Source organism: Magnolia sinica, chromosome 6, assembly GCF_029962835.1.
Source record: "Magnolia sinica isolate HGM2019 chromosome 6, MsV1, whole genome shotgun sequence".
Classification (NCBI taxonomy): domain Eukaryota; kingdom Viridiplantae; phylum Streptophyta; class Magnoliopsida; order Magnoliales; family Magnoliaceae; genus Magnolia; species Magnolia sinica.
Window position 1 is genome coordinate 43,922,081 of NC_080578.1, and position 72,089 is coordinate 43,994,169.

Below are 72,089 nucleotides of genomic sequence, written 5' to 3' on the forward strand. Positions count from 1 at the left end.
ATACCTCTTTTTATTCTTATATAAAGGGGTGTATGCGGGATTGAGGTGTATTCCAGGGTATTCTAAGGTTTCCTAAAGGTTTTCTAGGAGGGCTTAGGGCTATCAAAGGTGAGAGAGAGAGAGAAAGAGAGAGAGAGAGGAAGCTTGTGGAAGGGATATTCTGCTCGTAGAGGTGATCTACTTCGCAATCCACATCTCAACGCTTTTACGTCCTCGTGATCGATGAGATCTCTCTGTTTTTCTTTTGTTCTCTTATTGTTTATCCACTCCTGCGTGAGTAAAGAAGGTGTGATCCAAGCGGTGTGTGCTTACAATAGGTTGTAACGTTCTGCTTTATAGTGTATTGTTGATCTAGACAAGGTCCCGTGGTTTTTACCTCTTTGAGGGTTTTTCACATAAAATTCCCCGGTGTCATGTGGTTTATGCTTTGATTTATTTCATTGCTTTATTATCCCATAATTCTGGTTTGTTTTGGGAGGCTAGATCCTAAGGTTTTGTACAAGGCTCCCAATAACAACATTGTCTATTCATGTTAAACAAGCAAGCATGCAGCGTTAGACGGTGATGTGGAGATGTGGACCTAAATCCTATTATCTTAATCGAAAATGACTCCTGCTAGCCACACACGCATCTTTATATGCAAAATATGTGCTAACTCAACACATGATGGTGTTGGGGATCTACGGAATCAAACCTCAAATTTGGATCTCACACGATTAAATAAATATAAACAAGCAATCACAAAGTACACACAATTTTATGTGAAAAAAATCTTTGCAGCAAAAAAAAAATCACAATACAAATTACAAAGAATCACTATAAAAGCAAGAGTACAATCACAATACAAATGACAAAGAATCACTATAAAAGCAAAAGTGGGAGAAATCGAATCATTTATAATAATCCAAAAATCCTCTTTCACATTCCCAAGCCCTCAAAACATTTTAGTCTTATTTAAAATAGCCTAGGAAACCCTTAGAATTACCCTAATCCTGCAAGTACACCCATATATAGTGTCACACCCGGAATAGGAAACAATTCCTGCAGTTCGTTCAGCCATCGAAGGCACTTCAATGGGATCGAAGCCACTTTCGATAATATTGATTTGGATAAGAAGTAGTCCAACTAGCAAAGGGAATAAATCAAGATTTTTTTGATGAGATTGAGTGGGTTATCGATGGGATCAATAGCTATTTAATATGATTGAGTGGTCTGTCGATGCCGTCAACAGGCCTAGTTACAGATAAATTTAAGACATTTTATAACAATCTCCACCATGTCTTCAATTATCATGAACCATAACTCCAAGCTCCATATTTAATTCGATCCATCATAGGTTCACCATTGTTATTACTTCTCGTGCACACTCCGTCTTTATCAACCTTTCGCCGAACCTAGAGAAATCGAACAAAATTAGAACTTCTTTGTGGGAATTACCTTAGTTAGCATATTCACAAATTCACGCTCATGTGGATCTTCTCTAAAGTGATGTTGCCTTCCTCAAGCACCTGTCGGATAAAATGATGATAAACATCAATATGTTTAGTTCTAGAATGACAAACTGAATTCTTCGTCATATTGATCGCGCTTTTGTTATCATAATTAACTGGCATAGCCTCATGCTGAAGCCCAAGTTCGTTCATCATTCCACATAACCAAACATCTTCCTTGAATGCCTCCATTACTGCCATATACTCAACTTCTGTTGTGAAGAAAGCAACTATTGATTGAATCTTTGATATCTAACTAATCACTCTACCCGTTAATACAAATGAGTAATCATAAGTCAACCTTTTATTGTCCATATTTCCTGCATAATCCGAATCAACATAGCTAATAAAATTTTCCTCTAATTTCTAAAATGTGAAGACGTAATTCGTTATACCTCGTAGATAAAGAAATAGTTATTTCACTGCCTCCTAGTGTTACTTGTCGGGGTTTGACATGTATCTACTCATAATACTGACTGCATATGAATTATCTAGTCTTGTAGAGACCATGGCATACATCAAACTGTCAACTTCTCTTAAATAGGGAACACGAGAGATAACATGCTTTTCTTTATCTATAATGGAAAAGGTTCTATGCGATCGAGCTCATGGGAACTTCCCATGAGGTCGAGCTATGTGAGCCCCACTGTGATGCGTGTCAACCATCTACCCCATCAGTCAGATGCACCATTCCATGTCGGGCCTGGGGCTTAAAAATCAAGTCAATCCATGACTTGTATGGGCCACACCACATACAAAAGTTAAGAGGGGTTACCCTCCATTAAAACATTCATAATCATTTGCTGGGCCCGCCAAGATGTGGTTCACAAATCCAAACCATCCATTATGTGTGTCCCACTTGGATGAGGGGTCAGACAAAGTTTTAGATGCATCCAAATTTCAGGTGGGCCCCCACCAAGTGCTTTTATATGTTTTAGGCATGTCTTCACATGCTTTTAGATGGTATGGTCCACTTGAGCTCTGTATACAGCTGTTTTTTGGGATATCCCATAATTTAAAGGGGACCCATCAAATGCACAGTGTTGATGGTCGAAACACATCATGGTGGGGCCCACGCAGCTCAACCTCATGGGAAGTTCCCATGAGCTCGACCGTATAGAACCTTTGCCCACACACACACACACATATATACCTTGGGCAAGTAATGACAGAGTAATTGCTTTTTACTTAAAATAAATAAAAAATAAATAAATCACCATTTGTTCTTGGTATGGGATTATACTCCTACGGTGCATGTTTCAATCATCCAAGCCGTTCATATGATGACCATAGTTGTTGTGAAACACCCAAAAATTCTTCTAGGTTGGAATATTTCAACTACTGATCAATGAACTATTTTTCCTTTTAAATATGGACCGTCTCCTCAACCATCTTTTTTGTAAGTCATTAATGGAAAAGTTAGGATCTTCTAATCTTAAAAATTTTTTAGGAAGCCCTCTTCAGCGGTATATCTCACCAAAATGGTAACGACCTTGGAATTTTTGTGCTTATCTTTCCTTAAGTAGTTGTTTTGGGGTAATTAGTGCTTTACTCGATTGCTTGTGAAATTCGCATCAATCACTTTAAATTGTATCTGCATGGCTCTAAACGTGCAGATTAGTGAGCGCTACGTTACTCTGAAATCTGGGATCCATCGCTAAATCCAGTTGTTCTGGGGATTTTTTGGAAGATCTGGATCGGACCTAGACCGCGCGTCAAAAGTCCGATGGCGATGATCTTAGGCTGTTGCGGTCACTGAGTTGGGCTTGGTCTTCACCTCAAAAATCAAGTCGATCTGATGTTCTGGGTCGATTTGGTTGAGTTCGGAGTGAAGAGTGTGAGAACGGTTGGAATTTAATAAGCTTTTTATGAAATCTGAGTCGTGTCGCTTGCGCGACGATTTTAAGCTATCTGACCGTTGGATTCTGACCCAATTTCACCCTCTGATCAGGATAGTTGGCCCAGGCATATCCTAGTGCTTGTGGACCTGATCGAGATTCCGTGACCGTTGAATTGAGTGTGGTCCGCCACGGCTGATTTGAAGAGCCGGTCGGTATGAAAACTCAGCCTGACCTAGATCCATGGTCAGTGAGCTTAAGTCCGACCTTTCGTGGTTATAGGCCCACCAGAAGTGCTTCATTGGATCGAGAAAGGCGTACTTTGGTTATAACCTAAGTATACCTTGACCCTGGGGTTATTTCCATCATTTTAAGGTCTATATATAGTCCTTAAACCCTAGCTCTCATTTCCATACGAATTTCTCTAACCCTACCTTGGAAAGAGAGTGGAAAAGAGAGAGGAAGTGAGAGAGATTAGTTGGTGAATCACCTTGATTCTTCCTTGTTCTTCTTCACCTTTGAACCTTCACTTTGAATCGTTCCTTTGGCGATTCTGAGTTCCTTTGGGGTAAGTTAAACTAACCCTAATCTGTGTTAGAGCTTAGATTAGACTTGGTGTTGTTGTATCTCATTTCTATCCTTATTTTAGGGTATTCTTGCGCCGTTGACGAAGACAACTCGTCTAAATCAGTTCGGCGGTTCTTTCTTTGCTTAAGGTGCGGACTTTAAGTGTATAGGTTATGGTTTTCAAGACTTTCAATCCCAGTTAGTGATTTATTCTTGTTATGGATGAGATTTCACATGCCAAATGTTGTGTTTACATCGCTTTCCTGTTATGCATATGCTATATTGAGATTTGTGTATTCTAAGTGTATTTATAAAGTACCGTATACGTATAAAATACGCACTTGTGTTTGCCATGATTATTTGTCATGTATGTATGCTAGATGCATGTATGACAGCTCCTTGATAAAAGGAATTGTCTAAGTGCATGTTTTTCAACATGCGTCATGTATGTTGTTCCATGTATGCTAAGTGTTTGTAGAAATGCATGAATGATCTAAGTGTAACTGATTACACTAAATGTGGGCGTTGAGAAGTGATTCTCAATACTCCTATGGATGCGCATGATTTCTTTCTGCAGTTGCATTCCAAGTTATTCCAATTCAAGCATCTCCTATGCTTACATTTATGTTAAGTTGATATTCTTCAGATGTGTATGCACCATGATTTGAGTGGTTGTTCCATTACTGTTTTACATTCCATATGAATACCTGTAGTAGTGTAATGTGTTTGGGACTATGCCTTAGTCCAGGAAATCGGTAATTGACCCTATGAATCGTGGTTGAGATTGCTTTCGCCACGTAGGACGTATTAGACGAACCCGAGTCGTATTAGAGTTGTCGGCAGTGGTTCGACCACGCGGAGTGTTTGCGCACTCCATGTCGTTCAACTCAACGTGCGCTCGTGCTAGTCGAGTTCGTCAACTAACCCGATTGTCCGATGTATGTTAACCATCTATGGACGCTACTGCTTGAATCTAGGATACCGAACTTACCAGTGAAATCCTAATAACCATGGTACCTGATCCGCTAAGACTCATGAGCCGGACATGGTGGTATGGGACACCGTGGTCGAGCTGTCGGCCTACGCTGGGGTGACGAGCCTCCCCGTAGTGACCAGTGAGCAACTTAACTCGTGAGCCGATTATGGTGGTATGGGACACTATATTCGTGCTGTCGGCCTACATTGATTAGTGACGAGCCCTTTGTAGTGACCTCGAGCATACCTGGATACCGCAAGGAGGTGACGAGCCGATCTGTGGTAGTAAGGGCATGAAAGGCGTGCATTGATTGGTGACGAGCCCTTTGCTACGACCTCAACTATATGATCGTATGAGATGTCTAGGATTGACGACCCTAGTATGGATCACTGTTTGGATGGTGATATGAGGAAGGTATCTTAGCTTCCCAATCCTGCTATATGAATTGGACTAATAACAACTTGGTAATCATATCCATGCACCGCATTTGCATGTGCTTTGTAGATGTGGCGCACTTTGAGGCGATGTCATGCGTAACGTAAGATGAAGACGCTGAGGGTGTACGCGTGAGGGTACGCATCATATTGCATTCATACCTGCATTAACAAGAGTACTTAGGATTTATTTCCTTGTCCTGCTTTATCATTACTGTTTGATTGAGCGATAACATGTTAACCGATTGCCTTATTGTTCCACCGAGTTGATCACTCACTCCCACGTTTATGGGGCGGTGTTGCACACCCACCAGACTGTCTTAGGCCCCGATGTTGCAGATGTGGATGTGACGTCTGAGGCAGAGCGGAGCTGGATGACGACGAGGCTGCCTTCTCCTATATGCTCTGACGGGTTCTAGCGAGCCTCGGTCTGTTGCGCGGGATCTATGGGATTACTATTTTGGGAACTGAAATGATGTAACTTGTACTTATAATTTTGATAAATAACACTTTTACACGATCTGGTTGTATATGTAATTCAGGGACTTACACTTGTACACATATTTTACTATAAGTCTTCCGCTTGCTTTATTCACTTATCCCTGAATCATATCTGCGTTTTGGCTTAATCTATCCCATGTTTATGTGCTAATACAGTCAACATACATCATTCATTAATTATGTTGCATAAGTGATGTTTTGGAACTCGGGAGCTGAGTTATGCTCGACCCCCGAATTTTAGGGCGTTACAAAAATGAATGGTATGGATCAGAAAAATCACAAACCTGCATATGTGAAAGGGTGTTGGTTGATGATGGGCATGACTATTGCTGATAGATGTCTTAAATCTGTAATTCAACAGTCTGTCAATGACATGATCGATGTCATCGAGCAGGCTTCAATGTCGTTGAATTCGGCTCGATGCCATCGAAGGTTGTTCGATGCCATCGAAGTAAGTTTGATGTCATCAAAGGTTCTTTGATGACATCGGTACAATTCGAATTTTCATGTTTGGTCGTTAGATCATTTTAGTGTTATTCTAATGACATCGAAGGTTTAGTTCGATGACATTGAAATCTCATCAAAGGTGTCATCAAGCGTATCCCAGAGTAACGCATATTTGCGAATTTGCGGGATTTGTAACCAAATTCGATTGAGATTCTTCTAAATGTTATATATTTGGATGTAATTGAGATTGGGAGGTATCTAAGACTTTCTAATTTGTTCATAGGGTTTTAAGAGCTTGTAAGGGAGATTCGAGGCTTGTTCGAATCGTGTAATATCTTTTCTCTTGTAATTTTCTACTTTCAGAGTGCTTACTTGCCACGCCCCAAACTTAGAAATCGGGCTCACAAAATTTTCGATCGTCGAATCCGGCACCGACAGCCTCTGTAGTACCCCATTCTCGGCTCCCGGCATCTATACACCAGGTTCCGATCCTGGGATCCTACAAAGAGGATTTCAGACATGATTCTTTTGATTCAGTATAAGCATAAACATAAGCATAACCCACGAACAATAACCACAAGAACACCATCACAAAATCCACTATGATCAAAAACTTTGAGTACGATGCGTAAAAAAAGAGAAATATAAGATGATGATAATAATAGGAACTCCAAAAGCTCGACTGCATGCTCCAACTCTGATAAGGCTACGGCTGCGTCCTGGCATCACCTGCACGCATCAATCATGCATAAGCTTATAGAAAGCTTAGATGGTGGTGTAACTATGTGCATAATATAAGCATGCTCAGAATGCAAGGTCAGAGAAATACGGAATCATGGTGATAAGTACATGAATGCAATCAGCCGTACCAAGGCTATGCAGTGCAAGATATGAATGCTATCGGCCATAACACGGCCATGCGATGCGAGATGTAACTCAAGCATGCCAATCCTCATCATAAATCAGTACAGTTCTCATTCTGGATCATCATCGGGGTTTAGTGCACTCCAAATGGCATTGCCGCTCTCCTAGTCGCATAGTCCAAGTGAGCGTAAGAAACCTCACTATCCGCCTGGCCAATAGTATGCCAATACCTATCCGACACATCAATAGCGGACCCATTCACGAGCTGGTCAAACTTAGCCCAGTATTACCCCCTACTCTCGGGCGAGTAAGGCTACACCCATTTTCAACCGACCACGACACAGTAGGAGACGCGGCCTCCTGGTATTCGACCCTCATGCGCTCATATATCCACTCAGTCTCGACGTTGGAGTCATCCTCTGGTACCATCGGGTTTAGAGATTTTCACCCAGGGACATCTATGGCGCCCCGATGCTTAGTAACAATATTTCTAGTATCCAATCCAGCCACCCATGATATGTCTGTGGAGGCTATAGCTGTGATGTCGCTAGGGCATACAATAATCACAATCACACAAATGGAAGTGCATGAATCATACTATCAGACATACAATAATTCTACGCGTACCGAGTGCTCATGTGGGGCAACTCTGCTTATCAGGGAGCCCATAAACAATCTGCCTGGAGGCATATGCTATAATCAGTCACTCCTCACATCAGGCATACATATGATGCGTATGATCATGAATCATGGATCCATACTAAACATGTTATTTGGTGATGGGCTCTGCTCAAAATAAAAATGGGCCTAGATGGCCTACGCACTACAGGTATGGCCCTATCAATGGGCCCTAGGGAGAGTGACAATACAGACATTTAACCAACATCATCCTTACAATGTGGACATTAAACCATCATTGCTCCCAAGGCATAGCCTGCTATAAAGGTTAACCCATAAACCACGAGGAATCACACTACAATGGGCCTTATGTACATCCTATTAGGCCTCAACCCATGGGCCTCTAATACGTCAAATGGGCCCCATACCATGGGTCTCATATATATCAAAGTGGGCCTCAACAACAGGCCACAAATATATCATGATGGGCTGATCACATGAGCCTTATATAAATCTATATCAAAGGATCAACTGGACCACACTCCAAATATCAGTGGTGACCATGATTTCCACCATGAAAATTCTTAAGGCCCACCATAACATTTATGTTCTATCCAATCTAGTCGTGAGGTTACACAGACTTGGATTAAGAGGAAAACAAATTCCCTAATGATCCAAACTCTCATGACAACAAGGAGTTTCAATGGCAGAAGCTCAATTCCCACTGCCTTTTGCTAGGTGGTCCACTTGATCCTAGATCCGTCGCAGTCTTTAGCTCATGCCATAAAATGAACTTTCAAAATGGTTGGACAGCTTGGATGCAACACATGCATCATGGTAGGGCCCATAAAGGCCCACCATCATATATATGTGTATATATATATAATATAATATATATATATACATATATATATATGCATGCACACACACGAGGTGAATCCCCCACACGTGGGGTGGGTCCCATATAGATGGACGGCATGGATGAAACATATACCTCATGGTGGGTCCCCCTGCCGTCCAGTAGCCACCTAAAATGGCTAGACGACATAGATAGAACACATACGTCTAGTTGGGCTCCACTGTCCACGGCAGTGGATAGTATGAATAAAACACGTACATCACTATGGGCTCCACATGGGGCCCACTATAATGTTTATAAGCCATCCAATCCGTTCATAAGGTCACGCAGACCTGGATGAAGAGTAAAAATAAATTTCATATTGATTCAAAACCTCTGCTGACCCAAAAGGGTTCCAATGGCAGACGTTAAATCTCCACTTTTTCCTGTGATGTGGGTCACCTGAGCTTCAGATCGGCCTGATCTTTGGAGGTATCATAGCCCTAAGGGGCCCCATCAAAATGTACGGTGTGGATGTGTGGTACACATCATGGTGGGGCCCACGGCTGGGACCCAATGGTCCCTGCTGTCCGTCCACCCAAATGCCGCAGGCGCTGCTGCACGTCTCTGGTGTGTCAGCTGCAGCAGCGCTGCCTTGTTGTTTTTTTTTAAATATAAAATTCCACAGTTTTTCCCATGTGGGACCTGCATCAGATGAATCCACTCCAGCCATTGGATTCTACGATTCAAGACCAACCAAATGAGTCCAATATGCGGCCTTTTTTTGGCGAGTAAAAAGATTCAGGTGGTTTTCAATGGTAAACACCACTATTTCCTATGGTATGGCCAGCCAAAAAATGGGATCAGCTTCATTTTTTGGCTCAACGCCTAAAATGAGCTGGAGAATGGAATGGACGGCGTGGATCAGCCCCATACACAAGGTGGAGCCTACAAGGGTAGCCTATCCCAAAAGCAATTTTTTTTTGTTAGCTTTGTTAGTACACACCCATGTCAGTACACGCAGTCCATGTTAGCCACCCCTACCTCACGTCCAGCGTCCAGAGACGCTGGACGGCTTAAATAATCACAGCATCATGGTGGGTCCCACATGTACGTGGCCCACCTGTTTGGCTCACCTGACATCCGTGTTTTTCCTTCCATCCAGGTTCGAACAGCAAGGTGGGCTCCACCAGTGGGTTGTAGTGTGGCCCACTAAATGGACAGTATGGATACAATATACATATCATCAGGTGGGCCATCAACAATGAAAGATTGAGAGAGAAATAGAGAGATAGAGAGATAGAGAGAGATCGGTGGAGTGGAGGGATCCTGCCACTATGGGCCCCTCTTGGATACAACACATACATCAAATGGGTCCCACAACAAGTGGGTCCTTAATGGAAATTAATGGTGGATCACCCACCTCTAGGCGTTCTCCTTGCCCCCCTAGCTTCCTTAACTCCTTGCCTTCAAGTTTGATGGTGGAGATGATGAATGAACAGTTGAGATGTGAGATGAGAGGGTAGGGAAAGTGGGCCACACTTAGCATTTAGGAGAGAGTTTGGGGAGGCTTAGACGTGTAGATTTTCTTGTTGCTTGAGAGAGAGTTTTAAAGAAATGAGAGAAATGGAGAATTAATGGATGAAAGGGATGGATGGGGTGGTGGGTGTAAGGATAAGTGATGGGGAAGTAAGATCGTATTTGAAATTTTGTAAAAAGAGGTATGGTGAGGGGAGAGAGAATATTGACTTAAGGGAAAAGGAGGGATGGGTTGATGTACTTGAGGTAAGGTTGTACTTCACATTGATTGATTGATGGGACTGACGAAGAGATTCCCTCAAAATTCGCAACGCACGACGTTTCTTCGGAACGAACGCTGGCCCACATCTCCTGACTTGGGCATCGGTTCGGTGTGCGAGTCGCGATGTTGGAACCGCGGTGACGGCGCGGTCGCTATGATACAAGTTTCGGATCGAGCTGACGTCAGTGTGCAGGACCCGGCTTAGGATCGCGCGTAAATATCGGATACAGGTCGAGGGTTGCCGAAATTGGACCAGGACGACCGCAGAAGCATATGGAATGGTACGGACTAGGATAAGGGTCTTACATTACTATCACTTTGTACCGTGTTTTTTCCTGTAAGGGTTTTTTCACATTAAATCCATTGTGTTTCCATTTTACTTTCTTGGTGTGATTGGATTACTTCACTTGATTCATCTCTATGTGCTTCCGCAGTCCCCCAACAAGTAGTATCAGAGCTAACATTGAGGCGTGGGCTTGAATCTTAAAGTGAGTGACAATGACTGTCAATCCTAAGTTCAATGTTGAGAAATACTCCAGAAAAAATAATTTTAAATTATGAAAGGTCGAGATGATTGGCCTATGGTTTAACAATGATTGGATGAAGTCCATGAAAAGTGACCTAAATCTATGGATGATGATTAATGGAAGAAATTAGATAAGAAAGCAAAATCCTCAATCCAATTGTGTTTAACGGATGAGGTTCTCTATAATGTCATGAGGGAGAAAACCATAGTGAATTTGTGGGTGAAGTTAGAAGACATCTATGTGAAGAAGTCTCTTAAAAATTGCCTACACTTGAAGCTATAATTATTCAACTTTAAGATGACTAAGGGAGATGTAAGACCCGTATCCTAGTCCGTACCATTCCGTAAGCTACCTCGATCTTCCTAGTCGAATCCTGGCAACCCTCGACCTGTATTCAATATTTGCACATGATCCTAAGCCAAGTCCTGCATACTGAAGTCGGCTCGACCTAAATCTTGTACCCTAGCGACCGCGCCGTCGCCGCGATTCAAACGTAGCGACTCGTGCACCGAACCGATACCCGAGCCAGGAGATGTGGGCCCGCGTTCATTCTTAAGAAACGCTGCGCGTTGCAAATTTTGAGGGAATCTCTACAACATGTCCCATCAATCAATCAATCAATTAAGTTAAGTACACACCATACCTCAAGTACAACAACACATCCCTCCTTTTTCCACAAGTCAACTCTCTCTCTCCCCTACCCATCCCTCTTTTACAAAAATTCAAACACACCCATACCTCTCCATCCCCTTTCCTTACAACACCCATCTCTTATCAATCTATCACCTCTCCCTCTCTCATTTCTCAAACTCATTTTCCAAGCCACAAAAATTCCAAACGTCCAACCCTTCCAAGAGCAAGCCAAGTGTGACCCACTTCTCTACCACCCAATCTCTCATCCCCACCATCAAAACTCCATCATCCACCATCAAAAGTTAAGCGTAGGAGCTAAGGAGGCTAAGGGAGCAAGAAGGAGGCCAATAGGTGGGTGATCTACTGTTGATTTCAATTTTTGGGCCACTTATTGTGGGACCCACAATGATGTATGCAATGTAACGAGGGGCTCACAGTGGCGGGGTCCCTCTATCTCTCTCTCTCCCTCTCTTTTTCATTCATTTTGTGTACGATGATGTGATTGTGTGGCCTACTCGGATGGACCCCACCTTGATGTATGTCTTATCTAAACCATCTAAGCCATGTGGGCCCTACCTTAATAGAGATGGGAAAAACACAAATATCAAATTGATCTAGGTGGGCCACGTCCACGTGGGACCCACCTTGAATGTGTGTTGTATTCAAACCATCCAGCATTCAGGGACGCTGGACATGGCCACACGCTATGAAGCATAACAGACAGTGGGTGTATTAACAAAAAAAATATTTGGTTTAAAGTTTTTAGGTGGGCCACTCATCCAGGCCCCACCTTGATGTATGTATTTAATCCAAGCCGTTCATCCCATTCCCTAAAGCATTATAGGCGTTAGGCCTAAAAATGAAGCCAATCCGACTATCTGGCGGGCCATAGCATAGAAAATAGTATTTTTATCGTCAAAATCTACCCTAATGTTTTTGTACCCAAACTATGTCGAATATTGGGCTTGATGGGTCTGTCTTGGCCATAAAAACCAATGGTTGAGTCGGATTCCCCTAATGCAGGCCCCACCTAGGAAATACGTTGGAGAAAAATAAAATAAAATAAGCAGCAACGCCTGCTTCTGCTGACTGTCAGAGGACGTGCAGCGCAGGACACTATTGCGCTTGGCGTGAAGAGGCAAGGACCGTTGGGTCCCAGCCGTGGGCCCCCCCATGATGTGTGCTGCACATCAACACCATGCATTTGATGGGTCACCTTTACATATGGGGTGCCTCTAAATATCAGCCGTGTACACAACTCAGATGGCCCACATCACAAGAAACAGTGAGGATGGAACGTCTGCCATTGAAATCCTTTTTGGATTCTAGAAGCTTTGGATCACTTTGAAATTTGTCTTTCCTCTTCATCCAGGTCTGTGTGACCTTCTCAATAGATTGGGTGGAAAATAAACATTATGGTGGGCCCCACGTGGGATGTATTGACGTTGTGAGTGGGACAGCTGGTGTACTTCACTCCAGCTACCTAGTTGTTGTAGTGGCATCACCAAGTTCCGTGGGACCCACCTGCTTCATCCACTCCATCTATGGGACCCACCATGATGCATGTGTTGCATCCAAAACGTCCAACCATTTTGAAAGCTCATTTTAAGGCTTGAGATAAAAAAAAATAAGACAGATCTAGTATCACATGGACCACACTATAGAAACAGTGGGATTGAACATCTACCATTAAAACCCTTGGATTCCAGAAGTTTTGGTCTAATAGGGGATTTGTTTTTCCTCTTAATTCAGGTCTGTGTGACCTTATGATCGGATTGGATGGATCATAAATGTTATGGTGGGCCTTGAGAATTTTAATTGTGGAAATCATTATCACCACTTATATTTGGGTATGGCCCATTTGATATACATGGGGCCCATTGGTGTAGCCCATTTGATGTACATATGGCCCATGTGATGTGGCCCGCTTGCCATATGAGGGCCCATTGTGATGTATTCAAGGCCCATGGGTTATGGCCCATTGCAATGTACATAAGGCCCATTGGTGCGGCTCATTGATGCGGCCCACTTGATGAATATAAGGCCCATGTGATGCAGCCCATTTAATGTATTTAAGGCCCAATGGAATGTATTTAAGTCCATTGTAATGTGTGATTTCACCGTGGTGTATATAATGATGTTTATAACGGGTCGTGCCCTGGGAGTAATGATGGTTTGACGTCCACATTGTGAGGATAATGTTGGTTAAATGTCTGCATTATGACTCTCCCTAGGGCTCATTGATAGGCCTATACTTGTAATGTGTAGGCCGTCTAGGCCCATCTTCGTTATGAATAAATTCCATCGCCATATAACATGTTTAGTATAATTCCATGATTCATGCTTATATGCATCATATGTATGCTTGATATGAGGAGTGACTGATCATAGCATATGCCTTCGGGCAAATTGTTTATGGGCTCCCTGATAGGTGGAGTTGCCCTACATGAGCGCGCAGTATGCACAGGATTTGCTGCATGACTGGCAGTGTGATTCATGCGCTTTGCATTTGTATGACATAATTACTACATGCCCTAGCGACATCGGGGTTGTGGCCTCCACAGGCACATCGTGGATGGCAGGATCAAACACCGAAAATACTGTTTCTAGTATCAGGGCGCCAGAGATGTCTCTGGGTAAAAATCCTTACACCCGATGGTACCAGAGGATGACTCCAACGTCAAGACCGAGTGGATACATGAGTGCACGAGGGCCATATACTAGTAGGTCACATCTCTCACTGTGTCGTGGTCAGTTGGAAAGGGGTGTGACCTTACCCACCTGAATGAGGGAGGAATTTCTAGGTTGAGTTTGACCAGCTTGATGAATGGGTCCGCTATCGACGATCCAGGCCCGATATTGGCAGGCGAATAATGAGGTCTTTTCCACTCTCCCAGTTGTGCGTTCGGATAGGGGCGACGAGCTAACGTAGAGTGTAGTAGACCTCGGTGATTATCCAGAATGAGAACCGTACTGATATTTAATGAGCTGTATGAGGATTGGCATGCTTGAGTTGCATCTCGCATCGCATGGTCTTAATATGGCCGATAGCATTCATATCTTGCACCGCATGGTCTTGGTACGACTGATTGCATTCATGTACCCATCAACATGATTCCGCATTACTCTGGCATTGCATTCTAAGCATGTTCATATTACGTACACACTTACACTACCCTCTAAGCTTTCTATAAGCTTATGCATGATTGATGCGTGCAGGTGACACTAGGACTCAGCCATAGCCTCACCGTAGTTGGAGTATGCAGTCGAGCTTATGGAGTTTCTGTTATTTTCATTATCTTGTATTTCCCTTTCATACGCATTGAACTCAAAGTTTTTTATCATAGTGGATTTTGTGATGGTGTTCTTGTGGTTATTGTTCGTGGGTTATGCTTATGGTTATGCTCATTACGAATCAAATCATGTTTGAAATCCTCCTTGTAGGATCCCAGGATCGGAACCTAGTGTATGGATGCTGGGAGTCGAGAATGGGGTACTATAGAGGCTGTCAGTGCCGGATTCGGTAATAAGGAATTTTGTGAGCCCAGTTTCCAAATTTGGGGCGTGACAGAGGAGATGTTGATGCCCACATTAGCAATTTTAACAAGATAATTTGTGAATTGCTGCATGTGGAGGTAGTGGTCGATGATGAAGATCAGATGTGTATCTTATTGAATTCACTCTCAGCTTCATATGAGTCTTGTAAAGACACTTTATGCACCGGTAACACAACCTTTAGTGTTGATACCGTTATCTCAGCCCTTCAGGGAAATGTTATGAGAAAGAAAAACAGTAGCATGGGGGCTTTTACTGATGCACCATTTACGAGGGGTCAAAGATCAAGATTCAAATCCAAGGGCAAGGGCAAGGGAAATTTAAAGTGCTGGAATTGTGGGATGTCAGGACACATGAAGAAGGATTGCACAAATCTTAAAGCGAAGAAAGAGAACACATAGGCTTCTTCCAAGGAGGCCAACACTGCCACGTCTGATGAAGAAAAAAATCGGAAGTGATGTGTTGTAAGTGTCTATGATTGGACACTTATGCGATGATCGTAGAGATAAGTGGATTCTAGACACAAGGGCTTCATATCACATGACTTCTCATAGTTATGAGAGCATAGAGGCACAGTAATCTTTACAGGTACATCGGGAGCACTTCAACAGGTGGAGCTATAGTGGATTCCACGTCTGCACGTATGTAGTATGCATATTCGGGCCACATGAGCGAGTGGAGCCTGAAGTTACTTTCTGATCAATGTTTAATTGTAGTTTTAAAAGAATTGATTTTAATATATGTAAGCGTTGTATATATGGCAAACATTTAAGATTATCTTTTAAGTTTGGTAAACATTTATGTAAAGGGGTTGTTGCCCATAGTTTCTGTTGGAGGGTCGTCATGTTTCGTCACATTCATTGACGACTACTCTTGAAAAGTTTGAGTTTATTTCATGAAACATGAATCTGAAGTTTTCACCAATTTCAAATAATGGAAGGATGTGGTAGAAAAACAAACAAGGTGGAAGGTGAAAGTTTTAAGGACTGATAACGGTGGTGAATTTACCTCCACTAAATTTAATCAATTTTGTAAGGATGAAGGGATTATTAGGCACAACACAGTACATCACACACCCGAGAAAAAAGGTGTGGCTGAGCAGATGAATCAGACTCTCTTTGAGAGGGCCCGATGCATGATTAGTAATGCTAGATTAGGCAAGGACCTATAGACTGAGGCCGTTAACATAGCTTATTATTTGGTGAATTGGTCCCCTTCTACTATGATTGATTGCAAGATTCCAGAAGAAATATGGAGTGGTCATGAGGTTAACTACTCATATTTGTGGATATTTACTTGTGAAGCTTACTCTCATGTACCGTCAATTGAGAGAGATAAGCTAGACTAAATAACCAAAAAGTACATCTTTGTTAGCTATAGTGTTGGTGTGAAAGGTTAAAGATTATATAACAAGGTCATACGAAAAATCATCACTAGCCATGACGTTAAATTCAATGAAGGCTCCCTATTCGGCAAGAATGACCAAGAGGAGCAAAAGGAACCAAAAAGGTTAGTTATAGACATTCAGGTTGACACAAGTGATACTCAGGCTAAAACAGATGCATAGATAGAGGTACAAGAAGAGGTGGAGTAGCCACCTATGAGAAGGAATCTACCGTGAGATCGCAGGTTATCGGCAAGATACATGAACAACTCTAACATCACATATACCCTCATTACAAATAAGGGAGATCCGTCTACTCTTCAGGAGGCTTGTGTTGAGCCTGATGCAGAAAAGTGGAAGGGGACAATGGACAATGAGATAGACTCCTGGCACAAGAACAAGACATGGAAGATAGTGGAGCTTCTAGTGAACCGAAATGCAAACAGATGCAAGTGGATCTTCGAGAAAAAACATGATAGATGCAAAGAATGGTTGGTAGTGAAGGATTACGCTCATGGAGAAGGAATCAACTTTACAGAGATATTCAAACTGGTTGTAAAGCAAGAAATTGAGGAAAGCTTGAAATGTCACCAATAAGCTCATTATAACAAATGTTAGAATAAATAGTGGTGGTATAGGAAAATATTAAACAACCCTGATCTCCCTTTCGATGGAGAGTATCTTACCCCTATCATCCTAATCCACCACCATTCCCTACTTCAAGGCAAGCGTTGGCAACGATAATAAAAAATCATCGGGCTATGGATAAATGATCCATCACATACGTTGTTCGTTCTAACTTAGGTAGAAATTACTTACCTATATATAATTATCCTAAATTATCTTGATTTTCATGTTAAATGACTATTCCTTTTTCCTTATAGTTACTCAAGAGTTAACGACCACCAAAAAATAGATCATTATGGCATAACCACTACAATAGCGCCCAGCAATGACCAACATTCCCGAGATTACTAAAGTTCAGACCATTGATTTTGAGAACACGGTCATCGATGTAGCCATCCCATCTCATAGTCCTCCTGAAGTTACAACTCTCCCCTCCGACATCGAATACATGATCATCATAACTTCGAGTCCTCCTATTGCGGTCAATTAGGGAGAAGATGAAGCACCATTCCTTCATCGTTTGGCTGAGAAACCATCCTCTCAACCAATAGTTCCTTCACCTGACTAACAAGTTCCTCTAGTAGTCGAAGAGTCTTCAGTTCGTGAAGGAACTGCTATCGCGACCAAGGAAGCTATAACAGGCGAAGTCACAGAACCTAACTCTCATATGTCACATGTTCCAATACCAGTAGTGATGGATGATGCTTCGATTCTTGCTGCTTCTAATGAACATGACCCTCCATACGAAGATATCATTTCCTCGTTTGAGAAGGCTCTTTCTAAAGATGTTGGTTGAGTCACCTTCTCTTTTGAGCAACCTACAGAATCTCAAGGTAGAACTTCAAATCCTCCTGTAAATGGGATTATCTAGATCCTTAAATGCTAAAATGGTCGATAAACTCAAATGGTTGGTCGAGTCGTATCGTGTCTGTTCTTAGTCAGATCCCAACCTAGTATTTACAGTACCAAGTCTTTAAGAGTTTTTGGAATTTATCAAGGCATACCACCATGTTTGTGCCATTATTGACCGGATCGAGGCAGAACCGAAATGGCATTTGCAAAAGATATCGCTAAGGACCTTGTTACCGAGACCGCTGAATTGAGGGCTTCTGAGGTCGAGCTCAAGTATATGGAGGTTAGAATTACAGCTCTGGAGGTAAAGCTTTTGACTCTAAAGAGGGACTTTACAGAGAAACACGCCAGGCATATACGTTAAAAGGAGATGGTCAAATGATTGGCAACATCTATTAAGACCTAAACAACTACATCGATGGTCAAACAGGAGGCTACTTTGCAGGCAGCGAAAAACCAATTAAAGACAATAATCGAGTCAGTGCGGCACTTTTCATCTTTCGAGTTGTAACTTGTATAGATTTATTAATACAATCGGCCATCGAGCCTATTCTGTTCTTTCTATGCCTCATCTTGTTTTTTGCTTTTTTGCATTTGTAACTGATTACTGACTTGGCCCTCAAAACTCAATACATCATGGGGCATACTCCAGATTTGAATCCTTAATTAGGACATGTTCCTAGGTGCTCGAAACATGTAGCGATTCCTTTGCATAATCGCTTTGGATAGTGGGTGATAAAAATCACCTATTCAAACTTAATTAAACCTCATTTGAATTCAAACTAAACTCATCTTTTTTACCCATGTGTTGCTCCCATGGCTTACAACCCTTCTTTCATTATTGGTGTTGAGAGTTATCTAAAAGAGATTTTTAAGTGGGGTTTAACACAGTTTTCTCAATCCTCAGTACACTTTAATGCAAATTAGTTTATCAAAGAGGCTTTGATAGCAGCTAAATCAGAGGCTGCACTCGGGGAACTACTCTAAAAACTGAAGCATCTGTATACTATGGGATGTCGTTACCTCGAGCTTACCTTTGACACTGAAGTGGTCTCTGGATACCTTCAATAACAAGCATCAGCCAAGGAAGACTCTGCAAAAATGAGTAAGACTCATGAATTGGCTTGGTACGATCAATTACGTTGCGTTGAATTGCACCATGATATGTACTTTGTAAGCTTATCATACTTGATTAATGGAAGAACTCAAGGAATGATATCGACCCTTCTTAGTAAAAAGACGTGATCATCCCAAAAGGTCTCTCATTTCTATACAGACAGAATGTTATCTACCAGATGTGGTCAAAAATAAGCCTCAACGTGAAGAGGGCAGCCCACTCCCCAAGTATAGGGTTGTGATGTAGTAATAAACTCAGTGAGACCAAGGTCGAATCCCAAGGGATTGAAACTTGTACATAATCTGAAACTATAGAAATAGAAGTAGACTAAGATGAAATCTAAATCGAATAAATTTGAGGGAATAATCGGGAAATATTAATCTAAAACTTAAAGAATTCAGAGGTAGGAAACTAGGGTGTCAAGGATCCACTTGTAGCAATTGAGAAGTTACCTTGTATTAATTCAGGGACATAACTGGAATTAGAGTCCTATCTTATCCAGTTAGTAAGAAGAGATTTGTCAGATCTCTAAACTTCTCATGGATCTAATCATCAACAGATAAGATTGGTAAAGATTTGGAAGTGATTCCGTCACCTAACCATGCCCAGGAAACTATGGCAAACAACAACAATTTACCAATCTCACAGCCAATCATGAGAGAATTGTGAAAGTTAGGAAGGGTTCCATCACCCAACCATGCCCAGGAGACAATAGTGAACAACAGGGCCTCCTAAGTTTAAAATCTTATAATGAAAAGAACATACTCAAAGCTATTGCAGATCTACTATAATTTGAGTTACAATAAACCATTAAAAACTAAAAGTATTCCTTAATAATCAAACTAGAATCCATAAGGTTCTACAAGACATGAATCAAAACAAAGCAACCATCTTAATCATGCTACAAGCTTCACCTCTTAGCCCTAGCTAAGAGGTTTAGCTAACCATGAATCTGATTAACTAATTCTCAAAAGAAAAGAAAATAAACAAAAATAGGAAAGAAAAACTCTTCTTCACGTGTGCACAGCCTCCACGGCTGCTCGTCCAAAGATTAGATGGTCTTCACGTTCTCTCTCTCCCCATGTATAAGAAGCAAAGTCGGTGGAGAAGTCCATGCGTAGCTGTTACGCACGGCGTAAGAATGTCTCCTTCTTTATGTGAGAATTCGGCCATGAAAATCTCTCGATTGGCAACCCTTCTATGAGATCTGATCCGTTCAATCAGCTCGGCGTTGGTCAGTTGTACCTTAGGAGGATTTTTAATTGTCCAGATAAAAGGACCGATCATCTTCCATGATCACCGAACAAATGCAATGTCCGTGCATGCGTAACTGGACTTACGCTGGTTTTTGGTGGGACCCATTATTGATGCCATCGGAGAAATCCACTCCGTCCATGGTATCCTCCTCGAAATACCGGATGGAATAGTGTACTCCTAGACGTTCCATGTTGCGGCCCACGAAACTTGTAAAGCCACCATCCTTCTTTCATTTAGATGATCGAAAATTTATCTCCATGGTTCCTCGAAATTCTCCACCTAGGCCAGGGTGAGAGCGTCCTTGGGCTTTTACTGGACAATCCCGATCTGACCGAGGATGCATGATGGTGGCCCACAACATTCCTCCGCAAGCTCTGTTGCGAAACAGAGACCGCTACTGTGATGATCGATGGGCCACAGGACGACGTTACATGGAAAATCCATGTCGTCCATTGGATTCACGATGAAAGATCATCTGGAAATGACGAGATTGGATTGATTTCGGTGTGGCCCACAAGATCTTCTATTCTACCATCAATCAACCGTTTGAACGGTTGAATTCTGATAGTCCGGTTCCTTCGAGGGATGGATCCATAAGAGAATTCACCTATCCCAATAACAAAGAAACCCGATTCGAATGATCCTGTATTAAGAGGTAAATTGGCTAAAGGGATGGGGCATAATTATTACGGAGAACCCGCGTGGCCCAATGATCTTTTTAGGCTTTGGTAAGAGGGCCTGTGAGATTCCAATAGACGGTCCAGATCATCCATTTGGATGATGGGTGGGGTCCACTAGAGAAACCCAATCAGACGGGGACCATCCTTGACATGTATTTGAAATTTTTTAAAGAAGCATCGGTCAGCGCATGCGGACTGATTTCTCGATTTTTGGTGCTCTTCCAGTGTGCACACACACCATGTAAAGTGGGTCCCATCTTGATGTATATGAAGAATCCGCTCCATCCATTCCTTTCCTCATCCCATTTGACGCGTTGAGACTAAGATTGAAGCAGATCCAGATATTAGGTGGGCCCCACGTAAGGATTTAAGGGGTGGATCTGTCCGTTGGGCCTTTTTCACAGCGATCCAATGGCTCAAATTTGACGTGTACAGTTAATTTATGGTCCTCAGGCCATATATGAAGTTTTGAGCCGAACGGATAGTTGGAACCCTGTGATCTTGCATTCTGGACCAATTTCGGAGAACTTAAGCTTCAGTTTCTCGATTTTCTCGTATCTCTGGCACGTAAATTCGTTGATCTTGGTCCCCTGGGGTTCATCCCTTGCTTTGGTGTCATCAAAGCATTAAATCTATACTTTTAGCATCCTATTTCAATCCAAGCTCATAAATACACCCTACATCACAAACACCATTAAATTGGGCCGTTAAACAGTACCAATCCAAGCAATAACTGTAAGACCTGTATCCTATCTCGTACCATTCCATAGGCCTTCGCAGACATCCCGGTCGAATTCTGGTGACCTGCGATCTTTTATCAGTAGTTGTGCGCGAAGTTGGATCCTATTGATTTGAGTCGAATGGGTCCGAGACTTGTATCCTTGCTACCGCACCGTCACCATGGTTCCGACGTCACGTCTCACATGTCAAAACGATAGCCGGGTTAGGATTTGTGGGCCCACGTTCAGTTCGAGGAAAACGTCGTGCCTTGCAAATCCCAAGAGAATGTCCTATCAATCACATCAAATGTCACATCAATCCATTAATCAAAGTAAAGTACAAGCAACTCATACCCTACCCTTACCTCTTTCTTACACAAGTACCCTAAAGTCAACAAGCACCTTACCTCTCATGTCACTCCACCATCCCTCTCTCCCATCACTTCTCTCCCATCACCTCTCTCTCTCTCTCTCATTCTCTCTCTCGTTCTCCAAGTAAGAAACTATCTAAGCAAGAGAGCCTCCCATGGAGAGAAGCTAGTGTGGCCCACTTCCTACCACCCAATCCCACCTTCCATAATCAATCTCAACCATTAAATCATGTCCCATTGGAGCCAAGATGAGGAGGAGCCCAAGAAGAAGCAAGAATGGTGGGTGATTTGTAGGTTAGAGTGTATTTTTTTTCTATTTTCTATTTGAGGGCCCGAATGAGGTGGGACCCATCTTGATGTATGTGATTGTAAGCTAGAGGGGCCCATAGTGGCAGGGTCCCTCTTATTTCCATCCGATCTCTCTCTTTATCTATTTTTTTATGGCCCACCAGGATGGATGTAGCTGTTGGGCCACATGTATGTGGACCCCAACCTGATGGACGTATGGAATCCACCGTCCAGTAGTAGATCGTCCAGCAACTGAGGCTGCTGGACTGCGTGATTACAAAACATAAATATCAGCTTGACTTAGTGAGTGGGCCACGTGTACGTGGACCCACCTGATGTGTGTGTGAAATACACACAATCCAAATTGATCCCACGTAGGTGTGATCCCCACCTGATGCGGGCCCCTTGTAATGCATATCATCAGTCCAGACCATCTGTTGGACGGACGTCCAACTATCTGGACGCTACCTCCTTTTATATGATTTCTATTATTTTAATATATATATATATATGTATGTGGTGGGTCCCATGTGGGACCCACGTTGATTTAATATATATATATATATTATATGTGGTGGGCCCCTTGTGGGACCCACATTGATTTAATAAATATTATTATATATGTGGTGGGACCCACGTTGATGTAATTGCATCTGCACCATCCCTCTGGACAGTGCTTGTGAACCCACCTTGATGTATTATTTTATATCCCCAACTGTCCATCTATTGGGCCCACCCCACACGTGTGACACGTATGGGTGGGACCCACCTTGGTGTAAGTGTCTTAAATCCACACTGTCTATTTGTTTGGCAGTAGCTACAGGTCCGATCATGCGGTGCTATGACGATCCAGACCGTCCATCTACTGGGCGAGCAGTCCGGGGCTGCTGTATTGGCGCCAGTCTTGTGGGTATTATTCACACCGTACATTTGCATGGTCCCACATGATGCGTGTGCTCTATTCGCACCGTCCATATATGTGCACCTCACCCTAGTGTATGTAAATCATCCAAACTGTCCATTCATTTGATTAGCTCGTCCTAGGGCTTGGGAAGAAAAATAAAAACAGATCTAGTTATCAAGTGGCACACTGCTAAAAACGGTGGAGATTAAGTGTTTACCATTGAAACCCTTTTTTTCTAGGGTCACAGAAGTTTTGGACCAATACGATATTGTTTTTTTTTTTGTTGATTCAGGTCCTTGTGACCTTATGAACAGACTGGAAGGAAATTACACTCTATGATGGCCCTATGAAGTTTTGTACAGTGGAAATCACTGTCTCCACTGCAATTTGTGATGTGATCCAACTGAACTTTCAATCACTATCACCACTATTATTTGTGGTATGGTCTAAGTGATCTTTCGATATGATTCATAAGGCTCTAGAATGATCTCTAAAATAAGATGAACAGTGTAGATGGTGCAGCCCAAGTAGTGCGGCCCACTTGTTGTATTTGAGAGGCCCAATGTGATGTATTCGGGGCCCATGGGTTGAGGCCCATTAAGATGTGTTTGGGGCCCATGGGTTGAGGCCCATTGTGATGTATTTGAGGCCCATGAGTTAAGGTCCATTGTGATGTATTTGGAGCACATGGGTAGAGGCCCATTGTAATATATTTGAGACCCATGGGATGTGGCCCTTTGTGATGTATATTAAGCACGTGTTAGAGGCCCATTGTGATGTATATGTGGCCCATATGATGCGGCCCACCTGATGTATGAGAGGCCCATGGATGTGACTCATCGTGATGTGTATTAGGCCCTTGTGTGAGGCCATGAGCCCACTATATGTTTGGCCTTATGTGGGCCACCCCTTGGGGGCAATGTTGGTTGAATGTCCACATTGATGGGCAGTGATAGTTAAATGTCCACATTGTGACCTTTCCTTAGGCCTGGATAGGCCCATTCTCATCATTTTCTAGAGGGTTAATTCAAATGCTTAAGCCCCATTGATATTGCTTGATCCATCATCGGTCGTCCATCTATGGACCCTTCCTTATGTCGAGGTCGATTACCGATTCCGATTGTCGAGGCCAAGTCCGATTGTCGAGGCCGATACCGATTGTCGAGGTTGACTGTCAAGGCCGATTCTGATTGTCGAGGCCAAGTCCGATTGTCGAGGCTGATTCCAATTGTTGAGGCTGATTGTCAAGGCTAATTCTGATTGTCGAGGCTGAGTCCGATCGACGAGGCCGATTCCATATGTCGAGGTCGATTCCGATTGTCGAGGCTGAGTCCGATCGACAAGGCCAATTACCGAGGTTGAGTCCGATTATCAAGGCTGATTCCGATTATCAAAGTCGATTCCGATTATCAATTCTGATTCTGATTGTTGATTTCAATCGTCGATTCCGATTGTCGAGGCCAAGTCCGATTTCAATTGTCGAGGCCGATTCCAATTGTCGAGGCTGAGTCCGATTGACGAGGCCGATTCCGTTAGTTGAGGCCGATTCCGATTGTCAATTTTGATCGTTGATTCCGATCGTCGATTCCGATTGTCGAGGTCGAGGCTGATTCCAATTATCGAGGTTGAGTCCGATTGAAGAAGCCGATTCCAATTGTCGAGGCTGATTCTGATTGTCGATTCTAATTGTTGGGGCCGATTCCGATTGTCAAGGCTGATTTCAATTGTCGATTCCGTTGTCATGGCCGATTCCGATTGTCGAGGCCAATTACTATTGTCGAAGCCTAATGTGATGTATATGCGATTCGTATTTGAGGCCCAATTACAATGTATATTCAACCCGTGTTTGAGGCCCAATGTGATGTCTATTAGGCCAATGTGATGAGGCCCATTGTAGTGCATTTGAGGGCCAGGCGATGGAGCCCATTGTGATGTATCTTAGACCCATGTGAGAGGCCCATCGTGATGTGTATTGAGCTCTTGAGTAAGGCCCATGGTGTTGTGTATTAGGCCCTTGTGCAAGTCCATAGGTCCACTATATGTTAGGCTATATGTAGGTCATTCCTTAGGGCAATGTTGGTTAAATGTTCACATTGTCGAGGCCGATTGTTGATGTCGATTACTGATACCGATTATAAGTATGTGACAACATAGTATCATGGTACATACCCATACGCATCATCTGCATGCTTGTTATGAGATGTGGTTGAACATTGCATATGTCATTAGGCAGGTTGTTATAAGACTCACTGATAGGCGGAGATTGTCTCACATGAGTGCACCGTATGCGCAGGATTGATGCATAACTAGATTGTATGACTCATGCATCTTGCATTGTGTGTTATGATTATTGTACGCCCTAGCAACATCAGGGTTGTAGCTTCCACAGGCATATCGTGGATGGCCAGATGAGACACCGAAAATCTGTTACTAGTATCGGGCTGCCATAGATGACCTTGAGTAAAAATTTCTAAACCCTCTTGCTACCAGAGGATGCCCCAATGTCAAGACTGGGTGGATATATATGAGCGCATGAGGGCCGAATACCATGAGGCCGCGTCTCCCACTGTGTCGTGGTCAGTTGGGAGGGAGTGTGGCCTTACCCGCCCGAGGGTAGGGGGCATCGCTGGCTGAGTTTGACCAGCTCATGAATGGGTCCGCTATCAATGTGTCGGATAGATATTGGCTGACTACTGGCCAGGCGGATGGTGAGGTCTCATCCACTTGTATGATCGGGCGTCAATGGGTGGCGATTTGCATGTAGAGTGTACTAGACCCCGGTAATGATCCTAGAGAGGAACCGTACTAATATATAGACTTATTGAGCAGGAGTGCACACTCAGCCATTCATTCACTATCCACTAGGGCTGGTGGTGCGTAACCATTTGTTACGTGTACCTTTGCATGGCAAGGATTTCAGTTGGGCGCGCGACTAACCTGAGATCAGGAGTTTATCACGTTAAGTCTGACTATCCAAATTTAGGTATGGGACTGGTTTAAATAGAATTCTCTTGTGATTGACCCCATAACCTGCGATACTACATACTATCATCCCAACTTCACTCCAGCTTGGTCGTTTCATTTGCACCGCATATTACATTACATCCTCGGCATCTAATACTTGACTATTTATGGCATTATATTGAATACTTGGCTTACTATGTCTTCGCATTGCATAGCTGATTTACATTGCTTCTTCAGTATTTGCCTCATTATGATCTGCATTGGTTGCCTTGATACATATGATTTATGATCTTGCCAGTATTTCTAATATTGTATGATTTATGGGCTTATCAGTATTTCCGCTTACCCTGATTACTCTGATATTGCATACTTGACACTTATCTTGTGCATACACTTCACTACCCTCTAAGCTTTCTATAAGCTTATGCACGATAGATACGCGCAAGTGGCGTTAGGTTGCAGCAGTGTTAAGCTTGGAGTGTGCAGCTGTCTTCTAGAGCTTTAATTTTTGACATATGTGTTTCTCTTTCAGTATTGTATTCAAATGTTTATATTAGTGGATATGTGATGATGATGTTGCCTTTATGATTGGGTATACTTGTGGTTATGCTTCTTATGAGACAAATGTATGTTGAAAAATCCTCCTTGTAGGATCTCATGATCGAAATCTCGCGTATGGACGCTGGGAGCCGAGAATGGGGTACTACAGAGGTAGTCAGCACTAGATTCGGCAATCGAGAATTTTATGATCCCGATTTTCGAGTTTGGGGCGTAATAATAACTAGGGTCTAATATGCAATATTTAACCCTCAACACAACCCCCAACCAGCATCTTGCTAGTCCCGAGCAAAGTATGTGGAAAATAAGTTGAGACTTATAGGACGATTTCCATAAACTCGAGTGATTTATGAAAAACAATCTAGATCCTAGGATTCTAAGATTCATGAATGTTGGGCATTACTACCTCATGGACTCGAGCATATGGTAAATTCTATAGTCAAGTTCAAAGTATTAATCCATCAATTAGAAAAAATTCTAAACATTGAGTTCCATGGGTGTATAGTGTAGTCTCGACTTATCATCATTAAGATATTCAATCGTCAAGTTCCATGATAACATTGATGATCAAAAGAGCATTCAGGACAATCAAAACCTAAACCAAAACTTGCCTTACAGTTTTTTTTCATTCTTCCAGCTTTTGATTTTTCCATCGAGGGGGAGGGGAATCGAATCCGTACCTATAGGGAGCAAACCTATGGTGAAGATCATACACCCAACCCTTTCCTGATGACAATTGTTTTCTTAGTTGGGTATTCTTTTTCTTTCTTTCTTTCTTTCTTTCTTTTTCAAAAACTTCTTTTTCTATTTCTATATTCTTCTTATTGAACATGATGGACAAATTCTCCAGGTTGGTTCCTTCTATACTTAATGATCACCAAGTTACAATTCAATATCGAACTGAAACCTTAATGTGCAAGCGAGATGTGTCTTATGAAATCATGACTCAATCAATGTTTAAAACTTCTAATCATGGATTAACAATTCAAACTTAACTGTGAAAATCTAATAGATAACTAAATCTAAAAGTCATAAATTACCAACATCACTTATCTTGTAATTCTAAATCTAATATGGCCGTCAAAATCACTTCAAATTCACAAGAAATTCCTGAAAAATTTTAAAAATTTCACCAAATTTTGCTCAAGACCAAGAAAATACTGATTAGATAACCTAATCTCCCACCCCCAACCTAAAATCTACATTGTCCTCAATGTAAAAGATATGAGCATGTAATGCACATGGGGCATCGAAAGTCAATGAGAAGTGATGGGAAGATAGTACCTAGATAACGAATTGAGAGAGACTCTTTCACAATAATCATAGCATGAAAGCCGGTCAGCACGAGAGTGAAGACATGAAAGCAAACTATCCTAAAACAATGCATGAAGCAAACTAACCTAATGGCATAAAACCGTCTAACCTAGACAACATAAAGCAAACTACCCTAGTCCTATGAAAGTAGGAAAAAATTACTGAATCATGCCGCAAGGTTCCTCTTCCAGCCAATATCTTGATAAGTTTCTTAGTAAGTTCCTCAACAGGATCATCCAAAAGCCCTTCTTGCAATAGGCTTAGACGCCCTGGAGCATGACTTTTCAAAGAAACTTATGTACCTCATAAGAAATTTTTTGTTGAATTGCTTGAGGTATCCAGATATATACGACTCACCTATGACAGAAGAAGTTTCAACGTCAGTATCCCATGGTGAATCAGAGACTATAAGTATATAAAGTTTAGAAAACTTCTCAGGAAGTGATGTAGTCTCAACACATTCCAAAGTGCCAGACTTTAGTTCTATTGTCAGCTCCTCCTCCTTTAATGGTAAGCATTCAGGATCTGGGGGAGGAGGTATTCAGAATAAGGGTTCTCTTGGTCCGTGACAACTAACGAGGTATTGTCTTGCAAGGCATCCACTATTTCTTGTATTATAGGATAGTTTGAATCTGCAAAGTGTGCCAAGCAATCCTCCAAGGAGTCAAAACATTAAGTTGAAAGCAGTTCATTTATCCTATCGAGATCTACGATGATATGTCCAATAACTCCTTTATCTTCTTCAAGAGTAAAAATGAGCATACTCACTTGTTTATTCTCAAGGTGAGATGAAATCACCACTGGGTATGTCTCTTCTTGACCTAAATAAGCATATTCTAAATTGGAGGGTAAAGGTTTTAGGTCAAGCTTCGATGGCTTGAGGTTAGACAATAGAGGCACGACATCAGTTTGGGGCAATTCTTCAAATTATGGCCTCCACTGGTTAACTTCAAGTATTAGCGTAGTATCAAGCAAGGCACACGTCTCCCTAATCATGTCATCATCCAAGTCAGGGGAGTGTGTTAGGCACATCTCTAGAGGGTCAGAGGATAAGTTCAAAGGTGTTGTATCTTCCACAAAAGAGTCAATCATGTTAATGTTGTGAAAATCGTCATCATCTTCTAAGTTTCTGTCATTATTGAAAAAGATGTTTGACTCCAATATCATATTCCCAAAAGATATAGTCATGACACCATTCCTGCAATTGATAATTACGTTTGAAGTAGCAAGGAATGGGCGACCAAGAATGACAGGAATCTGAGTGCTTATATTACTGATGGATTTGGTGTCCAGAATGATAAAATCTATAGGGTAGTAAAATCTACAGACCTGGATCAACACATCCTCAATTATCCCTCTTGCTACACGAACAGAGCGATTAGCAAGTTGTAGTGTGGTTAGGGTGGGTTTTAATTCACCCAAACCTAGCTGTTTGTATACCGAGTAGGGAATCAGATTGATGCTCTCTCCTAAGTCAAGAAGTGCGTGATCAATTTGATAGTCCCCAATTACACATGATATGGTCGGGCTACCGGAATCTTTGAATTTTTGTGGCACATCTTGATTTAGGATGGCACTCACTTTCTCAGTCAAGAAGACTTTCTTTTGCATATTCTACCATCTTTTGGTCGTACATAAGTCTTTCAAGAATTTGGCATATGAAGGTATTTATTTTACGGCATCAAGTAAAGGAATGTTGACTTTCACTTGTTTCAACACCTCTAGAATATCCTGAGAGTTAGAGAGAGGTTTTGGTGCAACTAACCATTGAGGAAATGGAGCAACTGACTTCTCAAGAAGTTTCGGTTCTAATTTTTGTAGGGCATCACTAGATCCATCATTGTTGTCCTCTTCTAATTCTTGAGGCTTTTCAGGCCTAACCAGAAGGGTTTTATCAATAATCTTCTCACTCCTAAGAGTGGTGATGGATTTAGCGTGCTCCATCTAATTTGAAGAGCTTGGGTTACCAACTTCATATTGCAGCTTTGGATTGGGAAGAGGTTGAGCTGGGAGGCTCCCCTTATTCCCAATCATATTTTCAGCCTTAAGTCCTTGTAATATTTTGTTAAGGTCTTGTAAGGTTTGTAGCATACCCTGATTGAAAAGATCTTACTTTTCAAAATGTTTTAGAATCGGATCCTCTTGAGGTTTCTCTTGTTATTGTTGTAAAGTTTGATTAAAGAAACCTTAAGGGGTAGCAGTTTGTCCATTCCTCCAACTAAAATGTGGATAATTTTTCTAACTAGGATTGTACGTATTAGAGGTAGGTCCATTGAAAGGTCTTTGATAGTTATTTACGGCATTAGCTTGTTCATTCAACACTTCTCGAAAGGCAGGTATTGTAGGATAATTTTCAATTATGTCAATGTTACAATCACAGATGCCACAAATAATTTCATTAACCTTATCCTTCTTTCCTTTCATGGCCTCGAATTTTCTTATGAGATTAGTCACTTTATAATTGAGATCATCTTCTTCTTTCAAGAGATACAATCCATCTTTCTCCTTAGATAGAATCGGCCTAGACGTGGTGTTCGAATTTGAGTAATGGTCCCATGATTTTATTTTTTCAGTAAGGCTATCAAGGTAATCTCATACCTCATCGACATCTTTATTCATGAATTCTCCATTACACATTGTCTGGACCAATTGGCTCATAGAAGATGTCAGTCCATCATAGAAAAATTTTGTAATGCACCACATTTTAAAGCCGTATTGTGGGCATGAACTGACAAGATCCTTGAACCTTTTCCAACATTGGAAAAATGTTTCATCCTCCTTTTGGGCAAAGTTTATGATTACTTTTCTAAGGATAAATGTTTTATGATGTGAAAAAAATTTCTTTATGAATTCCCTCTGCATATCATTCCATGTGCCAATGGATCTAAGATGCAGTGAATGCAACCATGTTTTAGCCTTCTCCTTCAAGGAAAAGGAAAAGAGTTTCAGCCTGATTATATCCTCAGATACATTAGGAAAGTATAAAGTGGCTATGATCTCATCGAACTCTTTCAGATGTAAGAATGGACTTTCTGATTTAATTCCATGGAATTTAGGAAGGAGTTGGATAACCCCTGGCTTGATGTTCATATGTCCTATATTTTCAGAAAAAATCATACATAAGGGCGTACTCACCCCTGTCGGTTGTAAATAATCTCATAAAGTACGAGGCGGGGATGCTTGATGCACCTCATTCTCATCCTGAATGTCCTCCACCCTAGGTGGGGGTAGTGTTTCCGGTTGATTTGCAGCCATTACTTTAATTAACTCTAAGGACCTCGAGCGGTGTCTAGTCCTATGATGGATAGTACCCCTCAACTGCTTCTCCTTCGGTCAAGGGACGTCGAGTGTTATCATGAACCTACTTGGGCATGAAACACTCGCAGCCCTCAATTTAGATTTTAAACCTAGAACTAAGAGGAAGAATAGAAAGGAATTCTATAAATAAAAAGGAAAGATGAAAAGAAGTTGTAATGCCCGTATCCTAGCCCATACTGTTACGTAGGCTTCTGCGGTCCTCCCGGTCGAATTCCAATGACCTGCGACACATAGACTTCATGTGTGCACAACCTTGAGTCACTTCCCGTATTCCGAATCGGCTCGACCCGAGACTTATACCATTGTGACCGCACCGTCGCCGTGGTTTTAATGCCGCGTCTTGCATACCGATCCGATATCCTGGCCAGGAGATGTGGGCCTACGTTCAGTTCCAGAAAAATGCCGCACGTTTACAATCCTAAGAGAATCTCTACAACACGTCCCATCAATCACCTCAATCAAGTACACATCCATCACTTCACATGTCAAGTATAAGCAACCACCCTCTCTCTTACACAAGTACTCCAAAGTCAACTCTCTCCCTTACATGTCAACTACACCATCACCTCACATCCATCACTCACACCCATCACCTCTCTTACAACCACCCGTTCTCTCTCTCTCTCTCTCTCTCTCTCTCTCTCTCTCTCTCTCTCTCTCTCTCTTTCGCTACACAAATTCCAAGCAAGAGAAGAGAGTGGATGTCCAACAATTCCAAGAGAGAAAGTGAGAGGTGTGTGGCCCACTTCCCACCTCAAAATCCTTCATCCTAGCCCTTTATCTCTCATCATCTTTCATAAAAGAGAGGCGCAAGGAGATCGGCGTTCCATCGGACTAAGAAGATTGAACGGTGGGTATTCTATAGGCCTAGATTTAATGCTTTGATGATGGGCCAAGTGAGGCCTACCAATTGATGGTATAGATCTCACTTTGGACCCTAGATGTGGCCGATGGCCCACTATGATTCTCATGATCATTCCATGATGGAGCCATTCTCCATGGACCCCATTATGATGTTTATTTTCCTTGCATGGATAGGGTCATCTAGACCTTATATTTCGATGGAGAAAGGATCTCCACTGTTGATTTTGATCGGTGGGCCCATATGTAATGGGACCCACTTGATGTATGTTGTAAATCATGGAAGGGAGGGCCCATAGTACCAGGGTCCCCCCATCACTCGATCTCTCTCCTTCTCTCTCCCTTTTCTCTTGATTTTGGCCCCTTGATGTATGCAATTCATCCTTGTCGTCCACCCCCGCGGGACCCACTTGATGGACGTGTTGGATCTACATCGTCCAAGTCATGTGGGCCCTACCTTAATGGAGATGAGAAAAACACAAAAATTAGATTGATCAAGTGGGCCACGTCCGTGTGGGACCCACCTTGATGGACATTCACACGTCTAGCGTCCTGGACATTGGATGTGGTCCAGTGAGGTGTGAACCGACAGTGGGTTGTACTCACAGCAGAAGAAAAAGAAATAAAATAAAATAAAATATTAGCTTGATTTAAGCTTTTGGGGTGGGCTGCTCATGCGGGCCCCACCTTGATATATTAATCTAATCCACGCCATCCATCTCATTCCCCTACTCATTTTAGGCGTTGAGCCAAAAGATGAGGCCAATCCGATTATCTGGCAGGCCATAGCATAGAAAACAGTGTTTTTACCGTTGAAACCCACCCGAATGTTTTTATACACCAAAACATGCCGAACATTGGGCTTGTTCGGTTCGTCTTGAGTCCTAGAATCCAATGGGTGGAGTGGATCCATTTGATGCAGGCCCTACCACGGAAAAACCTCGAGAAAACTGAAAATAAAAAAAAATACAAACAACAGGTGCTATTGCGGACGTCCAGAAGATGCGCAGCAGCGTCCTGCTGCGCTTGGCGTGAAGAGTTAGGGACTGTTGGGTCCTAGCCATGGGCCCCACCATGATGTGTGTTGCACATCAACACCGTGCATTTGTTGGGTCCCCTTTATATATGGGGTGCCCCCAAATGTCAGCCGTATACATAACTAGGTGGTCCACATGGCAGGGAACAGTAGGGATTGAGTGTCTGCCATTGCAACCCTTTTAGGTTGTCACAGAAGTTTTGGATCCTTATGAAATTTGTTTTTCCTCCTCATCTGGGTCTGTATGACCTTATTAGATGGAAAATAAAAGTTATGGTGGGCCCTATGTGGGATCCACTGATGTATGTATTATATTCCACACGTGTGGACCCCATCATGAGGTATGTGATTTATCTATACCGTCCATCCCTATGGGACCCACCATGATGCATGTGTTACATCTAAACCGTCCAACCATTTTGAAAGCTCATTTTAAGGCTTGATACTAAAAATAAGACAAATCTAGGATCAGGTGGACCACATTATAGAAAATAGTAAGTTTGAATGTCCACCATTAAAAACCCTTGGACTACAGGGTTTGGACCAATATGGTATTTGTTTTCCCCTCTTAATCCAGGTCTTTATGACCTTATGATTAGATTGGTTGGAAAATAAACTTTATGGTAGGCCTTGTGATTTATTTAACGGTGGAAATCATTATCTCCACTACTAGTTATATGGTCCAATTAATATTTTGATATGATTCATTTTTATAATACTCTATGTTGATTTCTAAAAAAAAATTAAAAAAATAACGGAATTCAACTTGGCCCATTCAACTCGGCCCATTCGACTTGGCCCATTTGATTAGGCCCGATGTGATATATGAGGCCCGTTGTTGAGGCCCCCCTTTATGTGATGTATGAGGCCCATTGTAGAGGCCCACCTTGATATATATGAGGCCCATGTAATGCGACCCAATATGACATATTTTTTACCCATGGGCGAGGCCTAATAAGATGTATATGTGGCCCATTTATTAAGGCCCATGTGATGTATTTGAGGCCCAGGTGCAGGGCCCACCTGTTGTGTATTCAAGGCCCGATGTGATGTGTGATTTTACCGTGATGTATGTAATGGTGTTTATGTGGGCCACTCCTTGGGAATAATGTTGGTTAAATGGCCACAATGTTGGGCAATGATGGTTTAATGTCCACATTGTGACCTTTCCTTAGGCCTTGTTCGGCCGACTCCGATTATCGATTGATCTGATTGTCATGGCAGATTGCCAATTCCGATTATTGAGGTCGATTATCAATCGATTCCGATTGTTATGGCCGATTGTCGATTCCGATCATCGAGGCTGATTATTGATCGATTCCGATTATTGTGGCCGATTGCCGATTCCGATTATCGTGGCCGATTGTTGAGGCCCATGTGATGTATATGCGGCCCGTATTTGAGGCCCGTTGTGTGTATATTCAGCCCGTGTTTAAGACCCAATGTGATGTATATGAGGCCTATGTGATGAGGTCCGTTGTGATGCATTGAGGGCCATGCGATGAAGCCTATTGTAATGTATGTTAGGCCCATCGTGATGGGTATTAAGTTCTTGAGTGAGGCCCATGATGTTGTATATTTGGCCCTTGTGTGAGGCCATGGGCCCATTATATGTTAGGCTCTATGTGGGTCATTCCTTGGGGGGCAATGTTAGTTAAATGTCCACATTGTCTAGGTTGATTGTCGATGCTGGTTATTGATATCGGTTATGAGTATGTGACTACATAGCATCATGATACATACTCATATGCATCATTTGCATATTTGTTATGAGATGTGGTTGACCATTGCATATATCATCGGGCAGGTTGTTATGAGACTCCCTAACAGGTGGAGATTGTCTTGCATGAGCGCACGGTATGCGTAGGAATGATGCATGACTGAACTGTATAACTCATGCATCTTGCATTGTGTGCCCTAGCGACATCAGGGTCGTAGCCTCCACAGGCATATCGTGGATGGCCAGATGGGACACCGAAAATCTGTTCTAGCATACGGGCGTCATAGATGTCTCTGGGTGAAAATTCTTAAACTTCTGTGGCCAGGAGACGCCCCAACATCCAGACCAAGTGGATATATATGAGCGCATGAGGGCCGAATACTAGGAGGCCGCGTCTCCCACTGTGTCGTGGTCGGTTGGGAGAGGGCGTGGCCTTACCCCTCCGAGGGTAGGGGGCATAATTAGGCTGAGTTTGACCAGCTCGTGAATGGGTCCACTATCGACGTGCCGGGTAGATATTGGCTGACTACTGTCCAGGCGGATGGTGAGGTCTCTTCCACTTGCATGGTCGCGCATCAGTGGGCGGCGATTTACAGGTAGAGTGTAATAGACCCCGGTGATGATGTACTAATACGTGGACTTATTGGACAGGAATTACATACTCATTCATTCATTTATTCACTATCCACTCGGGTTGGTGGTGCGCAACTATTTGTTATATGTACCTTCGTAATGTCAGGATTTCGGTTGGGCCGCACGACTAACCTGAGATCAAGAGTTTACCACATTGAGTCTGACTATCCAAATTTAAGTATGGGACTAGTTTGGATAGAAATCCCTTGAGGTAGACCCCGTAGCCTACGATACTACTTACTATCATCCCGACTCCACTCCAGCTTGATCATTTCATTCGCACTGCATATTGCATTGCATCCGCGGCATTTAACATTTTGGGTTGCCATGTTTTTACACTTGAGCTTCAGTTTCTCGATTTTCTCGAATCTCTAGCGTGTAAATCCGTCGATCTTGGTCCCCTGGGGTTCGTCCCTTGCCTTTGGTGTCATCAAAGCATTAAATCTATGCTTTTAGCATCCTATTTCAATCCAAGCTCGTAAATACACCCTGCATCACAAATACGATTAAATCGGGCCGTTAAACAGTACCATATTCGTAAATCCAGGCAATAACTAAGGTCTAATATGCAATATTTGACCCTCAACACAGCCGAGAATAAGGTTTCCTCAAGCAGCATTCGTGTTGACCAACTACTTCACCTTCTTCCGATCATCATTGAGAACAAGGAAAACTGGGCAGCGACACAAGAGATGAATGAGTCTGACATGCGGGCTCTCCTCGAAGAGTTTGAGGGAATGAAGATTCGAGTCACTCAGTCGTTTTAAGTTTCCTTTTTTCTTTTCTTTTTCCTATGAATCTAACGCGGTCGATGACCTGCAGTGTTTTAAATATATCTCCCTCTTTATTAATAAAATTGATATTTTAGCACGACATGGGATGCTTTTCTTTCAGGTATTAAATCTTTGACCATTGATCATGGATATGGATGTTCAGAATAGATCGAACAGTGTTCCCATAACCGATCGAGTTTCTGCATCATCAGTCGATCATTCGATACTTAGCCATTTTTTCACCTGTGTGTACTTCATCACATGCTGACTCAGTGGGAGTAAATGAGTGATGTTCCTCGAGGAGTTTTGATTTATTCCATTGAATTCCCTCATATTTTCATAAACGAATCGATAACCCAGCCGTCAACTTCAGATTTCTAACAGTTGAACCCTATCCAATGTGCGCATTTATTACTCTTTCCGAGGTTATAAAAAGCACTCGCTTTTTCAGACTTGTAACACGCCACGAACAGGAATCCTCGGTAGTAAACTTTGACACCATGACTTCTTCTTTCTTCTTTTCTAAATCCTTGAGAGTTCTGGAGGAAATTTTCGAAGAAGGAATCAATTCCTTTTCCCATTCCTCTCTCCTCTATGATCCATATCCTTTCCTCAGGGTTATAACTAAAGCATTCGAGAATGATGGACCTCTTCAAGTGGTCCTTAAGATCATTTTAGAACTCCAACAACTTGGAGAGGCGTACTCCAAGGCTGACTCTGAACTTGAATTATGTATTGCTCGATTAATGGAACTCTCAGCCCTTCTTGTTGAGTCAGTGACTCTTTCAGCTTGCTATGATGCAACTTGGAAGAATCAGCTATACTGGATTCGTCAACATCACCTTGATGAAGAGATGTTGCAATTCATGGAAGTTGCGCCACTTCTTCGTTGACATCTCCGAGGCCCAACAGTTCTACCCTGACCGTGATCAGCCGCACAATCAGGACCTGAGAGACTTCATCGAGTCCCGAATAAAACTCTATTGGGCTCACATGGAGTCCAGCAAGTCCGAGAGGTTGACAGATGAGTAGGAGTACACAGCCATCAATCACTGCATCGATCAAGTCAGCAACCTTCTCGCAAGCTTATAGACCAGCAGCCTTTGTGGAGAAGCAAGCATGTGATGGCCTTAAAGGCCAAGGAGTCAGCCGCTAGGAGATTTGAAGAACTCCAAGCAGCCCACTTGTAACTCGACTAAGTAGCGGGGAATGTATTTCTTTGTTCTTCCTCTTCTTCTTTTTTTATGTAATCGATTGGCCTCTATTTCAGGGCCTTTGATTAAAGAAACATCTTACTTTTTCTATCTGTTAACTTTTCTCAGCCTGTTCCTTGACAACTTCCCACAACGAGGAGGAGTGAGGTTTCAGGAATCGGCCATTTATTGGAGCTTTTACGATATTTTCATTGATATCCCTTAACATATGCTCCTCCTTTAAGAACTTAGAGGACAATGTATGGTCCATCCCATATAGGAGACCATTTCTTACTGAGAGCCTAATCTTTCTGACCGATAGGTAATATCACCTTCCATACCATATCTCCTACCCCAAAGCACTTCCTCTTCACCATGTTGTTATAAGCATAGGCAACGACCGCTTTATGGGCAACGATCGAGTCGAGGGCTTTCATTCGAACTTCATGTAGCTCTTCGAACTTGGCTAAGATCGCTTCAATAAATTCAAGAGGGGTTAATCTGGCCTGACAAGCAGTCTTAAAGATGGAACAGTGACCTCCAAAGGTACACTACATCATGTCCATATGTCAGCTCAAATGGGCTCATCCCAGTACTCATACGAAGTGAATTTCTATAGGCCCTGAGAGCTTCCGATAACTTAGTGTGCCATTCTTGAGAGTTCTCTTCAATCATTTTGCTTAAAAAAAATTTTATTACCTCTTTATTAGCCTTGGCCTGGCCATTAGCTTGCGTGTAATATGGCGTTGAGTGCAAAATCTTTATTCCATAATTATCGGCCATCGCTTGCACTTCCTTGGCTGAGAAAGTTGCACCTCAATCCATCGTAATGGATTATGGGATTCCAAATCAATGGATAATATTATTCTCAATTAATTCCATAATTTTTTAGGGATCGACCCCTTTCATGGGCTTTCCCTCTACTCATTTAGTGAAGTAATCAGTCGCAACAATTATAAACGAATCCATCCACGATGAGGGCGGGTGAACTTATCCTATCAAGTCGATTGCCCAACCTCAGAATAGCAAAGGGTTTATTATAAAATGTATTTCTACAGCGGGTACATGTTGGATTGACCTATCCCTTTGATAAGCTTCACAGTCTTTAGCATACTGAACACAATCGGCCATCATTATCGGCCAGAAGTATCCATAACATCTGAGTGTGAGCCTCATTTTTCTTCTAGCTTGGTGGGCCCCGCATATTCCTTCGTGGACTTCCCCATTACTAGTATAGCTTCTTTCTTAGATAGGCATTAGAGCAAAACTCCATCGGGCCCTTTGCAATATAACTCGTTGTCGATCATGACATAGTTAGTGGCGATCTCCTCACATTCCTCTCAATCTTACTACACGAGCTCTGTAAATAACCCATGAGAGGGGCCCTCCAATCTTCTCCTTCTAATTCTATCTGGCATACTTACATAATATTTTTTCTCTCAAAAACAAATGATAAGGACCTTCTTTGGACGGTAATCGTCAGCTCAGCCGAGCCCATCAAGGCATCAAGCCCCACAGCAAGTTGTGCCATTTTATTGACATCCAAGTTATGTTTCTTAATAACATATATCAATTCTGCTTCCTCAAAATGGTCCAATATTTGGGTCGATAAGGCATAATATGGCAACAAAGTTCAACTAGTACATTTGAACAACCCTCCCATTTAATTGATCACTAATTATGAATCACCTACAACGGTCACGATCCTTGCACCCAATTCTAATAATAACTCCAAGTCGATTATCATGGCCTCATACTCGGCCTGGTTATTGGTGTAACTAAACTCCAATTAGAATGCAAATTCTTTCCTGTTTCCATTCAAAGTGATCAATATTATACTAATCCCTGATGCATTGTGTGTTCTTTACCCATAGAAGATCAATTTTCATGGCATAAATTGCACACAATATAGATCCAAGATCTCTAAAGGAATTTGTTCTTCCAGATCAGAGGGGTGATCAACCAAAAAATTGGCTATGGTTTGACCCTTCAATACCTTCTGCGGAATGTAACAAAGATCGAGTTTAGACAAGGCTAATACCCATTTGCCAATTCGGCCATTCAGAATAGGCTAATTCAACATGTATTTCACTAAATCGGTTACCGCTATTACATTTACTCTCTCAACCAACAAATAATGCCTTAATTTAGTGGCCGTGAAATACAATGATAAGCACAATTTTTCTATAGCGGAGTACCATCTCTTAACATCAAGTAATGTCCAGCTCAAATAATAGATAGTATGCTCCTTCCACATATCGTCATCCAGGGCTAGGAGAGCTCTGAGCGACTCTACTGAAGCCATGACATATAGCTTAAGTGGTCGACCTTCGATTGGCCTTATCAGATACTCCTTAATTCAATCAAAGGCCAACTAGTGCTCCGTCTCCCAAACAAACTCGGACCCCTATTTCAGTTTTATCAGTAGAGAGAAGATGTTAGTCTTTCATGCGCAATTAGATATAAATCTTCACATAAAATTAACTTGCCCCAAGAACTTTTGTAGCTCTGATTTGTTCCTTGGCAAACAAGCATTGATGATCGCTTGAGCCTTATTTTGATCGACTTTGATCCCTCTTTGGTGTACTAAGAATCCAGGAAATTACCGGCCGAGACCCTAAAAGCACATTTTAAGGGGTTCATTTTCAATTTATGGAGCCTCATCTGCTCAAATGACTTATGCAATTAGGCCACATGATCTTCCATATCGGCCGATTTGACCATTACGCCATCCACGTAAACTTCCATGAAATTGTCAACCATATCATGGAAGATGGCATTCATTGTCCTCTAATATGTATCTCCCACATTTTTTTAGTCCAAAAAACATTGCTACCCACCAGTAGGTTCCTAATGGACCACAACATCTGAATGTTGTTTTTGGCACATTGTCTGTTGCAATGTAAATCTGATTGTATCTGGAATGCCCATCCATGAATGACACAATTTCATGCCCAGTAGCCTAATCAATTAGTTGATTGGCCACTGGCATCAGGAATTCTTCCTTTAGTGTAGTTAAATTGAAATTTTTTAAATCAATATAAATTCTTAACATATCATTCTTTTTTATTACCGGAACAACATTTAACATCCGTTCGGCGTATTTGATAGGCCGAATAAAACCAGCCTTCAAAGCCATTCAATTTCCTCTTTGATCTTATGGGTAACTTTGGTTATCATCCACCTAGGTGGCTTCTTGTGCAGACAATATCCTTCTTTTATTAGCAACCTGTGTTCAACTAAACACCAATTGAGCCCTGGCATATCGTGATAATCCCATGTAAAACAATTAGTAAATTCATGGAGTAAACTCATCAATTGTTTCTTCTAATGAATATGAGATTTGGATCTTGCTCGATCCCTAAATTAGTTTCGACCAACGGATCTTGAACTTGGGACTGAGATTCTTCCATCTTATCGGGAGTCTCCTCAAGCTCGATGTCATCTTCTTAGGCCAAATCCTCTATATCGGCCAAATTCACAAGACATCCATCGTCCATATCTTTCAAGCTGTCTCCAAGCCTTCTTATTCTGACCGTGAAATTAGCTTGGTGGAGCTCATCTCTTGGTGTTCTAATCATGAAATTTCTTTGATAGTGCAACGCGAAACCGACCGATAAGGAAAAACATCCCTTGGCAGGGTGTCACTCAATCACATTACTTCGTTGGTGGCTTACAAAATACTCCTCGAGTTCTACTTCACTAATATTCTGGTTGGGCAGCTAAATTTATTTCTTTTAGTGAACCTAATCGATCCCACCTCTTCCCCATAATAAGAGGCCTCATTCGCATTCGAAGTGGCTACGAAACGTTTATTATCGGTCAGGACTAACTCAACCTTATCTTGGTTCTAGAAAATCACGAACTGATGTAGGAAGGATGAGATGCATCCAAATGAATGAATTCAATCCCACCCCAATAAAGCATTATAGGTTGATGAGGTATCAACCACAAAAATGTCACTAATATTGTCTTAATTCCAATAGTCAAATCAACTGGTAAGACACCATGAGTATTTGTGACATAACCAGTGAAATTACTAGTGATCACCTCTAATGGAATCAAATTAGCTGGGGTTTTCCCAATTTAACCATCATTCTCAATGCAATGGGTTAACCGCAGCACCATTGTCGATCAAGATTCTAGTAATGGGACACCCTTTGAGGTGAGTCGATATGTACAATGGTTTGAGGCGTTGCATCATGTCATGAGTAGGTTTATCAATAATCATCCTTTCAGATATAGTTCTCGCTTTTATTGTGATAGTGTTAATGTGAGGGTCTTGGTCAACCTTGGATTCATTTTTAACATATTTTTTGAATGGGAAAGAAGCATGTTGTATAATTACTAGGGGGTATATTCTTCCACATCGCCCGTCATCATGTTCGGTTGGGTTGGTCTAGCTTAGAAACTAGAAGGCAGTATGAAAACCATGTTGCAATGGAATACAACTTGTGGCAATATCCCAAACACAATTCCATCAGGGTTTGCTTCCCTTCTGATATCTTATATCTTGTTATCGCACTCATCGAATGCAAGTTCGTCCAAAGTTTCCGCTGGTGAGATGATTTTCAGTGCTTTAGTGGTCGACGTTAGCTCATTAGTCAACCATTCGTCCACTGGGAAACACTCATCATTGAGGTAGTCAGATAAGTTACCACGGATATATTCCTCCTTAGGACTCATCGACCGATTAATTTGGCCAAGAACATTTGAGTCTTGATTTTATAACACGGGAGAAAGTATTGCTCCTACTATGTTTATAACTACCTGGCCTTCGAGTACTTGGATTCTTCCGAAGGGTCTAGGCGAAGCTATTTCTGACCGAGGAGGTCTTGCGTTTTCTTTTAACTTCCTTCTTATCACGGCTTAATGCCTTTTCCATCGATGCTTTTGAGTCTAGGTTAACACTTCTGGCACCGCCGGAATTTTGGATGCGTGACCCACTTCCATATCCCTTCTCGAGTCATAAAGGGTTTGACCATCCTTAGCTCAGTGGTTCCATTTGCCAGCGGCAAGTGGGTGCCATCTATTGTGGTCGATGGCGGTCATTACTTCTAACTGTCCGAGAGGCCACGTAATAACATCTCCCTCTTGGCTCGGGAGGATCCCCCCATCCAGGAACAGTTCTTCGAGCACACCAATCGCATAGCTAAGAGCTTCGACTGCCCTGTCTAATAGTGTTCAACGAATTATCATTCGAATGAGAGGGCCAGTGTTGCCCCTCGTATTGGTTGTCGTGACACTTCACCTTGATTGCTCGGGCTAAGATCGACTTTCAATCGCAGCTAATTCCTCATATTAGTCATGACCATGTTGACCTCGAGGTTAGATGGGAATGGGTCTATATCGATCAGCATGGCTTCCTCACCTTTCTCAGGAAACTTCAGTAGTCCACGATCGATGTGATCCTGGATAACATTCTTGAACACAACACATTTATTAGTTGAATGTGACCGAATTCGGTGTCATTTGTAGTATTCGGTCTTTTGCAACTCATCGGCCAAGGGTACTTTATGATTCATAGGTATTTTAATAAATTTTTCAGCCAACGGGATGTCGAATATTTCCTCAGCTCTAGTGATGTCAAAGGTGTAAACCTTTTGAGCCTTCTGTGTGGTCGAGTTGATCGATTCTGCTTTAACCAGTGAAGAACATACTGGTTGCTTTTTAGCCACCACCTTAGCAATTGCAATCTCATAATTTAGGTCATTGTAATACTTCCCTAATTACGACTTCTTTTGCCTGGTTCCTTCTTATAGGAGTTCCTTGTAGCAAGAGGCCGTTTTAGTTATGTCACATAAATCTATGAACTCCTTGCCTATGAACTTCTTGCGAAGTTTGTATTCAAGCCCATCTTATGTAAGTTACACAAATTTGGCTTCAATCATGACAACCTTATAGTGGCTTTTTACCCACTTAAACCGTGTGATATAACTCTCACACATCTCTTAGGTAACCGCCGAAAATGGGCAAGATCGGCCATAGTGATTTCTCTGTTCTTGGAAAAGAACTGAGCATGTAACTTTTCTTCCATCTCTTGCCAAGTATGTACTGAATCTGGCAATATGTTTGAATACCGTGTGAAGGCCATTGTTGTTAGTAAATGACCAAATAACTGCAATTTGTGATAATCATTATTGGCCAATTCTCCACACTATATTGTAAATCCGCCAATATATTCAATGGTTGATTAAATAGGTTCGCTTGAAAATAAGGTAAAATCCGGTCGATAGTTCCTTGGTAATGGGTGTTGCCAATTTATCCACTCAGGATATGGTTTATAATACACCAGGATGGTGTTACAGCCAAGTACTTGAACAGTAACTTCTTGGACAATCTGGACAATCTGGTTGTGATCCATCTACTAAGGTTCTAAAACCGGCAGTTGGTCGAGGCCGAATCGGTTCACATTATGCTGGAATCTAGGGAATTGTCGAGGATTGAATCCACTTGACAATCCCTGATTCCAGTTATCATGTATAAAGTTCCTAGTCTCTTAATCTGGTCGCCTAACTTCCACAAGAGGTGAACATTTCTTATCTCCTGGACATGGACCGGTGGTGGATTCTATTGCGGAGGCAGCATGGATGGCAGCAGAGCTATCTTGCCAATAGAATTTCCCTCAGCATTGTATTGCATTACCGATGGCGTTTGCTCAGCCATTATTGCTATCAATCAATGCATGGCTTCAATCTAACTAGCCATATATCAATTGATATTTTCAGCTTGAATACGAAATTACTCTCCTTGGGCCCTTCCATATTCTTATACAAGTTAAATGCCCAATTGTACATCTCAGAGCAAGACAGCTACCTGTCTGGAAGAACAATCTAAGAAGTCAATGCTCCTCCCTGATCCCCAACACCAAGCATTGGACTATTGTTTAAATTCAATGCCTTAGAGGCTACTAAAACCGGCATGTCCTTGACTGGAAGTGGTGTGGTTGGTGTAGAGGGATCGACCCCAACAATATGAGCACTTCTTCTATTCATAATTGGTAATATTACAGCAGTAAGTTCGAGATAGGGTCCCACAGGGCCTGCCAAAAACTATTCTCTCCAATTTTTGGATTATCATGTGCAGGCGTGCCAAAATTGAAATTGCAACTTCAATTCAAACCAAACAACTATGACCTCAAGCACCAAGATAAACAGACTCGTAGTGTATGATTGAGATTTGATGAGATCAGTTACCTATTTAGCCACTCATTTGATGTGTAAAATAGGATTAGGCAATATTCAGAGGGTGAGGTTCATCATCTGATGATGGGTTACACATTTGCCTTCCGTACGAAAGGACTTTTTGATACAGATAAATGAAAATAAAAAAAGGGATTCTTATAGTCGGTCGTGAAGAACAGCTACAAAACACATTTCCAAGTGAAGAACTGAATCCAGCATAGCAGCGTAAACTCAAATTATAGCTAAAAGTACTAGCTACTTAAATAACGCGATGAATTACACTACGAAATGTAAACAATGAGCTGAAAATAAAGGATTACACTAAGAAATGTAATTTGTTTGACAGGAAAAGCAAAGGATTACACCATGAAATGTAAATTGACTGATAGTTGAAAAGATAATTGAAAGATTGATTTGATTTGATTTGGTTGGTATAAGACGAAATTTTCCTCTTGCATTCGTCTTTTATTTATAGTTTTGATCCAACCATCTAGATCGTTCCCACATTCTGACGGTTATTGTAATCGTTCAGCATTACTTGACTTCCTCTTTTCCTCCTTTTACCATCTGTCATGTAATTGCTTTCAAATGATTACTTCTTCATCGGTCACTCAAACAATGAAATGACATTGTTTGATATGCTTCAGCTGTTATTATCAAAAAATCTTCTTCATACATATCTGCATATCTTTGAATACATCGTGCGGATACGTACAAATCACACATAAAATCCTTTATTGATTCTCAAAGAAAATGGTGATAATAGGGATGAACAACTATAATAGGATAAGAATCTAAAAATCAGGCGGATCCAAAACTCATGTAGCCTATAAATCACTTGAAAGGAATTAAATAGCTGGGGTGACAGAAGTTTTGTATTGGGATGATAGTTGTTCCTACAGTTTATCTGAGTGGTAATAACCATATGAACGGTTTGGATGGCATATAAACATCATGTTCAGATCCACTAAGGTTTCAAAAGTGGACATTTCCATTCCCGCGTTGTCGGTGTGGGCTGCGTGAGTTTTGGATGTTTGATTTTTATATTCATTTCTTATTATGGTTTTTTACAACAGATTAACAGAGTGGATTTATTACGGACATAGCTGTGGGGCCCACACATTTCTGGCACAGGTACGTCTCCGTGCCCGAAAGGCAATTCACTTCCATCTCTTTCACCCTTTCTCTTCCTACGTGAGTTGGATTGCACGTCTCATATTCGTAGTATTTAATTAAGATAAAGAAAAGGAGAATGATATCACACGTTAGAAATGCGAGGCTGTTTCCCGGCGCTCCAATGCAGGCACGGGGCGGCCGATGATAACGCATTTCCACAGAAAAATGGGCAAAAAAAGATCGCGTTTGTACAAGTGGGGCAAATGGCCAGGCTAGATTTTCGGTTTGTACAAATGGGGCCCTTTGTTCAGTGATCCAAACCATTGATATGTTGGACCCCACTGTGGATATACTATTCACCAAGAATCAACGAAATAGAATAAAGAAGGTAAAATATTCTACTGCCCGGACCCCCTGGTCTGGCATGGTTCCCCTGATGAATGAGGAAACGGATTGGCTACTCCCCCTGCCACCAGCCAATGGCTGATGGTCGGTGCTCTGTGGGCCCCATCATGATGTATGTGTTTCATCCATTCCTACCATCTAGTTTTATATATGATTCTATGGTATGAGACCAAAACTGAGATACATACCAATCTCAAGTGGACCACATTACAGGAAACAGTGTTGAATGAACATCAACCATTAAGAACTTTTTGGGGGCCATAAAAGTTTTGGATCAAGCTGATCTTTGTTTTTTTTTTTTTTTTTTTTCCATTCATCTGGGTCTGTATGACCTAATCAACAGATTGGATGTCAAATAAACAGTACAGTAGGCCTTGGGAGGATTTTAACGGTGGATATCCAATCAATATTATTTTCCTGTGGTGTGTTCCACCTGGGATTTATATTCCTATAATTTTGGATCAAGCCTTAAAATGATACGTAAAAATGGATGAACGGAATGGATGAAGTACATACATCATGGTGGGTCCCACAGAGCACCGACCATCAGCCACGGGGCTAGTGGCAGGGGGAGTTGCCATTCCGTTCCCGACCTTTTTCTAATTGATAGTGTTTCTGGTTGCATATGCTAAGTTGGACACTCCAATCAATCGATCTGAACTGTCCATTAATCGAATGGAAAAATCGCTCTCTAATCATGGATCCAATCCATGATTTGGCCTTAATTTCTGTAACCATCCCTTTTCCAAGTCATGGATGGGATGGTTGTGATTGCCCAACAAAAGTGATTCTTTAGAATTATAAGCAATCTATGATGGTCATTAACAAACAGATAGATCAAATTGTTGATTAGGCTTCTTTTTTTTTGTGTAAATAATCTTGACTGTCGATATTGAAGGACATTGATCAAACGGTTAATATTTGTCAGATCCGTGTGAAATTTGCATGATGGCCCATAAAATGTGCGTTGAACATGATAAGTGGTCTAGATCAATGGATTGGACTAGCTATGTGGCCAAGTGCAACTAGGAGCACTATAACTTATAGTGCTCAGGGAGCATTGGACCATTCTCTCTCTCTTTCCTTCGGACCTTCCATGGCATGTTCATGGTGGGCCCGCCTGATTGAATGGCTGGAGATCCGGCACATTTTCCGCATTGGCAGATGCCTCGTCAATCTCTCCTCTTGTTGATCCGTCTTCCGGTCCCAATCAGATGGTCTAGTGATGTCGACCGTCCATCCCATCCCACATTGGACGGACCACAGTGCGAAGAGCCAATTTCAAATAGCGGTCTGCTGACTATGGATGAATACCATTAGCACCCAAGCATCTGCACCGCCAAATACAAAACTTCCCACTTTGGACGAGTCAAGACCGTTCATCAAGAGGCCCACATGTTGGTTTATTCCTTAGACCACCAAAAAATATGCCCAGTCCGCTCCTCGAATGGGCCACATGTGTAAAGAAATGGATGGTTGAAAAAATATCCATTGGTTCGTATTCAATGTGCACGCGTTGCCCCCCTGGACAAGGCACATGCACGGCTGCAAGTAGCACTCTTTTTTTCTTTTCTTTTTTTAAATTTGGAAGGCTGCAAGTGGTATTCTCGCCCAAAGAGCGCCGGGGCAGCTGGACGCGGTACGTGACCGAGTTATGTGGGCCCTATGATGTATGTGTTGTATCACAAGTTCACAACGTCCATTCATTTGGAGAGAATTTTAGGGCATGACCCGACAAATTAGGCAGATCAAAATCTCAAGTGGATCCCACCAAAGAAAACTGTCGAGGTAGTGACGTCTACCGTTGAAAACCTTTATTTGACGTCTACCGTTAACAATGACAAAGAAGAAAAGAAAACACAAATGTTAGCTTGTTCAAAAATTTCTGTGCCTATGAGAAGTCCTGTTCGCCCTTGCAGGACACTTAGTCATACTTCATATTTCAGTACCAACGGTTATACCGTAATTTCTATATACTTCATACTTCATACTACCGTTTTTATATATCCACGCCATACATCTGTTTTTTTAGATTATTTAATATATCATTCCAAAATTTTGGTAGATCCAATTACCATGTGGAGCATACCATCAGAAACAGTAGTGATTGACTATTAATGAGCCACCAAAGTTTTAAATTAAGTTGATATTTGTTTTTTCTCTTCATACAGGATTATGTGACGTTATCAACAGATTGGATGGTTGGATGGTAAATAAGCACTAGTAAACATTAAGGTACACACTAGGAAGCTTTTAAAGGTAGGATGGTTAATCACCTCCGTTTTTTAATCTACCTGATAATTACTCTTGTACTTTATTTTTATCGGTTCCTACATGATCCAATCAGATAGGGATTCCCGCAAATTTACTAGAGTTGTATAGTGTATTTGAGATCCATGGAGATATTCGAAAAGGATTTTGTGATAATATAGCTTATGTCTATCGAGTGTCGTTTACAAAGCAAGAGTGGTAGAGTGGAACATGGTCGAGCCAATAAGGAAGTTTGAAGTAGTTATAGGACAGATGGCAAGCTTAGAAGGAAGCCTTCGGAAGGTCAGTAATACTGAAATAGTTATAGCAACCGTTAGAATGTGGGAAGCATTCAAATGATCAGTTCAATGATATAAATAATAAAAGAATTTAGCAGAAGATGTTTAATACCAATCAAACCAAATCAAATCTATCTTTCAATTACTTTATGCTCCTTAGCATTATTTGCATTCCTTAGTATAATTCATAATAGTATTCAAGGAGTTGTTAACCTTAGCTGTAATTCGAGTCTATGCTCATACATTGTATTAGTTTGAGTATCAAGCAAATTCTCCATTCAGAGAGTTGTTCTGCAGTTGTTATCCACGGCCGACTATAAGAATTTTGTTTTTGTTTTACTAGTATTAGAAAAAAGTCCTTTCGTATGAAAGGCAGGGGTGTAACCCATTTTCAAAGGACAAACCTCACCCTCTGGTAATCGCTTAATCATTTTAAGAAACATTGTGCAAGTGACTGAATAAGTGACCGATCTTATTCGATTCAGTTACATAGGGTCGATTTCTAACGTATCCGTATCTCTTAATACTTGGGGTCGTAGTTTTTTGGTTTGAATTGAGCCACACATTCAATTCTAGCACGCCTGCACAAATCACGTGACCAAAATTGAAATTGTAAAATAAAAAAAATTAAAAAAAAAAAGGGACAACACATATTTTTGTAAGCTCAGTGGGATACTTTCTCTAGTTTACTTACCGGTGCAACATTGCAAATCGATCAATCAGAAATATGAATAGAAGAAGCAATTGAATTGTTGGGGCTAAACCCTTGACACCAACCATACCACCTCCGATCAAGGATGTGTCGATTCAAGCAGCCCCCAAATCATTAAATTTAAACACTAGTCCTACACCCAGTTCCGTCGACCAGGAAAGGGAATTGACATCTTGAACCGTTTCTCTTAAAGAGATAATGGTAAGATTTTAGGATGTGAAACTAAGTATTCAACATGTTCAGGAATACGAAAAAGCTTAGGCAGAGTTGGTAACACCCAAGCCGAGTAATTCTGTGTTCAAACTAAGAATATTAACATATTGATGACTAACTAGATTGAAGCTATGCATCGATTGATGGTCATCATTACTAAAAGAGTTCCTACATCAACGTAATATAATGTCAACGTTCCGTAGGTAACATGGTTCAACCACCATTGATACCTCCCATGCAGCAAAACACTCCTCTCATTTCGATCCAGGAGGGGCATAATGCTCTGCTACCCACCGAGTTCAGGCGATTAGAGAGGGAGCTCAAGAAATTTGTTCCTAAAGTTCAGAATAAGGGTATGCCAGGAGGACAGTCTTTCTAGTATTTTTCTAGAAATCCATTGTTCCATGAGGGACAGAACCAGGTAGGTCCTGATCACCATCGATGGTTGAACCTCAACAAGTGGATCACGACTAGATCATGTAAATGGTCCAAGAGGTAGTAAGCCAAGTCCTCGTCCGCAATTATCTCGATCTAACATAAGCCATATTCTGAATGGATTGATCGACAACACCCATTACCGAGGAACTATCAATCTAATTTTGCCCTATTATCGGGTGATCCTGGTCAATCGACCATCAAACACATTGGTCGATTCATAATGACTATCATAAGTTGTAATTATTCGGTCATTCATTAACAGCAGCAACATTCATGTGGTACTCTAATTTACTGTCAAATTCTATCCATACTTAATAAGAGAAGGAAAATTTACATGCTTAGTTCTTTTCCAAGGACAGGGAGATGACCATGCTCAATCCGCATGCTTCCGATAGTTACGATGGGAATCTTGCGAGAGTTACATTACTAGGTTCAAAAGAGTGAAAACTGGTGCAAAGTCGTCACAACCAAGGCCGAATTTTTGTAACTTGTGTAAGACAGCCTGGAATACAAACTCCGAAAGAAATTCATTAAAATAGAGTTTGTGGATTTGTATGATCTTGAAAGTGCCCTGGTTTGTCAATATATGTGAGCGTTGAGTCGGTCAATTCAAGTGAACTCTTAGAAGAAGACATTAAGACCAAGCCTCAACAAAAGATGAAGGTCATGCTCAAGATCAAACCTATCAGTCATAGCCTCATCATCCAACAAACAAACCCTAGCAGGTATATGACCCCATATAATCCCAACTTACCCTTAAAATGATTTGAAACATCTTCTGGTGGGGTTGGTATAAATAGCACCAAGAGTATAAAAGAAAGAAACAAAGAAACAAAACCTAAAAAATCACAAGTCTTGGTCGAGTACATCGAACTACAATCGAAGAAGTCTTCGATCCATCAAACATTGTTCGATATTATCAAAGACTCACTCATTTTATCCAGCAACAAATTGAAAGAAATGCTGGAATTATAGATTGCATCGAGTACAATTCAATATCGTCGAACTTCACACTTCGATGCAATTGAATAGACCTCGATTCTTGGACTTTGAAAATCTTCCAAAGAAATTAAAAATACTCTTAAGTGCTCCTCGATAACATTGAAGCCTCCTCAATGAAATCGAGAGTAAGTTATCGATAGTATCGAAGTTTATTCGATTGTATCGGAACTTACTCAGTTTTGTCCAGTAAGTTTTTCAAAGGAAAAAACTATTTTCTTAGAGTATATTTAAGATCATTCGATATCATTGAAATTCAAACCCTCGATGAATCGAAGAGGTCCTCGAGTATATCGAACATGAGACAAAACTATCTAGTAACCTTGTGTATTTTATTAACGAAGACCTCGATGGATCGAGAGTCCCTCGATGAATCAAAGTACATGTCAATATCATCGAAGGATACTCGATGAAAGACAGTCAGAATTTTTTCTACACCCAAATATAAATCTTGTGTGGGTCGATACAATCGAAGATGGTTCAATGATATCGAAATTCAAATTTCGATAACATCGAACATCCTCTAAAAGTTATTCAAGGGTACATTCCTAAGATGATGAGATTATTCAAGTGTACATTCCTAAGATGATGCAGTTTGGTCAAAACCTCTAAAAGTTCCTTCAGATGGTGGGATTATTCAAGTGTATATTCCTAAGATGGTGCAGTTTGGTCAAAACCTCTAAAAGTTCCTTCAGAGGTGGGTGAGTTTGAGAGGCCTATATAGCATCCCTGATGAAAGGGTAAATGTCGTCAAAAAGAGTAGATTGAGAGAAATACTCGATCAGCGCAGTGTGAATCTCCTTCAAGAAGGCCAGGGATTGTACATATAAGATGGAGAAAATTCGAAGGTAAAGGAAGCAGTAAGGAGGTGTAGGATGCAGAACAGAAAGGAATGATGCTTTTATAAGCATCATCGAAGCCATTTAATGACCACATTCGATAGACATGGCAGTTGGAATAACCGAATTAAGCTTTATGACACCGAATTGTATTCTTAAGAAGTTGGACTATGCAATAACAATAAATTCTAACTTCTTGAAAAATGGCACATACGTCTCCACATTTTCATGTGCCCCCATCAGCAAGGCAATTATGGTAAAAAGAAAGAGGAAATTACTACGTGCTTACGGCTGCCGAGCTCGGAATGTGAAACTGCATCAATCAATTTTATTAAGTGAAAAATTGTCAACAACCCAATCAATGATAACATTTCATTGCATGGAACCATCTGATAAGGTAAATTTCGATAAATGCAGTGATCTTGGTCCTTTCTCACATTCATTTGGCGGTGCATACAGCCGGAAGATTCTCATCGGCCAAGTGTCCTATATTGAATGCAGTTGATCACAATGGAAATACCATTATGTGGTATTTTGTGTTATGAAATGCCGAATGTCGATATCGCAATAGTAATAATATTGTTTTATGTGGGAAATAATATGGCCAAGCGAGTAGTAATATATGCGTGATATGCAAAATATGAAAATAAAGTGATTTTATTGAAGGAAAGATGTGCCACAGGCCGAGTTAAAAATGAATTTTTTTATAATATATATATTTTTTTAAAAAAAAGAAGCTTGACCATCGGTCAATAAAAGTTATTTAGGCATATACTGCCTTTATTTCCTCAAACTCATGAACAACGTAGAGCTTATCAGCCTCCAGAGTATCCTTCTGGCTCTTTCACTGGAATCCCTCATCCATAAATATGTTCAAGAAGTACAGGAGTTTATCGATGCAACTGCCAATTGAGAAAACTCTACACTCTACCTCTCTCTTGCCAGCAAGGCTCACGCATGTCGAGCCTGGTAGTTAATAATCTGCGAATCTAAGAAAAAAAGGAGATCCTCTGGGATGGCAAGATCTTTTGCAACATAAGCACATTCTCTCCTTGATATCGTCCATGAGCTCAATACATTGAGCATGAAGGACTTAGATCAAGGTCCTATTGAATTGGTGTACCCTATTCCAATGAAGGTGGTCATTCCATGCTCTCCCATGAGCATCACCCATGTAATCAGATTCTTCCTGAGAAGAGGTTTGCTGTCTCAAATATTCGTCAACCCTTTACAACTTGAACTCGAGTTGGAAGTATCTATCTCCAAGGTAGTAGATTTTCCTCAGTACCTCTAGGATTTCTCCCAGAGGTGCATCAATATTGGTAGCATCAGAGGCATCATTGATAAAGAGAGCGGTGTCAAACAAGAGGGAAGACTAGCCATAATAAACAAGGTTAAGATCGAGAATCTCTTTAAGGTAGGCCTTATCCCGACTAAGGAAAGAAGAAGATGATTGGTTGGAAGCCATATTCACAAATTAAATATACGAGTTTTGGGTAGTATGTGGGCTTTTAGTGAGTTACAATATGGGGTCGAGTGCTATTTATATAGGTGATTACGCATTCCCCCACGTTCAATGCATTATAACCAATAATGGCATGCAATGACGCATCGTATTCCTGAGAAGTTGAAACGTGTAGCTATCATGGCATTTATGTCAACTAAAGTAGTGTGGACTCCTCATTTTTTGCGTGCCACATCACTAAGTCAGTTATGGATTGTAAAAAGAAAATATCAAGTAAAATATAGTCGAAGAAACAAAATAAAGGTGACTCGGTGGTGACTTTATTAATGGTTGAATATACATGAGGAAAGTTAGAACTCAAAAGAAGAAAATCTAGCAATCGCATCATTCACTTTCTCTTCTCTATCCTTCTTCCTGGCCAAAATAGTTTGATGTCTTAAGGATGTCCATCTAACTTGGACGATTGCCTCTATTTGTGCTTTGACAAACACGGCCAGTTCCTTAATCGACTTCTTCCTTTAATCACACCCCGCTTTTTTTTCTTTGAAACGCCTCTTCAGCATCTCTAGTTGTGCTTATAGAGCGACAATCTATACACTCACATCCTCCAACTCGACATTAGATTTCTTCAACTCTTCATGTTCGACTGAGAGTTTCCTTGCAGCATCACTAACCGTGGCCAATTGAGAAGTCACATTCGCTTGATCAGATTCAAGATGCTCGATCATGGTATGGAGCTTGTGATACTTTTTTATCAAATCTAAAAATTCTCTAAGTTCTGGTAGTTTGACCACAAGATTGTCATCTAAGCAAGAGAAGGCTTAAAAACGATCGATGAGTTTAGTAAGCTTCTCAATCAGTTCGATCGACGTAGCCTCTTATACCCTTAAGCATATGACTACCTGGATTTCCTTTTTAAGTTATTGTAGCTCAATAGAGGGCATGAGGGATTCGATCATGGAAATATCATTGCTAAGAGCTTGCTGAAGGGAGAAAAGAATGTCTTCACACCACAGCTCTGGAAACCCGAGTTTGTTTGACTCCGTCGTTGAGTCAAGGATGTGACTTAATAGGGAGGGGATAATATTATACACATAACCATGACAATCATAACAAATAAACCATAATAATCATCACAAATAGTAAACTTAATTAATCATCATGCATCCAGTAAAAAGTATCAATTATCTACTCATTGATATCCAGCATAAGTTTATACATAATTATTTAAAAGGAATAAATAAAAAATAAAAAATTTATATATTCTCATAGCAAATCTCCAAGAGCATGTCTCTTAAAATCATCATTCCACACACAGAGACTCCAACTCATTTCCCTATCCTAAATGGTTTTTCAATCAACAGAATAAGCTAACAGCCCAGCAAGTAGTTGTATGCATGATTCACAGCATAAGCATGTTATAAGTGCATATACAAGAATTTTAGTATGCCACATTACCACAAAAACTGTTTCTTTAGTGAACAACCAGGGTCATAGCTGCGCACATCTCCGGCCTGTCAACACCCATCCTACCGATATCCATATGAGCCAAACACATGCAAGAGTTTACTCACATCCTATGTGAATGCTGGCTTGAGGTGTCTCACATATTGTCTGTAACCTATAGTCTGGCAATGAGTGGCCCACTCTAGAGATAGCCAAACTCCTTCCCCAGCCTCGACCGTAGTCCAAGGAGGAGGCCCTATTAGTACTAACTCGGGTTCCATTGGGAACTCTTCCCGATAATCTAAGGGATAACTCGATCTCTGAGTTGTCTAGTGTTCTCAGAACGACATATCAAATACAAGGTAATTGCATACTTAAACAAATATTAACATATTATAAAAGTTAAGTAAAAGTAAGCATGTAATGTTATGCAATACATGTGGAAACATTCATCTCTGATAATGACTAGTTACCCAAAACATTCATTCCTTATTCGGCTATTTTGACATCTTGATCATTTCTTCATGGATTTGATGAATGCACTCGGGTCTACGATCCATAGAAAGTTTCTTTTTTTTTTAAGTCATATTTAGAATACAAGTATCGAGTTAATTTCTTCATTACTTGCTGTCCATTTTCTTAAAACACTTGAAAAATGAGTAAGATCCTAATATTGTTACATTAGTCCATTAAATCGGTCAATCAACTCCCTAATTTCTTAGATATGAGTCGTAGATAGTCCATTTACCACGTTTCTAACCATAAATCAAAAGTATTAATCTTTGTTAAGTTTGACTTAGGATCAAGATCTACCTTAAAGACAATTGGATGTTTAGATCCATCTAATTTAACCATTTATTTCCTTATTTCTCAAAATTTTAGTCCTATTAGATGATCCGATCTAACATTAGATCAAGTAGATTTTTAATTTTCTTAAATCTAATCACTTAATTGGTTTATTAAACCTTTGATTAACGGTTGAATTGGACCCGATCATCGATTTAATGGTCTGGATCATTATTATGATCTTTTCCCTAATTTTAACAATCTGGATCTAGATTTATAAGGTCTTCAATTCATATTTACACTTAATAAATAAGATTTCTAAAGATACGATTCATTTTATGTGGGGTCCACTTCAAACTAAATGTCTATAGTGGATTTTTCACTTACAGGATTATAACACAATATAAGATATAGGAAACATAAATAATTTAATATGATAGACATGATCTTATAGTGGGGCATACCTAGATTTAATTTAAAATATCTAAGAGATATAGTATTAGAGCACTTATTTAATAAACGGTTTGGATTAGGAGGTAAGCTCTCAGAAGTTCTCTTTTAATCTCTTTCTCTCTCCCTCCCTCTCGCTCTCTCTCTGTAAGTGCCTATAAGAAGTGGTTTGGCATGCCTTATATAAAGGAGCCAAAACCCTCTTATATTAATGCACATGCACATGTAACATTTGATAAATACATGTTAAGTGCATGTAACTCCCATATTAAGGGTGAGAGATTTTAGGGTGAATGAGGGGTGCAAACAATATGTGCGTACATGCCATGGAGATGTGGTCCCACAAGTACAGTTTTCTTGATCTAAGTGTATAATTAGATTATTTATACTTTATCACATGTTGTAAAATTGATTTCTTAATCAAAATTACCATGGTTAATTATAGAAAAATTACAAATGTTCGTAGAGGTGACAGTGCACCAAAAATTGTACACACGCATTCATATGAAATAGGGTGTATAAATCGAGTATGTGTATGCTACAATCGTGTGGGCCATACCAAAAGTTTTTATGTCCAATCATTATATCAAAATGAAACTTTTATTATAAAGATCATAGGAAAAATAAATTTCAAGGAAAAAAATAAGTGTATAATGCTATGGGCCATGCTCAAATGTATTGTTATAATATATGTGGATAATTTTTATGATTTTATATATGCTAAAATAATTTAAAAATATGGTCTTAAAGATCTACTAGAGTCATGAAATAAGAAGACAGTATACTCTACTAGGGTCCACAAATTATGCTAGAATTAACGATTCAAGAATTCTCGGCCTTAGATCTCAGCTTTTTATCCTTATTCAAGTCAAGATTTTTTATATGTCATTGTTGATATTGTGTCAAAGAACATATTAAATGGTTGTATATAGAAAGATCAAGTGGTCCAATGGGCAATTCTCAAGATCTTAATGATACATCTATTATGTGATAATTTAACGGTAGATTTGAAAATTCTCAAGATCTTGATGATACATCTATTAGTGATCCAACGGACAGATTATCACAAAGCTTAGTTTAAATGCTTAAGATCTTGGTTTAAATGCTTAAAATGACCCACTTGATGATCAGCTATGATTAAATAATCAGAAAGAAAAAAATATACCCCCAAAATTGCTAGTATATTACACTTTAATTGGAAGCACATCTTTAGTTGTTGTGGGAGATATCGAAGCATCATCATCTGACATCAGAGCTGGATTAGGTACCGGTTCTAAATGAGAAACGAAAATGCTGACCACTTGAACTCCTGCCATTACTTGGTCAGAGATGATGACTTAGCGTGTTGTACACAACTGAAGTGGTTCTCTTTCATCATGGGAGGATCCCAAGACTGGAGATGGTTGTTGAGTGGATGCTAGTGTGGATTGTGAGGATGGCCCTCTCCAAGAGTTTTGAAGAGTGACGGTTAAATGGTGAGTGTTCACTTCAGCCTTGTCTTCTCCATCCCCTTAGTCAATAACAATTATGGGCGTCTAAGGTTGATTGACCTTATGAATGGGTTTTGTCTCATCAACCATTGTTTCTTGGATTGGAGGAAGGCAAGGAAGTTTGTTGCTCAAAGTTCCTTTAGAATCAGTAGCCTACTACTCTGTTGCTTCGATGGCCTTGACGGTTCGTTCGCTTTATTGAAGTGTTGGTTTTGGAACAAATTGCCTTTCTACGGCTAACGACTCTCGAATTACTACAAGTAAAGAAAGCAAAGTTAGAAAGAAAAATGATAAAAAGAAGAAGAATGTGAGAAGGTAGGTATGAAAGTAACATCACCTATGTCTGAACGAACAATTACGGTGGTGAATCGATGGTTTATTGACCGAGAATTTTTAATGATCATTGTCATCAGTCGAGCATAAGTTGGGAATGGTGGCGGATTGGGTTTATATGGGGTGAGATATTTGTCATCGAAGGGAAGATTCAGATTATTCAATCTCTCCATATCTGACCACCATCCAATCCAACTTGATTATAATGAGTGTCTCTATGACGTTTTAGGCCTTTCACAATTTACGTGGTATAATCTTCAATGGATAGCCCTGGCCAATTAGTTTTGAAATATTTTCAAAAGAAGATACAACGTCAACCAAAAAAGTACCTGATTTTTGTAATGTTAATCAGCCGCATGTCATAGTTGATAATGGTTGACTTGTTGACATCGACCATGTGGTTGGATAAGCTTGAATAATGACCAGAGTAGGAGGTTCAGGAGTTAGACTGTAACACCCCATACTTTTAGTACTTGGTTGTTAACATGAAACCTTAATATAGTATAAACATAGAGATATCTTATTTAAACATCCAACTTCATGCTAGCCTAAATCTAACCATTTAGGAGTAATTATCACCCATAAATCAAACTATCTTACTACTTAATTATAAATCAGGAGTTAGATTCCTGATTACATAGACTTTAAGACACCTATAATCAATGGGAAATAGTTTTAAGACCGGATCATCAGATCCACCGTTCATCGAGCCCACAACTTCTGGTGGGATGCTTTGATACTTATTTACACAGCATAGCCACCAAATTTTAAAAGCAACCATTAGTGTCCATCCATATTAGCTTGGGGACATTTAGAAGCATCGACGATCAGATCAGGAAATGATCCGACCATTAAATAGCTGGTGCCCATTAGTTAGACTCACAAAATCAAGCTGTATGGCACACCTGAACGTCAGATCCACCTCATCTCTAGCCAAATATTCTATTTGAACCAATAGAACCTCGTGGACAGTGTGGATGTTAGAAAAACATCATTTGTGGGGCCTGAATCACCGAATCCATTGTTCGTTAACTTCAAAACCAAGCTGCGAGTGACACACAAGCTAAGATTATAAGACCTTACTACATGGGCTTTAAATCTCACCACTCATCACCACGCGGATAGCCTTTGGACTCTAGGACCTTTCATATAGGGATGGATTAAGATCAGAGGAAATGCAGCTAGGTTATTAGAAAACGTCGTCTTATCACACAAATCAAATCATGAGGCCCACCTAAGCTTTGGATTTACCTGGTCTTTGGTTAGAGGCCCTGATGGGGACCTCTAGAGTGAATGGATGGAGTGGATTTGGAGATTTCATCACGGTGGACCCCACACAGGAGTTGCGTGTGCACCAAGGGTAGTGCACTCATTGTGCACCGGACCGAAAGACCCGATCAAATTGGGCTAACCCGAGCCCAAAGAGGAATATCTTCCTCCTTTCATTTTTCCGCCAGCGACAATGATTAAAATGTGTCGTTCACTAGGATGATCGTGGCCCACTATCTCAAATCACCTAGAAGATCTGAACAGTCCATCAGGCATGCCTGGGGATTTTGACCTGAACCTTTAATTCTCACGTATAGTTGCACACATACGTGCACATTGTAACAAATGCAAACTAGGGGTGTGTGGAGTATCTTTCCAGAAAAGGAAATCTCGCAGTGGGAGTGTGAGCTGGCAATCCAAGTGGATTTCTCTCAGTTCATCTCTACCGTATGACTAGGAGGATCCTAACCCTCTAACCAAATCTTTAGGATTAGGGTTTCTTTCTCAAAAATGAGAACAATAGCTAGTTTTTGCCTACCAGCTGTCTTTGGAGTTTGTGGCAAGGGAAGTCAATCTCAACAGTTTAGTTTCAATCCAACAGTTCTAGAGAGTTCGGGTCAAGTTAGCTAGTTCGAGTTAGGTTGGGGTTGGACATTACAGAAGAAAAAAAAAAGGGGAAGAAGAAGAAGAAGAAGAAGAAGAAGAAGAGGGAGAGAGAGAGAGAGAGAGAGAGAGTTGGTTGCGCTGCACTCACTGTCGAGTCGGGCTGTCTCGACTCGCTATAGAGTCATTGAGTAAGGTTAGGGCTATCTCATCTACATTCAGGTTCCTCTGGACATTCTCAGTCAGAGGAAAGAAGATCTAGGGAGAAAAAGAAAAATGAATATAGGAGACAGAGAAAGAGAGGGAGAGCCATCTATCAAGTCAACTCAGGGTTAAGTTGACTCGTTGAGTCGCGTTGTACTGGAATCTGGTTAGATCAAGATTTCTTTGTTGGTCTATCTGAAGAAAAAGAGGGCGATAGAGAAAAAGAATAAAAAAGGAGCAAGTAGAGAGTCAAGTCATTGACTCGCTGACTTGCGGTAAGTTCAACCAAGTTTTGTGGGTTTTGTTGTCCTTATTAGACGTGGATTAAGCGAGAATAAAAAAAGAAAAGAAGAAGTCATCATTGAGTCGAGTCAAATCGCTGAGTCACCGAGTCAATCAAAAACCTTAGGTCTAACATTAGTTTATACACTGCTAGGTTGACTTAGTTTAAGTTCGGTTGAGTTCAGACAAGCTCAGTTGGGTGGCATTAGAGCAGGAAGTTTAAATCGAGGTCGAGCCGAGTCACTGAGTCAAGCTACCAAGTCGACTAAGGATTCATGCATTCACTAGCAACATTGGTAGGTGATTCAACACATAAAGTGATGACTTCTTCCCCTTGAGCTTTCCACTTTTCTCTTAGCTTAAGTGATAGTTTTTATTTTAATTTTGACTGATAATTGATATCTCTATTTCATGATTACTTGTGCTAATTATTGGAATTGATCCTCAAATTATATGCTTAATGTTTATCTTGTATAAACACTTATATGTCGCACTTGAATATCATCTCATACTTGTGGGTTATTTATAGAACTTGAATTACTACATTTATTAGTGGAAAACTCCACTTATATATGTGCATCCAGACTTAGGATGTAACTTGATTGATTGTGATTATAATAGACCCTCAACCTAGTGGCCATTTTTGCCTAATGGATTAAATGAAATTTTTTTGTGGACTTACCATTTTGTGAATCATTATGTCCTATGTGACTCTGATTTGATATTTACCCTACGTGACTTCCATTTGATATTCACCACATGTGGCTTCGATTGAATATTTTCTCTATGTGGCTTGATAAATTATTTTGTATAACCATGCGATGGTAAGTTTTACTTGTTGAACTATGATTGGCCACTAGTTGAGGAGGTTACTATTAATCATCCTAATGTTGGAATCTCATGAGTTGGGAATGGTGGTATGGGACACTATGCTGGGTGACGAGCCCCCCATAGTGACCTTTGAGCTTTCTAAAATTGGTTGTTTGCAACTGGAATAATAACGGTTGGGTTAATCATGCATTTATAGCATACGGGTGGCTAATTCTATATGTCGTAGCACGTGCCGTTAGTCGTGGTATCATTTTGTTAGTTCCTAAACCACCGACTATCGACCCACTTTTGATGAGAGGGTCACTAGGCACATACATGATGTACTTTCGCTGGTGGCTGGCCACATGCATGGGTTTCGCCCAAAATCCAACTGGATGAGCATCCATAGTTGATGTGCATTCGCACATCCATTCATTTAATAAGATTGCATTTGGATTATTTTATATGATTTCTTGTTTAAACTACACTTTCCTAATGTGGTGGTGTGTAATCTTGAGGAAAATTAACACTGAGTTGGCAACTCATTCTTTAAATATATAACTATATAGCTAGTGCAGATTGTTTAAATGATATCTATATCCAAATTAATGAAGAGCAGGGTACAATTATCAAGGATGCATGGACGCATCTATCTAAGAGAAGTTGCGTGACTTTGCAGCTCAAGGCTAGCTGCATTTTTATATATTTTATATATTAAATCATTCTTTCCTATATTTGTTAACATTGGGACATTGGTTTGTATAAGCTCTATGGGCGGCTGCTCGCATATTCTGAATGTGTATGTAAACTTTCCTTTATGCTTGATTTGTTTCCCTTCTACTAAATTGCTAACTCTGAATACACACAAACACACACACACACACACATGAAATTTGGCTATCTTTAAAGGTTAATACTATGGTTTTCAGGAAACGACTCGTATACTTGGGTTTCAAAAATTGGGGCATTACATAGATCAAGAGGAGGTCCCAAATCAACAATCCTTGTAGAAGCAGATGGCAGAGGTTGGACTGGAGTCTTTCGAAGAACAAGCCCCATTCACCATAATTTTTTAGCATTTTAGTTTAAGAGTAGTCTCGGCACTTGAGTTGTTGTTGTTGTAGTAGTTTCGGCTGATATATCCTTCGACCCAGTTGTACTTTGGCCGAAAGTCACGACTGATTGGGATGCATTTTTCTTCTTTCCTCATAAGTCCATCGAGGTATAGAGGTGAGCAATAATGAGCTTAGCATATGTGGCAACAATTGCTTATAATAACTCTCCCACCATTCAGAAAAGGTGTCCATCATTTGGGGTTGGTTCAAAAATTTTAAAAACTAAAGAGACATGCCAAGTCTTTTCGGTGAAAGGATATGAATACATTGGATGAGGCCAAATTGTCGAGCAATTAAATTCAAACAGTATTGATCGAATCCAGCCGTAAGATTCTTGCGGTTTCTACTATGCTGCCATAAGTAAGGTCCCTGCATATGAGGTAACTTTCCCAAGCGTGAAGCATCAGTGAGATCGATTGTTTATCATTTTCTTCAAATCGCATCTGAACCAGGCTAGGCCAAAGTCTTTCAAGTAAAAGTGGATAAATGTGTGATAACGGTTACTAGCATTAAAAGGAAAGAAAAGAGAGTCCACATATGTAGAAAACGTACAGACTTCTTAAAGAAAATGAATGTTGCAATTACTGTAAGAGGTATATATGATATTAGAAGGAGCAGGAGAATGTACAAGAAAATAATGAAAATATTCATACAACCACATTTGGAGAAATCATAATAGTCTTCCGCTGTAAAATAGACTTTTAGTGGTTAGCTCGAGCATGCATCTATACAAGTGGTCGAGCATAAAGGGCGCAAATGCTAAACTTCTACCCTGTGCAAGTGCCTTGGCTAGTTAAACATATTCATTGGTGATCTGGAGAACATTTACACAGAGTACGTGGCTGCAGATCCATAGTAGTAAGAAGGTTGTCAGTTATTTATACTCAATTGGGCCTTCATGTTTACGATAAGCAAGTATAAAATGGGAATAGGCCTTACTGGCCTTGTTGTTGAAGTATTTTTTCATCATGAGTGAAGCTTGGAAAAACTGCTCCACCAAAAGGAACAAGCTGGGTAAGAGCACATACATCCAAAATTGTTAGACTCATGGGACCGCATCCGAAGAAGAAAGTGTTTGTTGATGAATTATAGAATGTTAATGATGCAGTGAGGAGAAGGGATCTAGTGCGTAATCATACGATGATAGTTTGATGCATTCATAGATGCCGATCTCTTTTCAAGAAGTGTCATATTGTGCAACGATACTGTAAGACCCGTGTCCTAGTCCGTACTGTTCTGTTGGTTTCCGCAGTCCTTCCGGTCGAATTTCGGTAATCCTCGACCCGTATCTGACGTTTGGGTGCGATTGCAAGCCAGGTCCTGCATACCGAAGTCGATTCGAACCGAAACTTGTACCTTAGCGACTGCGCCGTCGCCAAGGTTCTAACACCGCAACTCGCGCACCGATCCGATACCCAGGCTAGGAAATGTGTGCCTGTGTTCATTCCGAAGAAACGCCGTACATTGCGAACTTTGAGGGAATCTCAACGACATGTCACATCAAATCAAGTCAAGTACACCACCTTACCTCCATGTCACCTCACCCAACAACAAGTACAAGTGGCCTCTCTCTCTTTTCCCACAAGTCAACCCTCTCTCTCCCCTCACCACTCCTCTTTTTACAAAAAATCAAACAACACCTTACTTCCCATCCTTTTTCCTTACACCCACCACTCCATCCATCCCTTTTATTATTCTTTTCCCTCATTTCTCAAAGATTTCCTAAGCAACCCAAAATTTCTACACGTCCCAAGCCTTCCCAACTCTCCCAAGATCAACAAGTGTGGCCCATTTTCCCACCCTCTCATCTCTCATCCCCACCATCAAGACTCCACCATCCACCGTTAAAAGTTGAGCATAGGACCATACAAGCCTAAGGGAGCAAGGAGAAGGCCTAAAGGTGGGTGATCCACCATTATTTCTCATATTTTTGGGCCACATGTGGTGGGACCCGTTTGATGTATGAATGTAAGAAATTAAGGGCCCATAGTGGCGGGGTCCCTCCTCTCTATCTCACTGTATCTCTCTCTCCCTCTCTCTCTCTTTATCTATTTTGATGTAGTGGGCCCCATTAATTCATGTCTATCTGCACCGTCCATCGTGGACGGTGGGACTTCACCGTGCAAAACACACACCCAAATTCATAGCTTAACTGGCAGACTGAATGGTGATACCTCGTTTCAGCACTTGAGGTCTTGGTGTCGATCCCTAGCAAGGGCGACTAGCATGGTGTGTGTACTATGTGGGCCCCACCGCATGATGCATGTGTTTCATCAAAACCGTCCATGCATGTGAGGCCCACCATCATCCGTCTGTCCAGCGTCTCTGGACGTTGGACACTAGGCGCTGACAACAGTAATACCCCTCACTCTCTCTCACACACACATATATTATATATAATTTTATATTATTAACACATGTTAAGGAAGGCCACTCATGCAGGCCCCACCTTGATGTATATAGATAATCCACGCCATCCATTCTGTTGCTTAGCCCATTTTAGGCGTTAAGTAGAAATTTGAGCCTAATCCGATAATCAAGCGGGCCATACCATAGGAAATAGTGGTATTACCGTAAAAACCTACATTGATTCTTCCATTCGTAAAAAATACGCCGTATATTGGACTCATTTGGTCAGTCTTGGACCGTGGAATCCAATGGCTGGAGTGGATTCATCCGATGCGGGCCCCACATGGGAAAAACTGCAAGATTTTTAATTTTTTTAAAAAAAATTTAAGACATGAGGCAGCAGCACCTGCTGCTGCCGCTGACACGAGGACGCAGCAGCGTCTGCATGGACACTCCACGGCCCCAGTTGTGGGCACCACTGTGACATGTGTTGAACATCAACACGGTGCATTTGGTGGGCCCCCTCAGGGCAGGGGCCGCCCCAAAAATCAGCCGTATACGTGGCTCAGGTGGCCCACGTCACATGTAACAGTAAGGATTGAAAGTCTGCCATTGAAGCCCTTTTGGGTTGCAAAGTTTTGGATCAGATATGATATTTGTTTTTACTCTTCACCAGGTCCATATGACCTTTTCAATAGTTTGGGTGCAAATAAACATTACAGTGGGCCCCAGGTCCACGTGACCTTATCAGCAGGTTGGATGGAAAACAAATATTATGGTGGGCCCCAGGTCCACGTGACCTTATCAGCAGGTTGGATGGAAAACAAAGATTATGGTGGGCCCCAGGTCCACGTGACCTTATTAGCAGGTTGGATGGAAAACAAAGATTTTGGTGGGCCCCAGGTCCATGTGACCTTATCAGCAGGTTGGATGGAAAACAAGTATTATGTTGGGCCCCAGGTCCACGTGACCTTATCAACAGGTTGGGTGGAAAACAAACATTATGGTAGGCCCAGGTCTGTGTGACCTTTTCCATAGGTTGGGTGGAAAATAAACATTGTGGTGGGTCTCACATGGGACCCACTGATGTATGTATTATTCCCACACCTCTCATCAATGGGGACCTCCACCATGAGGTATGTGATTTATTTATGCCGTCCATCCCTATAGGACATACAATAATGCATGGGTTGCATCCAAGCCATCCAACCATTTTTAAAAGATCATTTTAAGGCTTGAGACTAAAAATAAGGCAGATCTAGGATCAGGTGGACCACATTATAGAAAATAGTGGGTTTGAACGTCCACCATTAAACCCTTAGAAATTTTAATGGTGAAAATCCTTATCACCACTTATATTTGGGTGTGGCCCATTTGATATACGCGAGGCCCATTGTTGAGGCCCACCTTGAATTGTATAAGGCCCATTGTGAATGGCCCATTGCAATGTACATAAGGCCCGTTGGTGCGGCTCACTGATACGGCCCACTTGATGAACATAAGGCCCATGTGATATGGCCCATTTGATGTACTTAAGGCCAAATGGGATGTATTTAGGTCCATTGCAATGTGTGATTCCTCCATGATGTATATAATGATGTTTGCAATGGGCCTTGCCTTGGGAGCAATGATGGTTTGACGTCCACATTGTATGGATGATGCTGGTTAAATGTCTGCATTGTCACTCTCCCTAAGGCCCATTGATAGGCCCATACTTGTAGTGTGTAGGCCGTCTAGGCCCATTTTCGCTATGCACAGAGCCCATCACTATATAACATGCTTAGTATAGATCCATGATTCATGATCATACGCATCATATGTATGCTTGATATGAGGAGTGACTGATCATAGCATATGCCCTTGGGCAAATTGTTTATGGGCTCCCTGATATGCGGAGTTGCCCTTCATGAGCGCACGATATGCGCAGGGTTTGTTGCATGTCTGGTAGAGTGACTCATGTACTTGCATTTGTGTGATTATGATTATTGTATGCCCTAGCGACATCAGGGCCATAGCATCCATAGACACATCGTGGATGGCTGGATTGGATACCGAAAATACTGTTTCTAACATCGGGGCGCCATAGATGTCCCTGGGTGAAAATTCTTAAACCTGATGGTACCAGAGGATGACTCCAACATCGAGACCGAGTGGATACATGAGTGCGCGAGGACCGTATACCAGTGACCTCGTCTCCCACTGTGTCGAAGTCGGTTGGAAAGGGATGTGACCTTACCCGCCTGAGTGAGGGGGCAATTTCTACGTTAAGTTTAACCAGCTTGAGGAATCGGTCTGCTATCAACGAGCCGAGCCAGATATTGGCAGACGAATAGTAAGGTCTCTTCCACTCTCCCAGTTGTGCGTCCGGATAGGGGCGGCAAGCTGGCATAAAGTGTACTAGACCCCGGTGATTATCCAGAATGAGAACTATACTGTTATATGATGAGGATTGGCATGCTTGAGTTGCATCTCATATCGCATGGCCGTGTTATGGCTAATAGCATTCATATCTTGCACCGCATAGCCTTGGTACGGCTGATTGCATTCATGTACTCATCACCATGATTTCGCATTTCTCTGACCTTGCATTCTTAGCAAACTTATATTGTGCACACACTTACACCACCCTCTAAGATTTCTGTAAGCTTATGCACGATTGATGCTTACAGGTGATGTCAGGACGCAGTCATAGTCTCGCCACAGTTGGAGCGTGCAGCCGAGCTTGTGGAGTTTTTGTTACTTTCATTGTATTTCCCTTTCATACGCCTTGTACTTAAAGTTTTTGATCATAGTAGATTTTGTGATTATGTTCTTGTGATTATTGTTCGTGGGTTATGCTTATGATTATGCTCATTACAAATTAAATTGATGATTAGAAATCCTCCTTGTAGCATCCCAGGATCGGAACCTGGTGTATGGGTGCCGGGAGCCAAGAATGGGGTACTACGGAGGCTGTCGGCGCCAGATTAGGCGATCGGGAATTTTGTGAGCCCGGTTTCCGAGTTCGGGGCGTGACAGATACGGTCAAACCAATCGTCCCATCCTAGCAAGGGTTTTGGCCAGGATCGTGAAGTTTTTAAGGCATTAAAATGATCAAGAATCGATTGGTATTGAATTAGCATGTTCTTGTCAGGGCAGTTTAGAAATGAATAGTCCATTAGGCGGATCTCATCAACTTCGATTTCAATAAAGAAGGCTAGGGCAAGGCAGTAATAATAACCGAGCGGCAATTTGAAGATGATCTCGTTAGTGATTGGAAAGACCTTCTAATGTATGTATTATATCATCTTGTTGGAAGATTAGAGAGATAGAGGATGAGGAAGCAGCCATTGTTAGAATGAGAGAGTTAAGGTTTCTAAAATAAAGAAACCAGGAAGAAAGCTTGAGAAACTCGGAAATGTGTGGAAATGGGGTTTATATTGGTCGAAATCGGGTGAATTAATTAGGGGTCATTTGGCACCATAGATTTGGGGGGATTTCAAATCCCCTGGTTATTTGGCAGCATAAAGTAACTAGGGGTTTCAAATCCCCTCAAAGAGGGGGTTTGAAATCCACGGTGAGAGCTTAGATTACACCTAAAATCCTTTCAATAGTTGCATGTGTAACATGTTTGTCACCATACTATCATTTTATTGGGCACATGGCCCACTAATGATATACAAAAATAATCAGATTATCAATTACATCACTATTATTACTTTAATATGATGATCAACACTGTCCAAACATTGTCCATGTAAATTAACGGCTAAAAATCGTTGGTTAGTCGCTCAGACATGATCTTGTGCTTGTAGCCCATCCGAGACTTGGAATTTCATCATTTTCAAGCAAAGAAAATATTTCAACGAGCTTATTGCAACCATTGTGTCAAACATTACATACGTCACTAAATAGAGATATTAAAGTTGATTTAATAATTAAATTCAAACCCCTGTAAATATACCATGCATAGCCACTTTTGGATTAAAGTTGATTCCCAATCCCAGGTGCCAACACAATGGGAGGATTTCAAATCTAGGGGGTTCCAAATCCACGCTCCCAAACAGGCCCTTAAGGTGTAATCATAATCTCATATGGTATGATGCTTATACACACGTTGTCATGGGAATAACTCTATATTCAAAAAAGGAAAACACAACCATCATTCGGAATTGTCTCAGTCATGCGTAATAAATGAAGCGTCGCCATGTGGCCTAAAAAACATTAGCATTTATGAGGAGTCGCACGTCACTTTCACCTTTCAGTAAAGGTGAAGCGGCGTGGTGGGCAATGTTGTACCCTATTTCTGTTCATTCCTATGAGAGCTAACTAGAAAGGGACATGTGTATTTTTATGAGAGTTGTGAGGTGTGTTTGCTGTTGCTTTTTGCACTAGGTGAGCGGGCGTGCCAGAATTGAAATTGCAGCTTTAATTCAAACAGAACAATAATGACCCCACGTGCCAAGATAGGCAGACACCTGGTGTATGATCGAGATCTAAAGAAAATGGTCACCTATTCAACCACTCTCTCAGTGTGTAAAATTGGATCAGGCGATATTCAAAGGGTGGGGTTCGTCTTTAATGATGGGTTGCACCTTTGCCTTTCGTATGAAAGGACTTTTCAATACACATCAAAATGAAATGGGAAAAAGATTCTTACAGTCGGTCATGATGAACAATTGAAGAACACCTTTCTAATGGATAAATTGAGTCCAGCATGCTAGCATAAACTCAAATTACAGCTAAAGATAATCAACTACTCGGTTACCGCTACAAATTACACTATGGAATGTAAAACAATAGGCTTGGAAAGTAAAGATTATACTATGAAATATAACTTGCTCAACAAGGTAAATGATTACACTATGAAATGTAAATCGACAGGATAATTGAAATATATATTTGGTTTGTTTTAGTTGGTATGGGATGAATTTTCTTCTTTCTTTGCTCTGTTATTTGTATCTTTAATCCAGTCATTCTAGATCCTTCTTGTCACACCCCAAATCCGGGGACGGACAGCTTCCGTGATGCCCCGAATCAAGCACTCAATTTCCATACACCAAGTCCCAAGTTCGGCGCACCACAAGGAAGATTTTTAACTATTTTTTTTGTTGTATATACATATTCATGAGCATGAAGATCCATGATCAAAATACCAAGCAACACTCTCCATTATAAATCCTGATGATTACAAGTACAATGCTTTCCAAAAGGTACATGACGTCAACATTGCCAAATCGAAAAATAGATACAATGTATCGAAAAAGCTAAGTCTTCCAAGCTACTCCAGCCCTGAAAAAATTGAGAAATAGGAAGCTTAGGCAAAAAGCCTAGTGAGTACACACGTGTGTGCAGCGTGTCCTACATGCACGCAAGATAAATATGCTACAAGGAAATCATACACGTGAAAGGCGTATAGCACGTAAGGTGTGATGTCAACGTCAATGCAATGCATATGCATCATAGTGATACTCCGAGTCAATGCTACTAGCATCACCAAGTTATCTTTTCATTTCTCCCATACCACAGCCATAACCATATTACACGCATCCGTAATCACATCATCATCATCATATTGTCATACCATATCATAATTGTATATCTCAGGAAGCACTGTGGTCGATATCATGCACCAGACACTAGTAATCGTCCTTGCATACTCGCCATGTGGTGGACTTCCACCAACTGTATATCATGGGATACACCGTGGTCGATACCCATGCACCAAACACCAGTAATCGACCTCGCATACCCTCCCAGCGGTGGACTTCCACCCGGCATGCCAGTAGCGGACTTCATTCGCGTTTCTCCTCGCCGGCGAGTCAGACCGGTCCCTGTTTGCACCTCAGCCCTTAAGTAGGTTGGACCCACCTCTTCTCAACCCTACCTCGTCAATGGGAGTCAAATCCATGACCCATGTATCCACTCAGCCCGACGGTGAGATAACCCTAGCTAGCATAGGGGTTTAGGGACTTTCAACCCAAGGGGCACATCATCCCCTACTATTTCCACACTTCTGGTGTCCCGTTCGTTTTCAGGAATAACCCAAGTCATCATCATAGATGTACATTTCATCATCAAGATCCAAATCATGTTATACGGCACGACTGTGGTATTTCGATCATCATATATGTCATGATTATACATGAATTCAAGTAACCATGATAAGGCATACGTTCAAGTGCATGTGGTATGCATATAATGTCATGAGTTTAGGGTCTGCTTAACCTTTAAGGCAAAAATGACGTGTAATCATCATATGCCACCATCAGCTATGTCAATCCATGATCATGTGACTAAACTGAAGAGGACATGTCTTACACATGAACAAATGTATTGAAGTACACATACACATACCATCATTCCATAGTGCATGAGATGATCAATATCAACATGGTTAAGCAGATGAATTTAGTATGTTAGGGAGTGGAACTACATTAATCAAGTATTAAATCACATGCTTCTATTAACCACAATTACTGACATCACTAATATCATCCATAACTATCATAATGACGAGCATTAATTGTAATAAGAGCTACACCATATCTTTTGCAAGATAGATATTCCATTAGTGGCTTTGGCCAAACATTATTTTCTTCTATTAGAACCATATGGTTATACCCTAACTGGGCCTTATGATTAATGAGTGGTGATGACGCAAAGTACATGCATCAAGTGGTTATCAGATAAAAGGCATGACTATAACATATAGTAAATGAGCCACAGGATGAATGGTGCTGGCAAAACTCATATAATGTAGTGAACATCATCTTCAAGTGGGTTGTTAGTAGGTTGGATTTGTAAATAATTATCATATTAGTTCTACAATAGTTTGGAAGGCATAAGTAAGCCTTATAAGATACAATGATCTCTAAGTTGAACGACTTGGTATATAATATACACATAAGGGTTAGTCACGGTTGAATGACGTGGGTTTGTCTCATACAAGGTAGTGGGTCCTACTTCCAAGTAGTACTGCAAGCAGATGGGTCCACATGTAAACATTACGGTGGGTCCCAACAAACAGATATTATAGGTATCTCACATAAATTAAGGTAGTAAAAGAAAGAACAGTTCAAATGCACAAGGCACCCGTCAACGGGCTCTATCATCAAACTGTTTGGTTGGCAAAACAATTGAACAGTGTGGATAAAATACGTACATTGAGTGGGTTCACAAGTGTTTGAAAGTTATACGTTCAATTAACACTATTTCATATCGTCTGACTTATTTAGGATTTGAATCAGGGTCATTTTGGAATCATGTTCTAGGATTAGCTAGCCTAATGAATAAATCGTGAAATATGCAATACTTATATCAAGGTAGGGTCCATATTCAATCTGACACACATCCTAAATTCACATAACCAAGAGGTTACACCATCAGCATAGT

The 72,089-nt window shown here is 41.1% G+C and overlaps 1 protein-coding gene and 1 non-coding gene across 2 annotated transcripts; both read left to right on the forward strand.

The window, feature by feature from the left end:
* The first annotated feature begins 16,734 nt into the window (after positions 1-16,734).
* On the forward strand, positions 16,735-17,070 carry LOC131249608 (uncharacterized mitochondrial protein AtMg00820-like). The gene has a single exon (XM_058250405.1). It carries the CDS (start codon positions 16,735-16,737, stop codon positions 17,068-17,070), a length of 336 nt encoding a protein of 111 aa, XP_058106388.1.
* A 13,761-nt stretch (positions 17,071-30,831) lies between these two features.
* LOC131250426 (small nucleolar RNA R71) lies at positions 30,832-30,938 on the forward strand. Its single transcript, XR_009173353.1, has one exon. It is a non-coding gene; the product is annotated as a small nucleolar RNA R71 (small nucleolar RNA).
* The last annotated feature ends 41,151 nt before the right edge of the window (positions 30,939-72,089 follow it).

Excerpts from the sequence above, each read along its gene's own strand:
- LOC131249608 (XM_058250405.1), top strand. The coding sequence starts at position 16,735 with ATGAACAACTCTAACATCACATATACCCTCATTACAAATAAGGGAGAT.